Source organism: Vombatus ursinus, unplaced genomic scaffold (genome assembly GCF_900497805.2).
Source record: "Vombatus ursinus unplaced genomic scaffold, bare-nosed wombat genome assembly UNPS02001419.1, whole genome shotgun sequence".
Taxonomy (NCBI): domain Eukaryota; kingdom Metazoa; phylum Chordata; class Mammalia; order Diprotodontia; family Vombatidae; genus Vombatus; species Vombatus ursinus.
This window is the reverse complement of record NW_020941197.1, coordinates 21,609,337-21,681,425: the sequence shown is the minus strand read 5'-3', so window position 1 is coordinate 21,681,425 and position 72,089 is coordinate 21,609,337. Positions and strand designations below refer to the sequence as shown.

General features: G+C 37.9%; 2 protein-coding genes and 1 pseudogene across 8 annotated transcripts in view; 1 reads left to right on the top strand and 2 right to left on the bottom strand.

Moving 5' to 3' along the window:
• Positions 1–37,214: 37,214 nt before the first annotated feature.
• On the bottom strand, positions 37,215–56,700 carry ABHD10 (abhydrolase domain containing 10). Of its 2 annotated transcripts, none has more exons than XM_027868571.1 (5): positions 56,543–56,700; positions 52,864–53,047; positions 40,689–40,800; positions 39,970–40,107; positions 37,215–37,942 (listed from the first exon to the last, which is right to left on the bottom strand). In XM_027868571.1, exons 1-5 carry the CDS (start codon positions 56,673–56,675, stop codon positions 37,679–37,681), a joined length of 831 nt encoding a protein of 276 aa, XP_027724372.1. In that variant the 5' UTR covers positions 56,676–56,700; the 3' UTR covers positions 37,215–37,678. The 2 variants fall into 2 exon arrangements, with proteins under 2 accessions (XP_027724372.1, XP_027724364.1); XM_027868563.1 differs by having other exon boundaries at positions 37,217–38,020.
• On the top strand, positions 51,156–51,578 carry LOC114047673 (annotated as a pseudogene).
• A 10,459-nt stretch (positions 56,701–67,159) lies between the features above and the next one.
• PHLDB2 (pleckstrin homology like domain family B member 2) overlaps positions 67,160–72,089 on the bottom strand; it is a 149,669-nt gene continuing 144,739 nt past the window's right edge. For all 6 annotated transcript variants that reach the window (XM_027867949.1, XM_027867979.1, XM_027867988.1 and 3 more), the window contains 2 exons: positions 69,908–69,993; positions 67,160–69,254 (listed from right to left, as the gene is read on the bottom strand). In XM_027867949.1, the coding sequence (XP_027723750.1) occupies positions 69,114–69,254; positions 69,908–69,993 (227 nt within the window). In that variant the 3' untranslated portion in view covers positions 67,160–69,113. The remainder of the gene's footprint in view (positions 69,255–69,907; positions 69,994–72,089) is intronic.

Here is a 72,089-nt window from a genome sequence, read left to right as displayed (position 1 = left end):
TGGGAATATACTCCATACAAACATACTCCAAACAACCAGAAAGAAAGATTGAAAGTATCAAGTTACCACAGTAAGGATCACAGAAAGGATCTTGGATCTAGAATCACGTAGAAGCTTCTAATAAAAATCAGAGGTGATCTTGGAATACAAAATTTCAAAAGGCAAAAGTGATAGGCTTACAAGCAAAAGTAACTTATTCTGTAAATCTGAATGTGACCCTACAGGTGGAAAAAATAAACCTTTAATGGAAAAAGAGGAGACTATCCAGTATTCTTGATGATAATATCAGAGCTGAGTAGGAATTTTGAAATGCAAACATGAGCCTAGAGAAAGCCAGAAAGGTAATTTATTTGAGCACTGTTAACATTCCAATAGGAAGAGAAAGCAACAAGTGTCCCTTCAAAATCTTTAAAGGCTGTCAAAAGAGTTAAAAAAAGAAAAAAAAAAGAATAACAAAGGACCTAGGGCTTGGTTAGTTCTGTTCTGAGGATTCTAAGAGAGGACAGAAAAAAGAAGGAAGATGAAATATATACAAAGGAAGAAGAAGGGAGATGATCTTGATCCTCATAATTGGGATATATGAGAAGAGTATACAAACATGGAGGAAGTAGTTGGGGAGTGGGTATTAGATGACCCTCATTCTTTTCTGAACCAGGCAAAGAAAGATTGAACACACATACACACAAGAGTTAAAAGTAGAAATACATCACACTCATTTGGGAAAATACATGGGGATAAGTAGAAGAGGTGTTACAAGGGATGATAACACAAAGGAAGAAATGATTTTAAGGAAAATGGACTTCTTTATCCTAAAGAGAAGATCACAAGGAAAAAAGAACTGGAAACTAAGGGTGTGACTGTTATTTGGGGAATGGCTAAACAAATGGAGGTTGTATAGATATAATAGAACATTAGTGTACCATAAGAAGTTATGGAAAAGGAAATTTGAAAGAATCCTGGGAAATAGAAACAGATGCAGTATGAAGTGAGCAGAACCAGGAGAACAATTTATACAAGTATTGTAGCATTGTAGAGAAAAACAGCTTTAACAGTCTTAAAAACTCTTATCAAAGCAATGACCATATCTCCAGACAATTAAAATGAAGCATATTATCCATCGGACAGTGATGGACCCAAAAAGCAGAAAAAAATGTACATTTTTGGGCATGGCTACATATAGATTGTTTTGCTTTCCCATGCTTATTTGTTACAAGGTTTTGTTTTTGTTTTTGTTTTGTTCTCTTTTTATTGGGGGAGGGGGATAGTTGGGAAGGGAGTAGTTACCAATAGGGAAATCAAAGGCCAGGTGGAGGGGGGTGGGGGAAGAAAGAGGGTCATTGAAATATTTTTAAAATGCCCAGAAGGAAACAGAAGGAAATTCAGAAAGAAGTAAAGACAAGCAAGACAGTTTTGAAAATAATGTGCTGAATTTATTATGTATGTTTAAAAAAACCCAAACAGAATGAAATGGATATCCACAGTTTCATATAAAATCCTCTTTTTGTGTACTGCTGCATACATATGGAAAGGTTTGTTATGGTGTTTATGTTCAGAATAAATTTTTTTTTAAATCCATAAGATCGTAGCTTTAAAGCTAGAAGGTATCTTACAAGTTATCTTGTTTGACCATCATTTGAGGGATGAAGAAACAGCATCACAGAGAGGTTAAATCAATTGCCCAGAATCACACAACTAGTAAATGCCTGAGGATGGATTTGAATCCAGGTCTTTCTAAGAGCGTTCATGGCTCATCCATTATGCTATGCTACTCCTCCTAACAAAATAAATAAGAGAAAAGCATAGAAAGACTGTTAGTCCTTATATCATATAGTCATAGAGACTGATATAAAGTAAAGCAAACAATACCAAGAAAACACCATAGCAATGACTACAAACATGTAAATGCAAACAAAAACACTAAAATAATTGAAACTGAATTCTGTGACCCAACAAGCTAGAAGGCTGGATATTTTCTCTAGTCTTCCGAAACTTACAAAACACCCCCAAATAGGAATTATACACAAGAAGTAAAGCACTTGCTGCTGCCTCTGCAGGTCAAGATATCAAGAATTCTAATAAGGTTAACAGCCTGGTGAATTAACAGCTAGATGGCTAATCTTTTTTTTTTTTTTGTGAGGCAATTGGTGTTAAGTGACCTGGCCGCATTTGAACTCAGGTCCTACTGACTCCAGGGCCAGTGTGCTATCCACTGCATCACCTAGCTTCCCCAAGATGGCTAATTTTGTAATTGATTTCATGCTAGCTCAGCACTCCCTCCCCCACTAGCCCAGGTTGGTACAAGCTGACCCATTGGCTTGAGCTCTCATCCATTCGGGCATTTCCTTGCTCCTACTATGGTCTCTGCCAGACATCCTGCTCCTGGCCTCCCCCCACCAATCTGTGGAAGGGAAGGTGGAGGAAAGCAGAAGCATGGGCTATCTGTGGTGGCAGCACATTGCAGCCGTGCTCAGTCAGAGAACTGAAGAGCAGAGGGAAGTGAGGGAGGGCACTAGCATGCATGTGAGCTTCCACCAGGCCTTAAGGAGAAAGGGCTGGCATTCCATCTGAAGCTGGTTCTAACTCCTCCAAAGTCAGGGTTTGAGGCCAATGAGATGTGAATTCCCCAGTGAGAGAGGAGACTGAGGCTGCTTTGATGTCTTGCTCCTCTCTGAGGAATTTGACATCAACATGGGAAGAGTCCAAAAGTTGGTGATAGGGGAATGTAAGAAAGAAAGAACGAAATTGCCAAAGATCTCGTAAGAAAGAAAACTCAGTTAGAGACCTCAACAAAAAGCAGATAAATCAACAGGGAAGATATTAATAAGAGAAGGAAAGGGGACTTGTGATCCAACCTAATTTGTACATTGTTGGTACCCCTAAGATTTTCCCAAACTGTACTTCATCTTTTTGGACTTCAGTTTGCTCATCTGTAAAACAGAAGTTATAACTAGATAATCTCTAAGGTCCCTTTAGCCTCTAGAGTCCTTGAGTAATATATTATACTTTTTCTTCTTACTTTAAATAATTTGGCTGTTGCTCTTTGACAAAGAAGATATGAACTCCTCAAGGGCAGGTACAATTTCATTCTTGTCTTTGTATCCCAAGCACCTAGCAAATTGTCTTGCATCTAATATATACTTAATAAATGAACTAAATGAGTAAAATAAAATAAATGAACTAAATTGAGTAAAAGGGTCTGTGCATTGTAAGCAGGTAACTCGACATGTGCTGGAGTGGACATGGTAGAGGAGACTTCTGTTTGACTGAAGAAACAATGTTATTTGGTTTGGTTTTGTTTCTTTTTTCTTGAAAACAATTACAAATGCTCAGAAAAGAAAATGATAAACACAAAGGCTACATTGATAGTGGAATCTCCTCTTAGAGCGTTTATTTACTCAAAGTTCTTAGTCATTTGCACCTGTTATCCCTCTCAAGGGTGTCTACATCTTAACACATAGCCTTAGCTGAAGGGATGGGGTTTTCATAATGTAATTACAGGCATCATCTAGCCAATGAGAGATTTGTGTGGGTTAAGGAAGCATCCGTCTTGTCTGCGCCCTTGAAATCACATTGAATAAGGGTAACCCTGGACTTCTGGCTAGGCTATTCAGCTCCTACCACCACCAGGTTCTCTTAAGAATGGGGAGCCAGAATTAGAGGCAGGCTAAAAAAATATGGAGACTAGTGTTCTTCATAAATACCTAAAACAAGAGAGGTTATAGGACTTTCTTATCATCACACAGCTCTAGTAAGTATAAGGTAGAATTGCAATCCAGATTTTCTTGACTCTAAACTCAGTGCTCCACTTACCATTCCACGTTGTCTTTGAACTATGTCACCCCTTACAACTCAACTCATGCCCTGAAGCATCTTGTCATACTTTCCCTACTTATATTAAAGAGCACCCCCATTCTCCCTATCATCCAGACTTGAAATAGTTGACTGTTCCCTCTTCTTTGATTCTCAAACTCAATAAGTGTCCAAATCCTGTGATTTCAACTTACAATGTCTCTCACAATTTGTCTCTTTTCTTGACATTATGCTTATTTAGGTGCTCACAAAGGTGCAGTTCTTGAGGTTTGGAAATAACTGGGCAAAGGTATAGAGAGAAGGAGAGGTCTCAGGATATAGCCTTAGGGCACATTCACACTTAGAAAGTGGGAGATCATGGTGGTCTACAAAATGATATTGAGAAAAGTAGGAGACAGGTAGGAGAAGATTCAGGAAAGAGTAGCATCAAGCAAACTAAAGAAAAGCATATCCAGGAAGAGGTGGGTGGCCAACAGTTTCTTTCAAAAGTTACACCACGAAGACAAGAAGCAACCCAATTTAGCAACTAAAATGTCTTTGATAGCCTCGGAGAGAGCAGCTACAATTGAATGGTAAGGATGGAAGTTAGATTACAAAGGCCTGAGAAGTGAGTGGGAGGAGAGGAAGTCAAAACAAATAATATAGAGACTTTATCTGGGAGTTTGGCAGTGAAGGAAAGAGATAAATGGTGCATTAACTTTCTGTTTTAAATAATTATTCCTGTTGCCTGGGTACTAGTTAGGCTACATGTAGCATTTCTAGAATTGGGGTGTGATAGGGGGAGATCTGACACTCTACTCCACTTACCTCTCTCTCCCCTCCTCCACCAACTATCTGCATGCAGGTTCAGAGCTGGTCACCCATTTCTCCTCTTCAGAATGACAGTGGTTGAGTGAGTCCCAGGTGGTGAGACTACCCACTCAACACGGACTAAGCAGACACATATATAGTTTCACACTTACCTTGTTGGGTGTAAGGAGGGACACAGCAGAGTGGGCATCCTTCCATTTTCATAACAGTCCAGGCACCCATCTCATCCTTACCCCCTTCTTGAGAAGATTCAGTGGTAGTGGAATGGGGCCTGTTGTAATCTGGTGGTGGGATGCCACAGCTGTTCAGTCCTCAAATTTTGGCCTCTATATGGCCCAGCTTCCCACCCACTCCTCCAGGGAGGACCGAGCTGGGAGAAGACCTAAAGGATAGAAGACAGAAGATGCTTTGGAGACCACCTGCAGGAGTCAAGGCAACATCTTGATTTTTCCCTCCCTACTTCTATACCCAGCTTGGCCCTAGCAAGAGATTTAAAGATTGGGGTTCATCCACCAATCCTATTCCCATCTCCACACATTTCTTCAGGCCTAGGAGTGAGTAGGAGATGCCCAGAAAATACACGATCTAAGGTTACTGAAGTAGGTCCATCAATATCATTCTCTTGATTCTGGAAAAGAGCTGCCTCCTCTGTCAAAAAACCCCAAGAGATTGTCAAGCTGCTCTTCCAATGAGACATTTCTTTGACCCCTCAATCTCACCACTGTCACAATCTCTGCCCAGTTAGTTATGCCCACTACTACCTCACCATCCTCAGGCTCTGCCTCTACCTTCCTCTCTTGTTTGTTTGTTTGTTTGTTTGTTTTTTTTGTGTGTGAGGCAATTGGGGTTAAGTGACTTACCCAGAGTCACATAGCTAGTGTTATGTATCTGAGGCTGGATTTGAACTCAGGTCCTCCTGACTCCAGGGCCGGTGGTCTACCCACAATGCCACCTAGCTGCCCCATGTACCTTTTTCCTTAAAGGAATACAGGTAATGTCAGCAATCCTTTTAAAATTCCTTCTCTGTTGTAAATCTATGCTTTGGGACAAAGATCCTTTGCCCAGTCCCAGTTAAACTCTAGATACTCATTATTATGTTATTATTATTATTATTTATTATTATTATTTTACATATCCTCCTTATCAACAGTAGGGAGTGGAAGGAATAACTAACACTAAGAGCTTGCCCCACCAGAAAGGAAGAAAGGGTCTTAGCCCTGACTCCTTTCAAATACCAAATTTAGAAGCCTAATTTACTTAGAAACTAATACTTGAGGCAATAGTATTTAACATGCCCAGGGGTCATCAGACAACCTGAGAAAATAATGCCTCAGTTCTCTATAACCCCTGAGCCTCTCAGACTCCACATCTTCATAGGAAACAGGTAGACGCTTGCTCCAAGGGCAAAGTGAGTCATCCCCTCTTCGCCTTCACTTTGAGATGTAGCAAAGGAACAGGCACTGATTTAAGTGGTCCCCTGGGAGATAGATTAACGGATATTTACTTACCAAGATTTCCTGATCTGGTCTCCCTTCTTTCTTTATTCCCAGCTCCCCAGAGTTTGGAGACAGAACAGGCTAAGACCACTGCCCTAGAATAAAGTTGGCACTCCACCATCACAGAACTCCAGAAAGAGACCCAGTCAACTGATGGTGTTGGATTTGACAGGAAACTGGAGAAAGATCATGGCTATCTACTGCCAGAAAACTCCCACCTCCTCCTCCTTTGAGCCCTGAAATTCAGTTTTCATCTGCTGATAAAAACAAAACAAAACAAAAACAAAAACAAAAACTTTCTCTCCACCTCCCTTTCTCCCTCCCCCAGCTCAGCCCTGTCCTCCTGAACCCATATGGTTTGAGTCAGGTCTTCCTGACTCCAGGGTCAGTGCTCTATCCCCTATGCCACTCAGCTGCCCCCTTTTTTATTATTATTAATATACCACATCTCTGGTTCCCCTCTCCAGTAGGGTATATTTGTTCTCTCATTCTCTCCCTCATTACTCCACATTTTCCCTTACCTCTGGTTCTCTGAAACTAGAAAGAGAAGTAAGCATACTCTTTACTCCTCTCTGTTACTTACAGATGCTCCCTCTGTTTCCATCACTGAACCTCATCTCCTTTGAGGCTCTCTGGCTGAGTAACCTTGGACAAGTCACTTAACTTCTCTGGGCTTCAGGCAACTTTCTAAGACAATGGTGTGAAATTCAAATAGAAATGGAGACCTCTTATCTATACATAAAGATCCTCACAGCCACACATTGCCATATGTAATGTTATCTATGTTTGATTTATTTTGTCAAATATCTTCTGATTATATTCAAATCTAGTTCCAACTGTACTCCACAGCATGTTTGATACCTGCTCTAAGATTAAAAGTTGCTGCTTTGCATTGGTCAACGAGAGCTCCCTATACCAATGAAATCAAAGGCCCAGTCTAAAAAAAGAAAAGAAAAAAAAGTGCCAGGTACTGTATACTTTACTAGGTACTTGATGTTTATTAATATTCCCACTCACTTTCAGGTCATTCTTCTTTCTTTCTCAAGGATTTCCATACCAGGCTCACAGTCATCCGAACCTCAACCACCTATTGGGGGGGGAAGGGGAGGGCTTTAATATGTATGTTAATACCTTCCTTTCTCCACAAATATCCTGGCCTCCTAATTCATTAACCTCATCACATCTCATGACATCCACCTCAGTCACTCCGAGAGAGGCTAATACTGTTTATTGTTGCTGTTGTGTGATTTCAGTTGTGTCTGACTCCTCGAGGTTTTCTTGGCAAAGATATTGGAGTGATTTGTCATTTCCTTCTCCAGCTCATTTTATCAATGAGGAAACTGAGGCAAAACAGTTGCTCAGGGTTACTGAACAACTGAGTGTCTGAGACTGGATTTAAACTCAGGAAGATTAAGTCTTCCTGATTCCAAGCCCAGTGCTCTATCTACTGCACCACCTAGCTGCCCCTATGCTAGTATTGTATATCTTGCCATCACCTATAAATGGGTTCTTTCAGACTCTTTACGATCATAATCCTGTTTTCCTCTATATCTCTCCCTACGTCACTCTCTTTAAGCTCACTTTTTCATGCTCATTGCAATTCCTTCACACTTCCCGGTTCTCCCAGTCCATCACTATTTTCCCATCATGCTTTTGATTCTAGAACTGACTAGTTCAACTAGGCACTGTAATTCATCCGCAAGCGTGCACTGAGCATGGGCCCTGTGTGCTGCCACACCCTGGAGAAGCAAACATTCCCACTAGTCTTTTCCTTCCCTTTTTTTTTTAACAGAACAAATCCTTTTATTAAGGGGATTTGTTCTGTGAAGTTTTGATTCAGTCAAAGGGCTACACTTGTGAACCTAGTGGGGCTACATGTGGCCTTGAGGTCACAGGTTCCCCACCCCTACTCTAGGCCCTAGTGATCTCCCACCATTATCCTAACTGATTTGCATTTCCATACTTTCCTCTCTCTCCAATCCATCTTCCACACAGACGTCAAAATCACCTTCCAAGTACACTTTTGACCAAGTTCATCCCTTGCTTGAAAATATTCAGGGGTCCTCTCTGACCTCTTAAACAGACTTCTTAGCCCGGCATTCAACACCTTTATTCCAACTTAGCTTTTATTTTTTTATTTATTTATTTTTTTTAGGCAATTGGGGTTAAGTGGCTTGCCCAGGGTCACACAGCTAGTAAGTGTCAAGTGTTTGGTCTGAGGTCAGATTTGAACTCAGGTCCTCCTGATTTCAGGGCCAGTGCTCTATTCACTGTGCCACCTAGCTGACCCCCAACCTAGCTTTTACCTACCTTTTCAGATGTAGTCAATATTATTGCCCATCACATACAGTTTAGCTACAGTTTAGCTGAATTGGACTATTAATCTTTACCAGTTGGCATTTTAAGGGCAGCTAGGCGGAGCAGTAAATAGTGTACCTGCCTTGGAGTCAGGAAGACTCATCTTCCTGAGTTCAAATCCAGTCTCAGGAACTCACTAGCTTATGTGACCCTAAGCAAGTCACTTCACCCTGTTTGCCTCAGTTTCCTCATCTGTAAAATGAGCTGGAGAAGAAAATGGCAAACCACTCCAGTATCTTTGCCAAGAAAACCCTAAATGGGGTTACAAAGAGTTGGACATGACTGGACTGCAACCTCAGAAGTCAGCATTTTACATAGGCAATCTCCTCTCCACCTCTCCGAATCCTTGTCTTCCCTTAAGGCTTACCTTATCTGGGAAGCCTTCCTTCTCTAATTCTCTCAGATGTTGCTTTTTCTTTCTTCAAGTGAACCTTCTATTCATCTGTTTCTTGTTACTCATCCTTCAATCTTGAAGAAGACCAATGACTTCACTTAATGCACATGTTATATCCCTGCAGTAGAACACCTCTCCTTCAGAGGCAGCTAGCTGGTACATTGGGTAGAGCACTGGGTCTGGAGTCAGGAAGATCTGAGTTCAAATCTAAGCTCGCATACTTAGTAGCTGTGTGACCCTGGATACGTCCTTTAGCCTCTGTCTGCCTCAGTTTCCTTAATTATAAAATAGGAGTAATAATAGCACCTATTTCACAAGGTTGTTGTGAGCATCAAATGAGATATTTGTAAAGTACATGTCTGGCTTGTGGTAGGTCTTTAATAAATGTTTGTTCCCTTCCCCCCTCAAGGCAGGGACTGTTTCATTGCAGTTTGTATCCCAGCGTCTCCCTTCTAATAGTTACTTAATAAATGTTTGTGTAAGGGTAACAGAGGTAACTTTGCCAGAGAAAGTTGCCAGCTCATATTCCTCCCCGACTTTGTTTCCAATGTATTCTGGAGGCTTTTTATAAAAGTTTCAAGACAATTTGTATGGTTAGGCACTAGTGATAAAGAGTCATGATGTGAATTTAAAGGATACATAGAAAAGGAATGGTGGGGGTCAATAGTTGGACCACATTTATCTTCAATTTCAGAAAGACACAGAGAGTTCTTAAGCATGTGTGCCTATTGTGGGGCTCCTGTCTGCATCCCTAGGTAGGGAAGACCAGAATGGAATGCAGTTACACTAACTCTGCTGAGTCACTGAGGTCTAAAAACTTGCCTTTGAGAAGGGCAACTCCAAGTCATTCAAAGTTTCTCTTTTATTTGCTAGCCAGCAAAGAGTTGTGATGCTGACAGATGTGGCTGAAAATGTGTTGACTGGCCACATTGGTTTTCAGTCTGAAAAAGCAAAGAAAACGAAGCATCAGTGGTGGCTACAAGAGCAGAGAGGCAACTGAGCAGTGAATGGCAGCTTTGAAAATGGAGAACAACAGCAGAGAGTAGGAACAACCCTAAAGAAAAGGGAGGTGCCATGATAGACAAGGCACGGGAATCAGAAGATACTGGAAATGCCAAGGGAATTGTGGGAATTTTTTTTTCCATAACTACGTTTCTGGTGACTGTACAGTTTGAAATACTGTTTTCATCAAGTTTTACACAAGTGCTGAATTTTGTTTTACTGAACTTTTGTTTGTTTGGCACTGGATTTACAAATATAGAAAAACCAAAATGGTCGCAAAGCCCATTTTAAATTAAATTTAATTTATTAAGTCACTTCAAATGTATGAGCTGATTTTCTACCAGACTGATGAATTTATTCATAGTCTTAATCCATAGTCTTCTGTGAGGGACTGTTTGATGCCAGCTACTGCCAGATGGGGGTTGTGCCAACGTGGGACGGAAACTGGGTACCAGAAAGTAACTGGAGCTCTTGCTCCCGAGGCAGAGGCGGTGCTGGGCAGAGTTGTAATGTACTGGGATGAGATCTGGGCTCAGAGAGGTAACCGGAGCTCATGCTCCTGAGACTGGAGCGGTGCTGGATGGAGCTGTGACAGGCTGGAGAGGAAGCGGGGTACAGGGAAGTGGCCAGAGCACACGTTCCCTTGGCAAGGACTGTGCCACTTGGAGGGGGACGGCAGAGAGCTAACTCTCTCTGTCTAGCCTCCTTCTTTAGGTACTATGCCTACCCCAGACACTTCCCCCCAGTATCTGGACCTGACTTCCTGAGTCACGTATGCTCCCTAGGTATAGCACCGACCCCAGACACCTCCCCCCGGTATCTGGACCCGACTTCCTGCGTCAGGTGTACTCTCCGCACTAATCCCTCACGCCTCCTTCCAAATCTCTGGGACCCACTTCCTGTGCCACGTATGCTCCCTTTGTCTGGACACTAGCTGGACATCCCTTTTTTGATATTTGATCCTCCACGAGTCACTATGGGTGGGCTGAGGAGGAGGGACGAAGAAGGTACTAAAAAGAGCTGCAGGGAGGGGGGGGCGGAGTCGGCTTTTGTTCCTGCCTGCGCGTGTGCCTTCCTGCCTGGCCTTGCTGTGATGATTATTGAATAAAGTTCAGGTTTTTGCACCCCCCGATCGGCTTGTTTTCTGGTTTTACCGGGGTGGCCTCCGATGATACGGTGAGTATGACCCTGGTTGGCTGAATTGGTTGAAAGAGTGTGCGCGGTTTGGACCCGCACAGTATTCAATCAAGATTTGACATCTTGAATGTGTTACTTACTGTGAGTGCAATATTTGAGTGGAACTTAAGCAGATGACATCTGTCTAGTCAGAGGAAGCAAGGGAGCTCGGGGGCCACACTAAGAAGCTATGAAAGGCAGAATCAGCCCGGTGAGGCCAGCTGTTCCTCAGCAGCAATGACAGACACATGATAACTCGGGTGGGAAAAGTGGGTCCAGCTACAGCGAAAGGCAGATGCCACTAAAGTCAAAAACCTTCCTCATCTCAGAACATAAGATTTCCAGAGATTTCTTTCCCCCTTCCCATCAATACATGAATATGTAGGAAATTATACTCATTTGTTTATGGGGCTAAGAATGATCATGGGATGATAGATTCAGAGGATTTTATGATCATAGAGTTAGAGCTGGAAAGAATCTCAGATACCATCCGGTCCAACTCCTTAATTTTACAGATGAAAAAATTGAGGATCGGAGGCAGGTAGAGGAAGCTAGGTGGTGTAGCAGATAGAACACTGGGCCTGGAGTCAGTTCAATCCAGCCTCAGACATTTACTAGCTGTGTGACCTTGGGCAAATCACTTAACCTCTTTCTGCCTCAGTTTCTTCATCTATAAAATGGGGATGATAATAGCACCTACCTCCAAAGATTTTTACGAGGATCAAATGAGGTAAGATTTGTAAAGCACTTAGCACACAGTGCCGGGCACATAGTAGGTGATAATGGTTTGTCTAAAGTCATACAGGTTATTAAGTGTCAGAGCCAGGATTTGAACTTAGATCCTATGACTCCAAATCCAGGGCATTTTACCACAGTATGTTTTCCCCCATTATTCACTTTGCTCTCCTATTACATTGAAATAATTTGCTACTTGACATATGATTTCTTCCTGGGCTTTTGATCAGCTGGCCATTTGATGGGCATTCAGTCTATATTTGTCCCCTGTAATGAATCCAAGTAACATGTAATTCTATAAAAGAGTGAGATGCTCATACGCTTGAAGTAACTTAATAAATTAAATTTAATTAATTGAGTTAAATTATCAGGAATCCTCCTCTTCCTGAGTTCAAATCTGGCCTCAGACACTAGGTGTGTGACCCTTGGCAAGTCATTTAACCCTTTTGCTTCAGTTTCTTCATCTCTAAAATGAGCTGGAGAAGGAAATGGTAAATGACTCCAGTATCTCTGCCAAGAAAAGCTCAACTGGGGTTATAAAGAGTCAGACATCACTGAAATGATTAAAAACAACAATAACAACAAATTATCTCTTGACTGGACCTTTGCTTCCAATCTCTTTCCCCACTCTCATTTCACTCAGCCTTTATGGAAAAGGGGTCCACCATCACCTACCATCCCTACCATCACTTACCACCATCACTTATATAACCTACCTCTGACAGGCAGGTAAGTGCAAGAGCCCTGAGAACAGTAGTACTCTCCCAGACCAGGAAATCTGGTTTCAGCATGGGCCTCATACCAGTTATTCAGGAAAAGAACTTCTTATAGGGATGTAGCCAAGGAATTGCCTCTGCAAGTGCTATGGGTCCTGTCTCCTCAGCAACCATACTTACTGAAGACCTGGAAAGGGAAATTTTCACCACTAAAGTACTTGTCATTGTCAAGTGGTTCAACATCAGAAATGGAGATACTTTTGTCATTGGAAATGACATTAAAGAAGAGATATTACCATCTGGCTTGGAACCACACCTTAAAAGCCATGGGATTTTTCTATCTGACCTATAGCTGAAAACTTCTACAAGCCATGTTGTTGTTGAGTTGTGTCTGATACTTTGTGAACCCTCATCATTTCAAAATCCTTAAATGGTTCTTTGTTGTCAACTGAAGTATCCGAACTCCTCAGGTTAGCATTCAAGAAACTCAACAATATGGCCCCAAACTACCTCTACAATCTTATCTTCCACCAACAGATAACTGTAATGCATTAAAAATCTCAAGTCTTTCTTGCAAGAAGGTGGCATGTGGCAAGCAGCCAACAGCTTGGAACAGGACATACAGAACAAGAAGAGATAAAATAGTCTCTTTGTATAATGAATTCTATCCAAATAAGATTTTTCTAAAAAATTACACAGCATCTGGATAATAACCATTTTTGTCCTAAGTTATCTGACATTATACATGATGCTTGGATGACAGCCAGCATTGTTCTAGAACAGTATAAATTGAGGCAACCTCTCCATCAGAGGCTTTCTCCTGATTTTGGTGCCTGAAGTTGTGGGTATAAGGCACATTGGAGAATGATGATTTGAATATTGGCATCTAGAAGTCCATCGGCCAGGGATCTTCAAGATTATCTTACTTTGAGGACATGGTGATGTACTTATTTATGTATCTATATGAAAATTGCTTTCACTCTTAATGGAGGATTCACCCAGTAACCATTCCCTTTACCAGTAAAGCAGCTTTTACTTTCAACTGTGTGTCCTGACCATCTTGCCTAGGAATATGGATGAGCCCACCCAGGACAACTGGTGTCTGATGTGTGATTTTTCAACAAGAATGGACTTCTTCAGAAGACAATTTAAGGGAAAAGGGAAACAGAAGGTTCCTAAGAGAATTCCTGGTTGGTCATACACCAACAAGTGGTATTGTGTGGCTAAAGTGCTTTCCCAGGTCAGCAGTCCAGTGCACTGGAACAAAGGGGAATGCCCCACAGATCCTGATGGAGTGAGTCAGTGGATTATTTGCAGGTTGACACCTAAGAGGAGGGGTGCCATAGGCAGTTTGCTATGGCTGATGCTCACTGTCATTGAGAAATTGGCTTCACAGCTGGATGGAGCTGAGGAAAAACTCCAGGACATGCAGAACAAGACTGCTATGACAACAGCTGCCCAAACAGTTTTACAAGAGGCCTCGAAAGTTCAGGTTGCCCAGGTCGAAGCTCTAGAGGCCCAGTTAGTTAAATTTGCGGAGCCTTCATTGGGACCTTTCCTCTCGATGCCTACCCCTCCCCTCTCTGAGCCTGAGCCCAAACAGGAGTCTGAGACTTCTGCTCCTCCTCCCGCTTCCCCTTCCTTTTCCCAGTCTCCTTCTAGGGTCCTTTCCCGTGCTCCTTCCCCTGTCTCTTCCCAGATCCCTTCCCGTACTTCTTCCCCTTCCGTTTCTGCTCCCTCATCTTCTCCAGCCATCTCCTCTGCTCATTCCCCTGATCCTTTCTCTTCTCCTTCTGATGCTTCCTCTTCTGATCCTTTCTGTCCAGCGCAGATCCAGCCAACAACATCTCCTCAGACGTCTTCTCCACGCCAACAGGCACCTGCATTACCACTAACGCCTCTGCCAGCAGCTCTCCAACAGGCACTCACATCAGCAGCTACATCTCTGCAGGGAGCTCTCCAACAGTTACCAGCACTACCAACAACATCCTCGTCGGCACCTCCCCAGCAAGCACCGGCGCTTCTCACTCAGATACCATCACTTACCCAACAGGTCCCTCCACCACCAACGGTGCCTCAGTCAACACCTCCCCAACAATTATCTCCAGGGCCAACCTTAGCGGGTGGCCGAACAATACCTGTAAAGTGCAAAAGACTTATGAGCCAGGTGAGAGATAGAGACTGGAAGAGGACTTTTCGGGAGGATAACTATAAAGCATCTTCCCTTCCCCACTGGGAGCGCAAGATGAGGGTCACGTCTATATCTGCACCCAGACACCGGGTGACCACAGATCTCCAAGGGCAACAGAGTACCTTTAGAGAGTCTCCAAGCTTTACTACTTATGATCTGGCCTCACTTACTGAGAAATACCAGCAGAAGCCAGGAGAATCCTTGAAAGCATGGATTCTGAAGGTGCTAGACAAAGGGGCGGATTCCCTGGTGCTAGACGCTAAGGAGCTAAGATCTTTAGGGCCACTGACTCGTGACATGCTTTACAACGCAATCCTGCGCGGCGCTCCCCTGGGCGTGACCTATGCCCCCCTCTTAGAATGGTGCCTTCAGTGCTGGCGGCAAAGGTGGCCCTTTCGGGTGGACCATAATGACACTTTGCCCAATCCGTGGATGTCCTTAGAGGAGGCAGTGCAGCGCCTGCGTGAGGAAGCGATGATAGAGTGGATTTATCTGGGGAAGGCTGCGGGCCTGGCGGGACCTAATGCGGTAATATTGTCAAATCACAACAGGGCCCAGTTAATTCACTCGGCTCCTTTGCAGTGGAAGTCACTCATCACAATCCTCTTATCAGAGCATAGGGGAACCATTGGAGAAATGATTCCCATCCTAAGGGAGCATCTTTCCAGAGATAAGGTGGAAAACACTCTCTCTTCCATAAAAGAAGAAAGGAGACCAATTCCAGATCCCTGCTCTCCAGCTAACTGGAGAGCTCCTGCTCAGCAGGAAAGAAATAACTTCCCAGGACTCTCAGAGGAAACAAGCGAAGACTCTGAGACAGAAGCACAAGCAGGAAAAATGGCAACATGGGTTTAAGATAGTTTTTAGATTTCTCTGCAGTTTAGTCTAAGAGACCTGGTGGTTCTTTCCCTCTGGCAAATGACTATGTGGAAGATTTTATGGTTCAGTGGCTAATCTGCTGTCCTATTTGTTGTGCCAGGAGGGTGTATATTCATGTGTGCTGTTTAAATATGTGTGCTCTCTGGTGTTTTAATAATTTGGTTAAGAAATAAGGGTTTCTTTTCTTAGCAAAGTGCAAGAATCACAAGTTATTTAAAATGTATCAATCTTTGTCTATGTTAATGAGAAATGGGAAGAAAGGTGTGGGTAGGGAGTTTAATATTTCAGGGAAAGAAAAATTTCAGATAGTCCAGCCACATGGAACTGTGGAATCCAAAGTTCTTTGATTTTAGCACAAATGGTTGATAAAACTTGGGATCATAATTTTACAGTTGGTTTGGCCAAAGTGGGAGGGAAATGAATTTCAACATAAAATTAATTGTCAAGGATTATCTTCAATTTTTTGAAATTGTTGCATTAGTATGTGATTATATTTTGGTGAAAGGTCAGAATCTTTCTTTCAGGCAAAAGGATTTGGACCCCCTTTCATCACATTTGTATCTTTGGCATATTGCACATGCATTGAATTTCATGGGAAAAGAACCCAAGTTCATGAGACTCTTGGAATATGTGTAAAATAAGCAAGCCTAAAAAAGTGAACTACAGGAATTATTCTAGTCTTTAAGATTACAGTTTGAGCCTTGAGAATCTGGCAACAGGAGAATAGAGAAAAGAGCTTCACGGGCAAAAGTAGTTTTGAAGAGTGAGTTCCATATATATCTAATTTTAAAATACAGTTTTAGCAAGTAACAATCATAGCTCACATTTACATAATATTTAAGTTCTATAAACCTTAAGATTTATGTAATGCCCCTTTATGAATGAGTAACGGGATGGGTCCTTCCCCCTCCTCTTATCAGGAGCAGGTATCTCTTATTTGCTCTTGTTGACCATAATATATCTTTTAATTGGCTGATGAACTAAAAGAGCAATGTCTGGCCCTCAGGACCATTTCATTTTTACTTCAAGGTGTGAAGATGGCTTTCTGAATCAGAGATTTGCTTGGAGAATGTCCCTTTTCACATTGGGTCTGAAACCATGAGTTCATGACCTCTTAGGCAAGCCTGGGTCTGGGATGGGGGACTACCCCTTGTTTGTGTCTTTGTTCCTTTGGTATAGGGTCTTTTGAGATCTCTGAAAGGAGTTGGCATCTTCCTTTCCTCTTCCCACCCACAATAGCCTCACTTAGGCATCCGTGGAACCAGTGGCAAAAGCAGACTGGCCAGACGAGTCCCCTACACAGAGAGAGACATCCAGAGAAATCCCACCCCTTGGCACTGATTGTGCTGTATTCAGTAGATGTGTAATGTAAAATAGCTAATAAGCAGCTTTCTCAATGAAGTTATTTACAAAGGTCTCAATGACATTTGAATACTAGCCTTTCACCTATTTTAATCATTCTATGATTCTTTATTGCTTAGCAATTCCTTTCCCACGTGGGGAAAAAATTCCCTGTTCCAAATCTGATTCATGTTTGTATTTTGCATGCCTTTTTTTTTTCCTTCCCCTCTTCTAGGGAAGACTCCTTAAATGAGAACCAAAACTAGAATTGTTCCTCTGGAATCTGAGGTGGGAGGGGAGGGAAGATGGAAAGAGAATGGTAAAAATGAAGTATTAGGAGCCTTGTTCCCCTGCTGAGGCAACAGGCAACCCCAGAGTAAAGAACCCAGGACAAATCTTGGAGGACAGGGAAGCGTCAGGGATTGGGGAAGGTCCCCAGTCACTGTGGCCTCAACCTAGCATTGCCTGGGCTAACTGCAGTGCTATGATTACAAAGCACATACATGATTTCATGGGAGACATAGCAATCCTATGATGTTGATGCTACAGATAATTATTTCTGTTTTATTGAGGAAGAATCTGAGGCTCAGAGAGATTGAGTGGCTTGCCCAGGGTGTACTGTGATATGAACCCAGGTCCTCCTGATTTCCAATCTCTCTCTCTCTCTCTCTCTCTCTCTCTCTCTCTCTCTCTCTCTCTATTTCTAGCTACTACTCCAAACTTCCATTAAATGTGCCTGAATAGCAGAATGAGAAAAAAGAAAAGAGAAGGGAAATTAGTCATAATGGCATAAAGAGCATAAAAAGTTCAAGAACACGTTAAATTAGAAAATACAATGTTTAAATATAACAAAATTATTCAAGGATTGACTGTGATGTATTTATGACTCAAAGCAGCTTTAAGTCATAAAGTCTTGTACAGAGATCAGCTGACTTTGCTATTGTTGGTTTACTGAGGTTTTTATTGCTTTTGCTTGAATGACTATTTATATAATCATTACTGAATTACTAGTGTTTAAGCCTAGGGGGCCTTCCATTTGACTGAGTGGATATAACAAGAGACTTTCAACTAAAGTAGTGTGCCCTGACAAGGGACTGTGACTGGACACACAGGAAGAATGATTACACAGTACAAGCCGAAGAGAACACAAAGCATAGAAGGCACCTCTTTTCCAAGATAAGGAGGGGAAAGGATCTGGACTGTGATGAAATTGTAAACTTGGGGTGGGTTTTGCAGTTCTGGGAGTCTAAAGGCACTAAAGCTGGATTGTGGTAGTTAATCATCATTTGTGGTGATTTTGCACAGGAGAATCTGTACTAAAGACTTAAATGTGAACCATGACAAACTTTGTGACTTGTTGTTTCCACTGCATAGTGGATGGGGGCGCCATCTCCAGTCCTCCTGGTCTATATATCACCACTGGACCCAGATGGCTCCAGAGCAGAAAGTGAGGCTGGTGACCTTGCACAGCCCTGCCTCACTTAAATCCAATTCACTTGCAAGTCATGGCGTCACCTTCCTGATGATCCTCTTTGAGAATGAAGGACAAACAACAAGAATAGTGGATGATACCTGGAAGTTTGGGAAACTTAGTTCGGAAAATGCAGATTTCTTTAAAGCTTGTCTATCTATGCATTATTAAGTATACCTTAAGATGATATTGTTGCTTGATTTTTGGTTTTGTTCTGTTGTATTAATTTGATCCATTGATATTTGGTTTGGAATGTGGCAGGATAATTATGTGGCATGTATGTGAATGAGATACAAGACTGGAAACATAGAAAGAGAAGAAAAGACGTAGAAATTAAGGAGAGAGTTTAACTGGTCGAGAGGATAGATATTTCATCTACTAAATGCTTCAGCCGCAAACTAATTGGACATTGTTAATGTTGATGAAGAGATATGATAATTAATTAAGAAAATAATATTTATGCACATGTCTCTCAATGCACTCAAACTGTAGAATTTACTATGTGAGGGGGAACCCATTAGGACTTCTTCATATTTGCTTATGGTTCTGTTTTGATCTTGGGCTTACATGCTAGATCAGATACCTAATAAAGAGACTCACTAAATTAGAAGACCAAATTGGTGCCATAAACTACCATTGATATGGTGGGCACTGATGAATCGGCAACCTGGAAGAAGGGGCAAATATCAGCAGGCTTCTTACTGGAACACTCATGAAAGGCATACTGAAGTTCTAATAATGGTTCTGAGTGGTCTTGTCTGTCGAATAGATCCCAGGTAGAGATGTTGGAACAGCGGGGAAGATTGGAAAAGCGGCCTCATGAAGGTGGTGGCAGGACTTTTCTGAAGACCCCATTATTTCCTCTCCCTTGAACAGGGAAGCCATCACCTGGATGACTATGGTCCTGATGATTGCACCCTTGGCTTTCATATATATTGCATGAATTGGCAATTTTGGAATCTAATTTGACAAAGACACAAAACATGATTAAAAAAATAGGTAAGGTCAGGCTGTAATTCCCAGACCAAAACTTGGCAGAACGTAATCAATGTTCAAGAGTTTCTTTCTTTTCCCTCTTTCACACTAAATTCTTCAGGTCTCTGAAGAAGATACTTAAGTGGTCTATAAAGATATACTGCTTACATAATTGCACAAAAAGCCTTTAAAAATGAGGCAGAAATCCAGACTCAAAGTCTGGTCTCAGATAAAGGAAGCTATTGGGAGAAGAACAAGGGGTTAAAAAAATCTCAGACGCCTTGCACAGGAAGGTGGCACAAGGCTACAGTTAATCTGTTGAAAAAAAAGAGAACAGAAAACAAGTTGATCCGGATGTGATAATGTTATGTCCTAATAACTCTGCAACCTTTACACAGCATCCATTGACTTTTGTCCTAAGTTATCTAATGTAATAGATGATACTACAGTGATAAGCCACCATTGTTCTAAAACTTTATACATTTAGGAAACCCTTCAGCTCAGAGGGCCTGTGTCTCAGGTTTGGCAAATGGAGTCATATGTGTGAGACATCTCCTTATCTTAGAGAACGATGATGGAGTACCCTGGGATCTAGATATACCAGAGTCTGCTTGAAAACCAATTCATGCTTTTAACTGTGTGTTCTCCAGATCTTCAAATCCCTTCACTAATAAAACTGCTTTTGTTTTCAACTAAGGCTGGTTGTTATGATCCTTTTGAAAAAATCCCAATAAACCTACCTTGAAAGACATGCTCTGTACTCCACTTAAATTATATACACCACATTTTGTTATCTTGAGGACTTTGCTCTACCTAGAATTATATATACATTTTATTTACATTATATACATTTATATATATTTATATATACATATATACATTTTATTACCTTGAGGACTTTGCTCTACCTAGAACATCCTTTCTATCCATCCTTCATGGCCCATCTTAAAAACTGACTTCTTCATGAAAGTTTCAGTGATCCTTCTAACCAGGTGTTATCTCTTACTTTGACCCTCATTGAACATAATTCTGTTTTACTTCTTTTATAACAAATTTATAAGTCTATCTTGAATTATCATCACATTGTATCCATATCTGTCTACCTATATCTAATATCCATATATATAATATCTATCTATATATATTTGTATATATGTATATATGTATGTATGATCTTTTAGATCAAACCCACAATTCACACAGAAGCATAGGTTTAGAGCTAGAAGGAACCCTAAGAGTCATGTATTGCAACCTTTTCATTTTATAGATGAGAAAATTGAGGCAGGGTCACACGGACAGTTAGCAAGAGAACCAATATTTGAATATAAGTCCTCTGCCTCAAAATCTAGCACCTTTCCCCACTGTACCAGGGGTGTAATCATCAAGATCATAGTCAACGAAGTGATAGCTTCCCTGTTCAAGGGAGGAGAAATAAATCTTCAAGCATAATGTAGTGGCAATCAAGATAGTTAGGTGGGGCCAGTGGATAGAGCCCTGGGCCTGGAGTTAAGAAGACCTGAGTTCAACTACAGCCAGCCTTAGACTCTTACTAGCTGTAGGACCTTGGGCAAGTCACTTAACCTCTTTCTGCTTCAATTTTCTCAACTGTAAAATGGGGATAATAATAGCACCTATGATCTCCTAGAATTATGAGGATCAAATATTTGTAAAGTGCTTAGCACAGTGCCTGATACATAGTAGGCATTATATAAATGCTAGCTATTTATTATTATTAAGCATGCTGGTCAGGAGAAAGCATGGTTCATATCTCAGTTCTCATACTTATAAGTTCCTTATAAGATCTTTGGCAAGTCACTTAACCTCTCTGGGCTTCAATTTCTTTACCTATAAAATGGGCATAATTATACTGGCATCATATATTTAACAGCATTGTGAAGTATGGACCTAACATGCATCCTGACCCTTCCCACACCTTTTTTTGTTGTTGTTTTGTTTTGTTTTGTTTTGCCAGTGTATATAAAAACCATCAGCCTTTTAAGAAGCACTATGAGCTGGAGAAGGAAATGGCAAACCACTCCAGTATCTTTGCCAAGAAAACCCCAAATGGGGTCATAAGTTGGACACAACTGAAACATCTAAACAGCAGCAACAGTATCTCTCAGTTTAATTAGCTGGGTTTTTTTTTTTTGAGCAATCTTGCTGAGTAAACAAAGAAAGTGGGATCCCACAAAAGATACAGAATAGCTTCAAAATGGTATGTACCTCAGAAACAGAGATTGGAACTAGTGCATCTCTATTACCCGAAGTATCTAACACAGTGCCTTGTACATAGTGGAAGGACTCAAATAAATACCGGTGAATTAAGTTGAACAAAATGACCTTAGATTTATAAAGGAGTCTTTAAAATACATGTTATAAAAACCAGGAAACAACATGCCCAAATGACTATAACAATGTAAATGGAAAGAGCTTATATTAAAGAATGAGACTGAATACTGAGTAATTACAATGATTAAGTCTAGCATCTGAGAAGAAATGAGAAAAACCATTTCTGTCCCTTCTGGGCAGAGGTGGGAGGATTAAGGGTGTGTCTCATTTATATAATGTCAAACTTAATTAATACCTTGGTTAGTTTTCTTTTTTTTTTATTATTCTTTGTTGCTGATAACAAATGATAATTGGGTAGAGGATGAGATTAAATATTTTCATATATGATGGTGATATAAAAACAAAAGATAACAATTTTAAAAGTATGTCTTATTTTTCAATTCTCACTCCTCCCTCCCATCTGAACCTTGTATCTTCATCTTCCCCTCCCCCCTAAATATTCCCAGAAAGGGATGCCTTGGGCCACATTTCATCACTAGACCACCTAAATGAAATTTGCTCTGGGTGAATCAGTCTCCTGACAAGCAACATTCCTTTTTCTCTGAACCTTTATGCTTTGACAAATCCCCATTTCAATGGACTCTTTCTCTCCCTTCCCCCACTCTGACCTTTCTGCTGACTGCTGGGATTGCTTCATGCTCTCTCAGATTTATACATCTGGAAGTGCCCTCAGCCAAACAGATGCAGCAGATGCAAAATATAATAGGTGGCCTCATTTATCCTTCCTCTCCACTGGCATTTGCCTTATCCCTTTCAGTTGCTTTCACGTCCAAAAGTGTCAAGTGTTCTTGTAAATAATGCAAGACTTCCAGAATGTGAGGTTTTCTAGGGCTGATGTTCAGGCTAGTTCAAGTCATATTGTATGCATGACAGAAAATGGTTTTAGGTCAGAGAAGCAAAAAGCTTGTAATAAGAGCATTGGGAAAATGGAAAAAGCACTGCATTAACTTTAAAACACAGTGATATACACTAAAATCTTACTGATTCAATCCCCGTTGATGTTGAATTTGAGTTCATGAAAACCTAGTCAAATCAGACTAAATTATCAGGTTGGACAATAGAGAATGGATTTATTTAGTATGTTGGTTGTGTAATGATAAATAAAATTGATGGAGTATTGTTTAACCTACTTAATAGAAAAGTTATCTTGTAAGGACTTTGGTATCATTCTAAGCAAATGGCGTGCTAATTATGGAATCTTTTCCGTTTAATAAAATGTCTGGTAAAAACAGATAAGCATGCCACTAACAGTTGCAGCATTGCACATACATATAGTAGCTTTCTTTAAAACGTAGTTCACAGTTCCATAAATAAATGAATATTTTAAAAAATAGTTGTTGTTCCTCCTTTCTTTTCAAAGAGAACTAATAACATCACGAGATGATGTCTTGATTTGTATGTGAATTGAATTTGAGGGAGGCAGAGCTGCACAAAGTCGTCAGCCTCTCTCTCCCTTCCAGAGTCATCCAAATCCAGTGGAACGACAAAAGTCAAGATGACTGGCAATGGCTCAGGGTGCCGTGGGTGACATATAGTAGTTTCTTTAAAAAAAGAAACATTCTGCAACTCAAGGTATTTTACAGATTTGTAGTGCTATGCCTCTGGACTCAGAATTAGAAATATTTTTGCCATAATAAGGGGGAAAATTATATCAAGTCAATAAGCATTTATTGAACACTTAACTGTGCTAAATGCTGCCCTACATTCTCCCCTAGGGAAGAATTTGCAGTCTATGAAAATCATACTGGGATCCACCAAGATATCTACGCATATGTAGCACAACATACAGAACATATCAAATAATTAAAGAAATTAATAGAAAGCACAGTCAATATAGTTAACACAGCTAGTCTCCCTAGCATGTGTTAAAACAATGCAGTCACATGTATACATTAATCTACATCTTTTACATTAGAATTTCATGTAGCTAACATACACAAAGCAACTATAATTCACTGCACATAATCATAGCATAAATGACAATGTTGCACATATAAAACCAAAAATACAAGCCTCTTGTAACAAATGACACATAGAACATATAAAAGAGTTATGTGAGTTGTGTGTAGTAATCAAATATATAGGTCATGTGCAGAAATATGGCATATGAACTGTCTATATAACATAATAGCCATCAGTCAATAAACAAATATTTCAGTGAATTCTCTACTACGTGCCAAGTGTGAGGCTCCAGATATACAAAGACAAAATAAGTTTAAAAAGTTAAATAATCCTTACTATCGAAGAGCTTATACTCTATGACATGTATACCACATGTATTCAAACATGTCTTAAAGCTGTTTACAACCTGTCCCCATCTATCCTTCCTGCCTTATAGTACATTCTTTCCCATCCTGCACTCTGAATTCCAGCCAAGTTTGTCTTCTCTCTGGTTCTCACATAGTGTACTCCATCTCCTGTCTCGCTGTCTTTGCCACAGCTAGTAAGTGTCTGAGGCCATATTGCTCCTGGGGTGGAGAGGACAGAGGACACTGTCCCAAGCTTCAGGTTTTTCAGGTTGCTGTTTTCAGAGCTATTTCGGGAGGTCTGTAAGTTTTCAGTTCTTCCAAGGTGGTATGATCTAAGGAGAAGTGTGTTTACAACTCTCCTGGCCTGTGCTCTGGTCTATGAGTAACCATAAGCACTCTTTTCCACCCAAGAACTGTGACCATGGTCCCCACTCTCCTGAAGCCACAAGCTTTGATGTGCTAGTGCTCTTCCTTGCTCTGGGACAGCAACTTGGGTATGTGACCCAGATCTAAATATGGGCAATGCAACAGAGTCCAGCATCTAGTGCTAATGAAAGGACCCCTATAATCTCCTTCTGACACCCCTTCCCCTCAACCATCTGTGGACCGAGAGCTCCAGAAGCCACCACTGACTCAGTTGCCCTCAAGACCTGCTACTGACTTGCAAGGGCATTGCCTTCACTGGACTGAGCTCCATTCTCACAGACCTTTCCTGTCGACCTTCTAAGTTGTCTTGGGCTGGAAAATTGTTCCACCTTGTCTTCTGTTAGTTCTGCCACTCCAGCATCTGTTTTGAGCCATTATTTTAAAGTTGTTTGGAGAGGAATTTGGGAGAGCTCAGGGAAGTCCCTGCCTTTTCTCTGCTGTCTTGGCTCTGTCCACCTCTTGCATCATTATTAATCAGTTTTGTTTCTACATCAGTCATTCAGGTGGCATCATGAACATTCATGGGCTTCAAAGAATTTTGAAATATATTCAACAAATAGTACAAGAAACTCATGTGACCCCTGATAGTGGGAATTGATGGGACTTTTCATCTTGGCTTCCTTGGATCACTTCTTGTTTCAAGGCAGTGGGATTCTCTCCTGTATTCTCAGGTGGGCTCTAACTATCCTGTGCATTAGTATTCTTTTCTGGATGTGTATTAACAACTGCTGTACTAAATGTGCCTTCAAACTGCCCTCAAGGTTGGTATCAAAATTTGACTATGAACACTGACTACTATTTTTTTCTTCTCTCTAAGAATTTTATCTACTAGCACAAGCTTTTCTTCAGCCCACACAAAAATTACCCCACCAAGACTTGCCTCCAGCCATGGGCACCTCACACTTTTAAGGGGACACTGAGTATTTGTTCATCTCTTTAGTATCTGACACCGAGGAGCTAACTTGTATCCAGTCCCCCCAAGATATATCCCAATCCTTCTACAGCTATTTCTTCTTTTCCCTCAAATTTGTCCTATAGTGTTTCTCTTGTGACAGCAGTAAAGTGTTTTTTTTTCTAGCAGAGTTATAAGAAAGAAGCATCTTCTTAAATGTACTACCCTGACTAATAATTGCCTTGTTGATAAGAGTAGTCAGAAAAAGTGTGCAGCATGTTGGTTGCAAAAATGTTAACAGCTGGGTATGAGAAAGGAGAATAAGCAGACTAGGTACCCTAGTGCTTTTCTACTAGCGACCCTTCTGAAGATTTTGATTAAGTAACAGTCAGCAGGAACCTCTACATTACTCAAGACTGCAACTGATCTATCACTAGAATTGGTTCTAGGGAAATCTAATGACTCTCTCACTAGTCAAGTAGATTACTTTACACAGTGTGTACATGATTCTATTGGCTCTCTTCAAGATAAGACATATGCTTTATTTCAATAGACAAATGCCCTAATGCAAATGGTCACACAAACTATGGAATGATGGAAAGAATTTGATACTTCCTTGCTGATTCTTACTCTATTACCCTGGGTGTTCAGAGATGATAGTTAGGTTTTCTCAACATTTTAAATTTTTAACTGTTTGATCCTTCTAGCATGATGGCAATTGGCAGGCCCATGTCACTCATAGAGATTGGTTTGCCTCTACTATACCCACCTACTGTTTCCCTGAGCCTTTGCACACCATGGTCTTTTCATTCTTTATACCTTTTTGCTGTGATGTGGAATGCCAACACACTTTGACCTCTGATATAAGAGGAGAGGAGAGGAGAGAGCTCATCAGGATTCCCCAACTTTTACACCTTCTATGTTCTGAGCTGAAATACACCGAAGCACCTGTCTAGAGTGTACGAATGCCCTTGCCAGTTGCTGTTATGAGGTTTTTACCTATCAGACCTCTGCCACCTTTTTTGGCTGTCACTAAGAAAAAGCCAATTCTAACATTTGTGAAATGACTGCCCTACTACTTTCTTCACTAGAAGGCAGTGCTCAGAGTGCTGAGTAGGTGCTAGTGTTTGGGCATGAGCTTTCATTCTGGTCTTACCAGTAAGCTTAGTTGCTCATAGATATATTGGCGGTAATAATCTTTAGATGTACCAGAAGTCCCTAAAAGACTGACCTCAAAAGGAGATCAATGAATTGGGCATGTGGCTAAAAAAAAGCCAGAAGAAGAACAATTTAAAAATCCTTAATTAAATACCAAATTAGATATACTGAAAACCAAAGGAGAGATTAATAAAATTGAAATTAAGACAACTATTGAACTAATAACACTAAGACCTGGTTTTATAAAAAAACAATAAAACAGATAAACTTTTGGTTAATTTGATTTAAAAAAGAAAGAAGAAAACCAAATTACCAGTATCAAAATGAAAAGGGTGAATTCATCATCAATGAAGAGGAAATTAAAACAATAATTAGGAGGTATTTTGCCCAACTGTATGCCAATGACAAACTTAGTGAAATGGATGAAATTTACAAAAATATAGTTTGCCCAGATTAACAGAAGAGAAAATAAAATACTTAAATAACCCCATTTCAGAAAAAAAAAATTGAACAAGTCATCAATGAACTACCTAGGAAAAAATCTCCAGGGCCGGATGGATTTACAAGTGAATTCTATCAAACATTTAAAGAACAATTAATTCCAATATTATATAGACTATTTGGGGAAATAGGCAAAGAAGGAGTCCTACCAAATTCTTTTTATGATACAAACATAGTACTGACACCTAAACTGGGAAGAGCCAAAACAGAGAAAGAAAATTATAGACCAATTTCCCTAATGAATATAGATGCAAAAATTTTCAATAAAATGTTAGCAAAAAGATTATAGCAACTTATCATGAGAATAATACACTATGACCAGGTGGAATTTATACCAGACATCCAGGGCTAGTTCAATATTAGGAAAAGTATCAGCATAATTGACATATCAGCAACAAAATTAATAGAAACCATATGATTATCTCAATAGATGCAGAAAAAGCTTTTGACAAAATACAAAACCCTATTCCTATTAAAAACAATAGAGAGCATAGGAATAAATAGAGTCTTCCTTAAAATGATGAGTAGTATCTACCTCAAACCATCAGCAAGCATTATATGTAATGGGGATAAGCTAAAAGCATTTCCAATAAGATCAGGGGTGAAACAAGGATGTCCATTATCACCACTGTTATTCAATATGGTACTAGAAACATTAGCTTTAGCAATAAAAGAAAAAGAAATTGAAGGAATTAGAATGGGAAAAGAAGAAACAAAGCTATTACTCTTTGCAGATGATATGATGTTATACTTAGAGAATCCTAGAGAATCAAGTAAAAAACTACTTGATATAATAAACAACTTTAGCAAAGTTGCAGGATATAAAACAAACCCACCTAAATTCATTGGCATTTCTATATATTACTAACAAAGTCCAACAGCAAGAGATAGAAAGAGAAACTCCATTTAAAATTACTGTAGACATTATAAAATATTTGGGTCTACTTGCCCAAACAAACCCAGGAACTATATGAACACAATTACAAAACACTTTTCACACAAATAAAGTCAAATCTAAATAATTGGAAAAACATCAGGTGCTTGTGGGTAGACCAAGCTAATACAATAAAAATGACAATTCTACCTAAATTAATTTACCTATCAGTGCCATAGCAATCAAACTACCAAAAATTATTTTATAGAGTTAGAAAAAATAACAACAAAATTCATCTGGAAGAACAAAAGGTCCAGAATATCAAGGGAATTAATGAAAGGAAATGCAAAGGAAGGTGACCTAGCCATATCAGATCTTAAATTGTATTATAAAGCAATAATCATCAAAACTGCTTGGTACTGGCTAAGAAATAGAGGAGTGGATCAGTGGAATAGGTTAAGTATGCATGACACAGTAGTCAATGGCTATAGTAATCTACTGTTTGATAAACCCAAAGATCCCAGCTTCTGGGATAAGAACTCACTATTTGACAAAAACTGCTGGAAAAACTGGAAAATAGTATGGCAGAAACACCGTATATCAAGATAAAGTAAAAATGGATACACAAGATAGACATAAAAGGTGAATCTATAAGCAAACTGGGAGAGCAAGCAACAGCTTACCTGTCAGATTTATGGAGAATGGAAGAATTTGTGACCAAATAACAGACAGAGAGCATTATGAAATGCAAAATGGATAATTTTGATTATATTAAATTGAAAAGTTTTTGCACAAGCAAAGCCAATGCAACCAAGATTAGGAGGGAAGTAGAAAACTGGGAAAGAATTTTTACAACCAGTGCCTCTGATGAAGGCCTCATTTCTAAAATATATAGAGAACTGAGTCAAATTTATAAGAATACAGGTTATTCCCCAATTGATAAATGTTCAAAGGATATAAACAGGCAGTTTTTAGAGGAAGAAATTAAAGCTATCTATAGTCATATGAAAAAATGCTCTAAATCATTATTGAGTAGAGAAATGCAAATCAAAACAACTCTGAGGTACCACATCACACCTATCAGAATGGCCAACACGGCAACACAGGAAAATGATAAATGCTGGAGAAGATGTGGGAAAATTGGAACACTAATGCATTGTTGGTGGAGTTGTGAATTGATTCCACCATTCTGGAGAGCATTTTGGAACTATGCCCAAAGGGCTATAAAAATGTGCATACTCTTTGACCCAGCAATAACACTTCTAGGTCTGAATCTCAAAGAAATCATACAAATGAGAAAAGGACCCACATGTACAAAAATATTTATAGTAGCTCTTTTTGTGGTGGCAAAGAATTGGAAGTTGAAAGGATGCCCATCAGTTGGGGAATGGCTGAACAAGTTGTGGTATATGAATGTAATGGAATACTATCATGCTATAAGAAATGATGAGCAGGTGGACTTCAGAAAAACCTAGAAAGACTTATATGAACTGATGCTGAATGAAGTGACCAGAACCAGGAGAACATTGTACACAGTAACAGCCACATTGTGTGATGACTAACTTTGATAGACTTAGCTCTTCTCAGCAATGAAAGGATCTAAGATAATTTCAAAAGACTCACAATGGAAAATGCTGTTCACATCCAAAAAAAGAACTATGGAGTCTTAATGCAGATCAAAGCATACTATTAGTTCTCTCTCTTTTTTTGTTTGTTTCTTCTTTCTCACGGTTTTTCCCAATGGTACTAATTCTTCTTTACAACACAACTAATGTGAAAATAGGTTTAATATGAATGTATATGTAGAGCCTATATCAAGTTACATGCTGTCTTGGGGTGGGGGAGAGATGGGGAGAAAATTTGGAGCTCAAAATCTTATGGAAGTGAATGTTGAAAACTAAAAATAAATAAATAAATTTAATTAAAAAAAAAAAAGACTGACCTTAATATTTAGGCATTTTCATTTATCATGACCACTATACAGATTTAGGAAACAACACATTTTATTTGCTGACTCTTGTCAGGATTTAACTATGGTCTGCCCTGACCATTTATCCCAACTGCCTGACTCTGACCTGAAGGAGGATGAAAGACCTGTCTTTGCTTTGCCCATCGCCCTTCCTGACACAACTTGTATCCCTCCCTCTCTCTCATCTTGCCTGACCCATCATACTCTTGAAGAGTCATAACAGCAAGTTGCTGATTCTCCTTCAATACTGGGACCATCTCACATTGCATTGATGGAACTCTCCCTCCAACACTTGGTCAGTCTTTGTGTAGTCTGTGGTGGGTTTGCTTATGGTTATGATTATGGGGTCCTGTGTTGTGACAGCTATGGGTATTTCTTTAAAAATGAGGCAAAGAAAAAGAACAGTAGTGACTGCACCTAACCACTCACCAAAAACTGTCCACCCTGTCACTTGAAGAGTGTTTTGGTTGTGCAAACACCTCACAACTGCCAAGTGTTTTGTGAGTCTAGGGAACTTGACTCACAAGTGATAACCTGTTTGTGAAGATAAGGAGGATAGCCCCATTATTCCCTCTCAGCCTCTGTCCCTACTGAGCCTTCCCAGACCTCTTGGCCCCATTCCACAGTGACCACTGAGCCTAGCACCTGAACCTCCTGTTCCATTGGGCATAGCTCCTTCTGAGCTTGACCATTGTCCTCTTGAATTTCTACTTCTACAAGTGATTCCAGATCCATCTAACACCTATGTTCCTGTTTTCAACTCTACATTCCAGCCTTCTGTACCACTTTCTTCATCTTACACATAAGCAATGACTGGGTTCCATTAGCCCCCACCCAATCTGCTTCTACTTTTACTTGTGGTTTAGCAGCTCATGGAATTTCTTCTACTCAGTGGATACAAACCTTTCCTTTTGCTCCTCCAGCCTTTAGGTTATGCTACAATTGGGAATCTCAACTCAGGCCTATGTGGTTCTGTGTTTGCAGAAATGTTGCATCCCATCATCACAACAATGCCTTTGTTTGCTACAACTGTCTCAATCATTTTCTTAAATATCAAGGATCCCTATCTCCTTTGTGCAATGCAAATAATATGTGTGATACTCATGTAGATTGTGATCCTTTTTGTCCTGTTTTTATACACTGTCAAGTTTACTTTTTTAGAAGACACCTAACTCTTATTGTTCATGATGTAGCAAATTATGTAGTGAGTCAGTCTTGATATGTATGCTTCTCATAGTATTCAGCCCAACTTAATCACACTAATTAGTGTGTTATAGGTGTGCCATTTTCTCCCCTGTATTGTTCCCCTTGCACCTTAGTAGGAGACTACCCCTTCTGTTTTTTTGCCTTACCCATAGAGCACTTGCCTTACTAGCCTTGCCCACTAAGTGCTCTTAAGCCTCAATGATCCATTAAAGACGGGTCTTTTTTTGGATCAAAGGGGGGAATTGTGACAATAATTTTGATATCCCTACTCAATTTAATTATTTTATTATATTAATTATAATTATAATTAATTTTATATTATACTGTATCAATTATTTGTTATATTAATTAAAATTATAATTAATTTTATTATATTAATTATATTATTCATTTCATTGTGATTTAATGGGTATCAGTGATTGTGTTAATGAATATGATTTAGTCTTTAGTTATATTAGTTAATAAGACTTATGAGTAATTCACCATATATTGATGACTGAGATCCATACTGTATTAGTTAGGTCTGTTATAAAGACTTATCAATGTAATCTACCCCCCTTCCTCTACCTCCAAGTAAGATGTTTGAAATAAGTTCATTTTTCTCAATACCCCTCCACTCCTATGAATCTTTACTGCCCACTCCCTAGTGATCTTTGCTTCAAAACCACAACTTCCTTGGTCCCCTAGGATACAGCTGGCCAAATATTAGTGTTTGCTGGTTTTTGAAAGCCCCTAAAGAAAAGGCATGTGGAAAGTCCCAGCTGAGATGATCTGTAGTTGATGACCTGTGAAAAGTCTACTGATAGAATGGTTACGGTTGATGGACATTGGCCTTAGTTAATCATGGGAGCTCCCATGCTTCTGAAGATTGGTCAATCATAGGGGTCTTCATGCTTCAGAAGGAACCTTCAAAGGACTTAGGGGACCTCCAGAGACTTCTCAAGGTCTATAAAAACCTTCAGCCCCTGAGCATTGAGATCCTAGACTGAGAGGAAAGTCTTGGGTCCAATTGCTTAGGGGCCACCAGCCTCCCTAACAAATTGGTTACTGCTCAGAGATCTGACTCAGTGGTACTTTGTAGCAGATTGGGAATTTTGGGGCCCATATAACCTGAATCAGAGAAGCCTAACCTTATCCTCCCCAGCTGTTAGTATTCTCCCTCCTATATATATATGTATGTTGTATTTACTTTGTATACAGTTTGCACATACTTAAATTGTACTGTCAACAAACACTGACTAATTGCCTAGTAGGTTCCAAGTTCTGGGCTAAGTGCACAGGATATAAATGCAAAGAATGAAACAATCCCTATTCTTTCAACTGGGCAGCTAGGTGGTACAGTGGATAATTCACTGGGCCTGGGGTCAGGAAGACCTGAGTTCAAATCCAGCCTCAGACACTTACTAGCTGTGTGACCCTGGGCTAATCACTTAACTTTATTTATCTCATTTGCCTTTATTTTTCCTTATCTGTAAAATGAGCTAGATAAGGAAATGGAAAATCACTCCATATTCAAGTTTTGAAGGAAACAAGGGATTCTAAAAGGCAGAGATAAGGAGGAAATGCATTACAGGTGTGGGGGACAGCCAATGCAAAGTTAAGGAGATGGAAGATAGTACTCTGTGAGGAATAGCAAAAGGAAGTTGAACCTTCTAAAACTTGTCACTTGCTGGTATGGTCACACAGTTCCTTTATGTTTTCTATACTGCCATCATGAGTCCCAAGGCCAGGCAGTCACAGACTAGCTGCCTTCCTTCTTCACTCTGCAGTCTGGGCCTCCTTTACTCTAACACCTTGTATTCTGATTCAATTCCGGCCACTACCACCAGCATCTTTCAGCATGGTTTTGAAGGGCCTGGCTTGTCCTTTATCCTTTACTTACTACCTCTGTTCACTCTCATAGGCTCCGATTCCTCATTGTTTCCCTCCAAAGAAGCCCCCTATGTCTTCCTTATGGTTCTCTCTCTGTTGCTCTATGTCAGTCACTCTATCTCTCTTTCCCTCATTCAAAGTCTTGGTGTCATCCTTGTCCCCTCTCTCTCCCCCACACCCATATTCAACCAGTTGCAATCTTACTAGTTCTATCTCGATAGCATGTGCTGAAATCATTCCCTTTTCTCCATTCACACAGTGACCACCCTGATTCAGGCTCTCATCACAGGTACAAAAGCCTCCCGATTGATCTCCTTGCTTCCATTCTCTACTCTTTCCAGCTCATCCTCTACATAACTGCCAAATTAACTTTCTTAAGGCACAGATCTGACCATGTCACTGTCAATCCCCTTCTCAGAAATTCAGTGCCTCCTTATTACCTCAAGGATAAGATATAAATCTAGGATTAAGGGTTAACTAAGACAATCCTGAGCTTCCTCAAGGTTTGACTCAGATACAGTTCAGGATTTTCCCTTTAAGAAGACATTTTTAACAGAAGCATGAATAAATTAATATTTAAACACATTTGTCCATCTTCAAAAATGTATAAATGTTGAAGGTTAAAATACCTATTGTAAGAGAATGGATACTGGAAAAGATGTTAGCCATTTCTAATCTTACCATTACTTTTACATAAATAATAATATAATTTACAATAAAAAATGGGTCTATTTCCAAAGATGATTAGGGAAAAAGGAGAAGGACCCATATGTTCTAAAATGTTTATAGCAGCTCTCTTTGTGGTGGAAAAGAACGGGAAATTACAGGGATACACATCAATTGGGGAATGGCTGAATAAGTTGTAGTATATGATTGTGATGGAATACGACTGTACTCTAAGTAATGATGAACTCAATGATTTTAGAAAAAAATATAAAGACTTGCAAGAAGTAACGAAGAGTGAAATGAGCAGAACCAAGAGAATATTATATACAGTAACAGTAACATTGTTTTAAGAACGACTTTGAGCTTATAAATTATTTTGACTATTATAAATACCCAAATTAACTACAAAGGACATAGGAAGAAAGATGTTATCTGTATCCAGAGAGAGAACAGATAAACAGAGGGATAGTATAGAATAATCTTTCATATACATACCTATTTGTGTCTAATGGTAGCCATCTCTAGGGTGGGGGGAAGAATAAAAAGAAAAAAAATTTACATAATTTTGTGTGTATATGAAAGGAATAACAAATTGTGCACAGATTTGCAGCTTCATGTGCAACTATCTTTTTTTATCATACTATGTTATGGAAATGTTTGTTTTATCCTATAAATTAAAAATAAAATAATTTTTTTAAATGTAAGATTGAATTTAATGGACATGAATGCAATTCTAGTGATTTGCTTTCTTCTATGCTTTTTTAATAACAAGAATGTTTCAATGTTTCAATTTTGATTATATTTTAATGACTTCTTGGTACTATTCATTCTTACTGCTGATACAAAGATTTCTGTGATTCAGCCCCAACTTAATTAGGAGGCTCTGTCAGACATTAGAACTATTAGTTCTGGGTCAGGCTGAGATGAATAAACAAACCCCTTCTTATCCTATAGTACACACAATTTAAAACGCCTATTAATGAACCTATAAAATTAAAAATTACTAATTAAATTTTAAAAATTACTATGCTTCAATGCCCACTAAAACTATAATTTGATTCTGCAGAATCATACAATCTCTAAGCTAGAAGACATGTCAGAGGCTACTAAATCCAACGTTAGAAGAAAATTCCTTCTACATGATTTCTGAGGAGTAGTCATTTAGTCATTACTTGAAAACCTCCAGTGATGGGGAACTCATTGCCTACCAGCGTTGACAATTCCATTCTGGGAAAGCTCTAATTGTGAAGTCCAATCATCTTATTTTATAGAGGAGGTCACTGAGGCTCATGGAGATTTGCCCAAGGTTAACATAGTACCAGAGACAGATTCTGTAACCCACCTCCTGACTCCAAAGCAAGTGCTTTTCTAGCTCTGCCCTCAAAGGAAAAAGAGCAAGCCTGTGTCTCCATCAGAGTACTTCAAATTCCTGGAGACAGCTCTCATATCCACTTCCCTTCCCAGTCATCACCTTCTCCACTCTAAACATCTCTGGTTTCTTCTACTAATCTTAGCATGTCATGATTTGAATCCTCCCCATCCAGATTATTCTTTGAGCAATCTACAGCTTGTTAATGTCCTTCCTGAAATGTGATACCAAGAACTGAACACAATATTCCAGATGTGGTCTGACTATGGTCAAATATAGGAGCAAGGATACAAATACAAAGAATGAAACAATCCCTACTTTTAAGGAACTTGCATTCTAACAAGTACATATATAAGGATATACAGAATAAATAACAGTTAAATACAAAGTAGTTTAAGAGGGAGGCCGCAGGACAAGCTTCACCTGTGGGATACTTGAACTATATCTTAAAGGAAGAGGGTGATTCTAGACAGCAGAAATGAAGAAATTAGTTACAGACACGGAGTGTAAGGCACACAGCAATGGAAAGGCACAGGGATGGAAGACACTGTGTCACGTTTGAAGTAGAGGCCAGATTGGCTGTGGAAAGTGGAAAAATGTACAATACAGCTGGAAAGGCAGTGGTCAGGTTGAGAAGGGCTTCAAAAGCTAAATAATTTACATCTTGTACTGGAGGTCATGGGGAGTCACTGGAGTTTAATGAGGAGGGGAGAGACACAAATAGATCTGCATTTAAGAAAAATCCCTAATGTAGCAATGCACAGGATAGACTAGAGTGGGGAAACCTGAGATTAGGAGACCAATTAAGAGGTCATTGAAATAATCTAGTAAGAGAAGATGTGGGCATGAACTAAGGTGGTAGCTCTGCAAGTACAGAGCTGTGGTTAAAAGCAAGATATATTAAAGAGGTAGAAATGGTAACCGTTTGGATATCTGAAGCTTGGGACAGTGAAAAATCAAAGCTAATGCAAAAGTTATGAATCTTGGAGACTTAAAGAATGGTAGGGTCTTCCATAGAAATGGAAAAGTGTGAAGGAGGGGTGGGTTTAGGGGGAAAAAAGCTAAGTTACATTTTAGAAATTTTTCATCTAGATTTTGATTTAGTAAAACTTAATTCAAAATTTTAATAGGTCTCCAGAATATCTGGCTTGAAATGTCCAATATATAATTGATGATGCAGAATTGAAGCTCAGGGGAGAGAGGCTGGGAGAGATGTGATATATAGATCTGGGAGTCATCTACACAGAGATGATTAAATCCATGGGAGCTTTTTGCTTGTTTCCTCAACTGTTAAATGGGAATAATAATAACACCTATCACCCTGGGTTATAAAGATCAAATGAGATATTTGTAAAATTCTTAGAAAAGTGCCTGACATATAGCAGATGATTTATAAATGCTAGTTATTATTAATTAGGTTACCATGAAAGGTAGTGCAAAGAGAAGGCCCAGGACAGTCTTGGGGAACACCCACAGTTATATAAACAAAGTGGACAATAATTCAGGACCTTATGCTAAGTTAATGAAATCTAAAATATTAGCTTTCTTCTGCCTTGTTTCCCCCTGCTAGCTCACTGAACTTACGGTCTATTATAACCTTTTCCCAGCCCCCCAGGTCTTTCTAACTGAACTACATGTATCTACTCTATTCTGCACATCTGAGGTAATTTTTTTTTTAAAACCCACATCAAATACTTGAAAATTTAGTCAAGATAAATGTAGCCTTATATTTGCCTCATTTTTCATTGCTGACATGGCAAGACATTTCCCACAAGTCACCAAACACTTATTAACTATCTGCAAGGTAGAAGAGATACAAAGAAAAAACAAACAGTTTTATCTTTCAAGTTTTACAAACAAGCTTGCTAATGTTGAGGTGACGCAGGATTCTTGAAGGCTATGTCATTAAAGGGTAAGCTCTGGCAGGTCCTATGCTAAGGCTGAAAGTTCTCCACTCCTGTATAGTAATAAATCAGCCAAATTAAATGTGGCAAGGTTTATTCAAAGAGTTGGCCATTAGATACTGAACTCTGTAATTATAAGAATTCATGAAAGCATGAAGGGATTAATATATGTGTCAGTCCAAAAGTACATACATGAATGAAATAACAGATCCTTGAAACTGTGAAGTAAGGTTAAATATAACTTCTAAATAAAATAAAGTTTATAAACAATGCCTCTTTCATATTATTATGAAGGTACTGGGAGTAATTTTCTGACAACCTTAATTTAAAATATTCTATAGTATCTATTAATAACATATTTTATTAAAGCCACAACCTTTTATATTATGAACTTTATTATAATCAGACTTTTTCAAATTTTAATTTTATTGAACAATTCTGGTTCATTTTGTGAATTTGCATATTTGAACATAAAATATTACAATTATTGCACAAATCTTCATATTTAATGGCCCCAAATGAAAAACTAAGCTTTACTTTACAATTCAAGAAGCATTAACCAAATATAACAGTTGACACAATCAACACAAACATTTTCTTGGTAAAAAATAGTGTAGGAAACATTGTAATGAAAAAAGTCTAGGATGGAAGAGAAAAATACCTCCAGTAACCTATACTTTTTCACAATATCTACCATCTGTGCAAATGCAGCATTAAGAAAATTCTCATACAGTATTTACAATATGGAGGTAAGAGAAAAAAACTTGAAGGCCAGTACTTTTCATTTGTCACCCCTTACAACCTTCCTGATTTGCTAGTCTGCCATTTCAATTAAAAACAGGATTTTGGTTGGCCACACAATAAAGTGTATATCTGTGCCACCATAAACTCAATTTGAGGTGGTAAGCTTATCAATTAAATCATCAATGGTATACACAAGAAGTTTGATGTCCTCCTTCTCCTTCATTCGATGATCACCATTTTTACGAAGGATGACATCTATATCTGAGCTGATTATATGGTCAGCAATCTGCATGGAAGTTTGCCATGGAATGAACTCATCCTTCATGCCATGGAGCAATCTTACAGGGCACGTCACAGGGATAGGGCCGTGTAACAAGCAGTGGAAACTTGCCTCTTTAATGAAACTGTACTGAAAGATATAAAATCCATCGTCACTGTATTTTGTTGGCACCTTCCATGTACCTTTCACTTCTATATCTTTTTTTGCCTGTTGGGAAAAGTCAAGATTTTAAAATATGCATTTATGTTTACATACCATAGTTACAAACTTTAAAGATTGAGAGAAAAGAAAAAAACCACAAAAATATCACTGCTTTAGTATTTTAAATTCAAATATTGTGTGACTGTACCCTAATTTAAGAATAAAAGAATAGGGGCAGCTCGGTGGTGCAGTGGATAGAGCTCTGGCCCTGGAATCAGGAGGACCTGAGTTCAAATCCAGCCTCAGATCCATAACACTTACTAGCTGTGTGACTCTGGGCAAGTCTTTACTTAACCCCAACTGCCTCACCAAAATAAATAAATAAATAAATGTGCTTAGCATAGTGCTTCACAAATAGCAAGCACTTAATACATGCTTTATTTACTTTCTTATTAAACACCTATTATATGACAGGCAGGCATTATGCACATAAAACATATATACTCATGTTATTTTGATCAGTGTATTAAATCCCTAGTTGAAATTATTACTACGGCTTCTACTTTCCCTGATTCTAAGCATTTTTAAAGATATTAAACAAGAGGATCATTTAAATTAAATAATGGGAAAAAAATTAATACCCCTAAAACACAAAGGAAATAAATATTAACCTATATGTCTACTTTCTTATCTTTAGAAAATCTTTAAAAATTGTTTGTATGAATACTGTGAATATTACAGATAAAAAATATTAGAAGAGGACGAGACAGGCTTTGGAAGATTATTCTCTACAGCAGACAATATTTTTGTAGTCACTCAATGTTTATTGTTTGTCGATCACCAGTGCTGAGCACAAGGGTGGGGAATCAGTAGCCTCAAGGCCTTTAAGTGCTAGCACTCAGTAGTTCCTTAAATACTTGCTAAATGATTACAAAAAAATTTCAGTTCAGTACAGTGAAAGAGACTTAAAAGTTTTCCCACAGCAAGGAGTCTCTTGCATAAATTTAAGGTCATGCAAGAATTCTTAAGAAATGGTTAAGGGGAAGGGCAGACAGAAGTTTAAAATTGGTTGAAATGGATGGTGAAAGCAGCTTGGTTTCAAAAAGATTACAATATGGTCACAATTGATGCGGCCATCCAACTGAACAAAAAATGGGCATTAATCAGGTAACTTACGGCATATGGGCCAGTGACTGAGACCTGAGAAAAATACTGATGATACCACTTTCACCTTTTCTTTTCTCTCTCATATCTTTCCTTTTCTTTGGATCTTCTTATATAAAAGTAGTGTATTTAAGCACAAGCGAGGCTGACCTTTGGCTTAAAAGGAAAATGTTGCCACTTGCTACCTCACATTTAGGGCACAAGTTCTCATTTGCCTGGCTCAGAGTGTAAAACTATGTAGACCTTTAATCCCCATTTTGTTTTTATTACTGTAGCTTGTAGTGCCCTCAAACAGATGTCTTAGAACAAGCCACGAGAGGTTTATCAACTTCCGTTATTTCAGACACTTTATCTCTGCCACAAATTTGTCTAAGTACTAAACTGGCCAATTTAGCATCACAAACATTGAGATAATTAGTGGAAAAAAGGAACCAAATGAATGTTTAAACAACAAGCAAGGATTAAATCAAAAGAACAAAAATGGACAGGTGCAAAAGATCACAAAAGATATGGGCAAAATAAAGTACTGTGATTAGTAAAGAAAGAGACATACCATGGAAGCAATTTGAGAAAGTGACCATGTGTGGCTCAAGACAAAATCTAAGAGAAAGGCTTTGAACAAATAAGAAAACAAAATGAAGTGGACCTTGAAGTAAGAGGTCGCAATAGCTAAGGGATTGTTCATGAGGGAGCAAAGACAAGCATTAGAGGGACTTAAAAAATGTAGAAAGGAAGTTCATAATCTTAATAACCATGTTTTTAAAACTACACCTCCCTTTCTCTCTGTATATATACATATATATGTCTATATAGACACACACACACACACACACATATATGTATTTACTTACCTCAACAGAAAGTTGATTAAATTGTGTTACCATGCTATCTGCTGCTGTAGCTATGCCAACGAGAGCTGCTACTTTTTGTGGGCGTGCAATTGCAGCATGAAGCATTAACCAGGCACCCATGCTAGATCCAACCAATATCTAGAAATGAAATGTTTATTTTAAAAATAAGATATTGAAATTCACAAAATTAACACTTTATTTAATGACTGTCACTCATTTTAAACTACAGGCTTCTGATATATTTGGAAAGATGTACAGTTGAAGAATTAACTCCTTAAGTAGTTGAAAAGTAGCAGGACAAAGAGCAAGCAGTGAGTCCTGGAACTTGACTCTGAATGTGACTTCAAAATTTACTCCTGTCATCATCAGACTCACAGTTTCTCTGAGCCTCAGTTCCCTCATCTGTAAATCTAAGATAACAATACTAAGTAGTACCTACCTCAACAGGCTAATGTGAGGTTCAAATGAGGTAATATAAGCAAAGTGATTTGTAAAACTGAAAAGTACTATGTAAACATGAGCTATTATTATTACAATACAAAGTTATTGCATGAAAAGAAATTTTTAAAGAAAAACAAATTTAGCAGTAAAAGAAAACTGCAGCAATAAAATTTTTTAGTTAAGTAGCAAAATTTTGCATTTTGCCTCTTCCTTGTTTAAAACATATACCAAGAATCTAATTTGCTATCTGATGTCAATACTTAATCATATAAAATAACCTGAGGTCCTTCTGCTATGTCATCAATTATAGAGAGAACATCTTTCCTCCATTTCCCCACTGTACAGTCTTCAAACTTGCCTTCTGAACTTCCACATCCTGAATAATCAAACCTGTAAAATAATAAAATGTGTAAACAGGATTTTCTATTACTTTGATTATCAAAAAGCACAGATAACATTTTCTCCCCCACTCCCCATACTCTACAATGCAAGTACAAAGGGAATTTGATAGTAATATGCAAAGATACATAACATTTGAGATGTTTAAAAAAAATAAATTCTGAACTAAACCAAATAAAACAATACTTAGAACAGTAAAATATTTATTTTATCTTGACAACAGCTAAAACAGGTTTTTTTTTCCCTTTCTCAAAATAGGCAACCTAAACAAATCTCCAGTAAAAAAAAAAAATCAGTGAAATAAATGCTCAGAAATGAAATGTGGGGAAAAGGGACAGGGCATTTTCTCCCACAAACACCTGATAAGATATTGAGTTCTGTAAACCAAGGGTATAAAAAATGCTCAAGTAATGTGTTTACACACTCCTTTAACCGCTTAGATGTCTAAAACTAGGAATTCTTAAGATTCCATATCTATTACAGATCATTCTAATTCCCATACAATGAGGACAAGAAGTGTAGAAGGGCTTAAGAACTGTTATTTATTTATTTTTTGCAAAAGAGAGAAAGGTTTACTGACTTCCTTGTTTGTGGACTTCTTGTTCAATTCACCTATGGGGTGCTACGGTGGGGTGGTGTTTGTGGAGTTTGAGTATACACACATAGACACATGCATAAACATGTGTGTGTGTGTGCATGTGTATGTGTGCTTCTGTGTTCCTATTTAGACTATAAAACACAGAATGGAATAGATGCCGACATTCATTTATTCCTATCTGAGTATGTGTGTTGCTGAAGTAAAAAAAAAATAAAAGATTTATTTATTCATAAGAGCAGAAATAAGGAATTCTGGCTTACTTGCTCAAACAAGTACAAAGGTTTTAAAGTAGAAAATAAGAATCTGATTCCAATAAAAGTTAAGCATCAGAAAAAGCAAATATATTAGATACTTATAATTTATAAAATAAGATTGATTAGTCAGAATTCTACACAGCAAAGGTTGCATTAAATCTCTTTTGGGGCCTTCCCTCTCCCTCCAGTTCCTTTATTGAATGTGAGTTCTTTATTGGCTTCAAACAGTGGAGGTCACTAAGGCTACAACCAAACTCATCATCTTCGTCCAAAGTCTCTCATTCTCTAAATGGTACCTTCTCCCAGTAACAGAGGCTGGAAATTTTAGTCATTTTTGGACTTTCTCTCTAGCTATTCATGGGCAGTTACTAGATTGCACAGAATCTAGTCCTTAAATGATCAGAGGTGCGTATGTGGGGGGAACAGGAACCCAAAAGAAATCATATATTTGTAGTATTATGCATACACAACATGAACTAAGAATATAAATTTTCCCATTTATATTTCATAACCCTTGAGGAATGACTTATTAAATATAAACAAGAGAAATAATATTCTCCAGGAGTCAAAATGCTACTTTACCATCCTTAACTATATTTGGAAATAAGTTATTTAATAAATAGAGCTGAGGAAAAACTGAGAGGGTAAGTTAACCTCCATAATTTTATGTGGAAATATTTATAAATTTGCATGTAAATTGCTTTCCATAAGTTGACCTATTAAAGTCATTATTAACAGTAGATTATTGGTGTTGGGGGCAACCAGTCTGGGTAAGAAGTTTAAGCAAGATACATCACAGCAGCAAGAAAATACCTGATTCCTAATAATTATTAGGCAGAAAAACTAAAATATATGTTCATAAAAATGTTAAAGTCATAAAAAATGTTAAATTATGGTGTTTTATGTTTAAAAACATAGTTAAGTTTTTGTATTTCCATCAAAATGTCTGAATTGGGTTTTGGTCACCTGAAGGGTAATTAATCCAAAAATTCACTTAGGCATAATGTCTTACCATGCTAGATAAAGGAGTTGTTTATGAATTACCTTACATTCCTTGAGTTATATAAAATGATTAGGTGGAAGGGAAATGGCCCAAGAAGATATTTGAACATCAATGAGAAGGCAGCCTAAAATTAAAAAAATTACAGTGGATAATCAAGAGTTTACCTTCCCTTGGTATTATGAATAGGTTTTTAAGGATACTATTGAGTATTGTGCATTTTGCTTTCTAGGACAGGATTTTCTTTTCTAGGATAGTCCATTCTTTTTATGGACCATTCATCATGAGGAAAATATAATACACTACTTGGGGCTGTAGCTAATACTGCATACTTATGATTTAATGAGATAGTATAAAAATAAATACAACCAGTATATACAAATAACAGTCAATTTCTAACTATTTGTACCAAAGATCTTGAAGACTATGCTGAATAATGGTCAAGTGGGTCAAGATTATGCTTCTCCATTTTGAAGAGCTTATCCTAGGAAGCAAGGCCAGATTCTAGCTTAGATAGCATCCCCAGTGGAAGTGATAAAAATCTCTTAGATACTACCTGATAATATACAAATTTACAACTTGGGGGCTGAATAACCATGGAACCAATAGAAGACATATATAAACATGGAGACTCAAACTACGGAGTTACTAAAATAACTAAAATGGTCAAAACTAGACTGGTTTAGTAAAGGCTTTACATGAGAATCCAATCTTACACAGTTTTTAAGGATGTTAGAGCTATATATTGGTAGAAAGGAAAAGGTGTAAGCAAAATTCAAAGAAGAGGATAAAGTCAAGTCGGTGTGACCAGGATCTTGAAGTTTGTGATCAGAATATTTCAATGTACAGTCAGTTACATTTGCAGAGGAGGACCAAGAAAGTTACCATAATCTGAACAGTTAACAACTTCTACTTCTGGCTGCTTAGTGTCTAGAATAAGACCTAATTTTGAATAATCAGAGAATGAAGTATTACAAATGAATGGATTTTTTAAAAAACAAATGAATCAGCCCTTTAACAGCAGAAAGTTTTAAATGATTTTAATAGAATTCATTACAAAATTTCTCATTACCCATTTGACCTAGAAAGTAAAGTACGTTGAACATAATTTGGCTTTTTTTGTGATTACTCAGGGTCATCATTGTTTTTTTCTTTTTTTGAATTACAATGCTTTTATTGCCAGAATGTACAAAACATCGATCCTTTTATGATTCTGCAATACTGCCTCTGAATCCCATGAAGCTTCAAAATAACTAAATCTTCCAGTTTAACAAAACACTCCGAAAGGTTAAGCAGGGCTTTTTTTTCCTCACGTAATAGAATACAAAGTTTTTTGCCTTGTTGGTTCAGACCTTATAAAAATGGGTGACTGAGCTCTGGTCTGACAGGAATATAGCAGAGGGAATACACCCAACTTGAGTGACACACTTCCATTTCATACCATTATATCTGTCTACTGTCTTTATTAAACAGGTCACCATTCAAGTTATCAAATTATAAAATTTTAGATATTATATCTTTAAATGTATTAAGCATAATGATTTTTGACTCCATGAATAGTGCTCGACTGCACCAACTAACTGAAACTAGAGTACTTTTATAAAATATATTGTCAAAGCTTAAGCTGCTATGTACCTGCAGTTTCACAAATTGCCATATATTTTAATTACATCATGGTATTTGAAAATACTTTTAATTGTACTGTGGATCTCTCAAAAACCATAGAAACATACTTTAGAAAAGCTCCAATGGTTCTCAATGCCTGAAATTTTATATCATCACATGAAAATGGAACCTCTCTATGGCACTCTCTATGACACTTTGGTTGTCACGCTGTATTTTCAATAAAGGGCGTGAAAAGTAACCAAAAGATGGGTAAAAGAGACTCTTGTGACATACATTTTGAATGAGTTATTTTCATAAACTAAATATCTGAGGATTCCAAGATTTTTCTTTGAGCATACAGTACTGTAATGCTGACTACTTAAAAATAAACAAAAATATTTTTTAGAAGCTCAATCAGAGGTTGTACTGCATGAAAAGGATTTAATACTGGCTATATACAGAGAAGAGCAAGACCAAAATCCCTAAAGCATCTCAACTGGAAATACTTCATGTTACCAAGATGTCACTTTAATATGGCAACATTCAGCAGCTTACCATTTTGACATTTAATAATCAACAGCAACATTGCTGTTTTTCCCCTTGTCCTTTGGCTTTCAGGGTCATCATTATGAAACAGCATGGGAATATGTACTGAACCAAGAATTATTCTGACTTGCTTTCTTGCAAAAATTCCTGATAAGAGGCAGATGAGCAAAAGAATGCTTTCTCATGAAGAATCAAATGGTTACAGTGGCACGTTCGTTAGTTGAGATTGTCCTTGTTACAAAATTAACTGTTGAATCAAAGGTCAAGGTAGATTTCTCTGAAGGGCAAGGACTCCCTCTCTTCCTCCTTTCCTTCATATTCCGAGTGCCATCAAAATTGCCTTGAAAGATAACAGGTTTGTTCTCATACTCCAGAAAAAAAAAATCTCTTCTTCCTAGTGTTTTCTTGGTTTCTTTCTGCTGGTCAGTAACATTCAATATATTACTGCTATGTCTATATCTAGCATTTCCTTGTCTTCTTAACCCATGCCTTTGCCTCAATGGCATTGTTTGTTGTTGGAAAACAAAAGATGAGTAGACCTCAGCATTTCAAGAATTTGTACAAGAATGTATACTGGAGAGTCCTTACTCCAAAGTTTATATTCATCATTAGAAAACAAGTCTGCAAGAAACACAGGGCACAATTGTTCCCAAGTCTCTTAGAATGTTTCATGTATCAATTCCAAGTACAAACATTAAAAATGCATTTTTCACATAATGAAATTGAATTGCAAGTCCTACTTGATAGATCAACTTTCCCTTGAAATATTTGACATTTTACATTGTTAACACTTTGGTTTATAGGCTGAACCAAAGAGGTAACACACCAGCAGACGGGAAGGATGCTAACTAGCCCTGTAAGTATTTTTGTGAGCTCTATAATTTTAACAAAACAACAGCTTTGCTAACACCTCATATGAGGCAATGGCTCTGAAATGTTCTTTCACCAAAAACAAACAAACGAACAAACCACAAAACAAAAAACATGATAAAAGTAATCAGAAAAAAAATTCAGCGTAATCTATGCATTAGGCTTACGCTCCTTAAGATATAAATATGATATCTCTGAAAGTTTTGGGGATACTTTTATTTCTAAGTATCAAAGGCTTTATTTTACAGGACTCTGTAACCTAGTACATGCAAGGATAGTCCCAATCCACCTTATTCTGTGTAAATCTGGGTGCACTTGATTGACAAGTACCTGTTAGAATTGAATTTGGAAACACTAACAAAACAGGCCACTTTCATCATTACCCTAAAATGATTTTCCTCATTTGGTGTGGTATAGTAGAAAGAGCAATGGACTTGGAGAAAGAGAACCTGGGTTGAAATTCTGATTCTAGGACTTAGACTATGGCAAGTCATTTAACTTCTCTGGACTGTCTTCTCAGCAGTGAAATGAGGGGGTCGCCCAAATAAAATTCCTTCCAGCCCTATATCAAAGATCTCCATCTAACATAACACTTGACAAAACTATAGCCACCCACCAGAGAACACACATTGTCAATTAACTCCATATTCTTCATAAAAAACGTGCTTTTACAATTAAAAAAAATCTATCAGCAAAATACCTAATAAGCGTAGAACACTATGGTAGATGACAAATTCACACTAGCCTAGACATAAGAGGTATTCTGATCTTTTCACTGAGAAACACTAAGATCACCTTAAATTTAACTTCATGTGTATTCTTACTATGCTCAAATCATCATCTATACAGAGAATAGGCCAGGCATCTTTCCTTGGCCTCCATTCAACATTTTTGAACAGTTACTGAATGCAACACAACAGTGCTAGCCCACAACTTTGAGAAGCTCATACACTAGTGCCGTATTAATCAATCATGGAGCATTTTATTGGTATTTATTTCATTACTGTAAGTCCAACATTGTGCCAGATACTAGGGATGAACATGTGAATTTGTCCCTAAACTCTAGGAGTATACAATTTAGCTAAGGGAGACAACATTCACAAATATAGGCATGTATAAATTAGATACAAGATGATTTGGGGAAAGGATCTACAGTACAGGGATCAGGGAAGACCATGTAAAATATGGTGCTTGAACTGAGTCTTGAAGGAAACTAGAGATTTTGAGAAGCAAGTGGAGTCCTGTGTATGAGGAACAGCAATATGACATCAAAGAAAGCATTTTCTCATACTTATCCTTTTCAAGTCATGTATAGGTCTTTAAGTCCTTTTTGAAAACATGCTTTTCCTTTGCTTTTAATTAGAAGACTGTAATCTATATCAAGAGGGAGGTGGGTGGTGCTTAAAGAACACAGCTAATTCTTCCTGTTCTCTCGTTTGTGTATTTACTATGATACAAGCTATATTTTTCTGTATTATGAGTTGGATATAGCTGTAAAAGACTGCTATGAACTGACATGTTTGCAGTAATACCAATGCTTGAAATAAAGTGATAACGTCAGAGGCTACTGAAGTTGAGTATAATTTAGATTAACATTTACATAAGATTTTAAAAAAGCTTTTCCATAAACAATAAATTCTGATAGAAGAGAAAGTATAGTGCGGAGAAGAAAAAACTTGCATTAAATTATCCTTTACAAATGCTTGACATCTATGATATCTAAGGAATCAACACAAACATATAGGACCAAAAGACATTTCCCTATAAATTAGTGTTCAAAGGTTGTAACCAGTTTTCAAAACTTTAAATGATTATTTGAAAATGTTCCAAGTCACTAATGTTAAGATAAACACGTATTAAAAGAACTCTGAAGTTTTACTTCACTCATAAGATTAGAAAAGCTGATAAAAGACAGAAGTGTTGGAGGGCCTAGAAGAAAACAAGCAAAGTAATATACACTGTTGGTAGAGCTGTGAATTACTTATCAATTCAGAACAATGCAGGAAGAGTGATTCAACTGTTCATATATTTTGACCCACTAGTTCCAATGAGGTGAAAGAAATCAAAGTTCGATCTAGACTAAAATATTCATAACGTCATTTTTATGGTATCAAACAACTGGTCACAAAGTGGCTGCTCATCTATTTGGGAACAGCTGAACAACCTGTGGTATATAAATATAACAAAATATTATTGTGCAATAAGAAACAACAAACATGAGGGATGCAGAAAACTAGGGAAGATATGTATGAGCTAGCAGAAAGAACACTGGTTTGCAAGTCAGAGCACCTAGATCCAAAAAAATGAAAGACTTGGATTAGGTAACTTCTGAGGTTCCTTCCAGTGCTAGATCCAGGATGTCACAAAGCAGAGTGAAATACACAGAACCAGAAGAATCTATCCAATGTATCTGAAAAGATGCCTAAAAGGAAGCTAAGCCTCTGAGAAACAGAAAAACCAATAATGGTTCCAGAGGACTGAGAGTGACACATCCTTCCCTTCTCTCAGCAGAGAAGTCAGGGATTTTGGGCAGCATTCTTCATGCTGCAGACACAGTCACTGTACTAGGGTTTTTGCTTAACTTTTGGGGGATGGTGGTGGGTGGAGAGACTCCAAGACATAATTCTGACATAATAAACAAAGGGCACCAATAAAATGTATTTTTAAAACTAGCAGGTTCGTTCACAATGCAAATCTTTTGCACACGACTGTTTATTGATGATTAAGACTATGGAATGAGGAATGTAGAGATAAATGAACAAAACATAATTATAAAAAAAGGATATAACCTATAAACACTCAACTATCACAAGCTTTATAGCTTTTCCTTTGCCAACTATTATATTTTATGTTGTCCCATAAGACAATATCAGTGTTCATATATATTCAGAACTTAAATAACAGGACTGCAGAAATATTAACTTTTGACTCAGTCTTCATCAGTGATATTCTAATCAGATATGATGACAAAAATCTGAGGCAATGAATAAGTCAGGAATTAAATTTGATGTCCTTGCCCCTTTGCTTCTATTGCTTTGCCCTCTTACTCAACAACTTATCCAAATCTGACTCATTCTTTAAGGTCTCTCCATCAACTCTCTTCTATAAAATCTCCATTTATGACTCCATTCCTTAGCTTTCTGCTCTTCCTTGTAAATAATCGAGCACTTACCTAGAACACTCAACAGAGGTAGAAGGGACTTTCCAGATCATACATTATATACAACATCCCTATCCCCTTTTCAGGGTTGTGGGAATTGAGGTCTAGAAAGGTTATGTAATTTGCCAGAGGTCACACAACTAGTTGGTAGTAAGGCTCTACATAAAAATCCAGGTATCTTCTCAAATGAGTGCTCTTCCTTTTATACCTCTTTTATAATTCCTCCTGGGGCACTTACTCACATATTACATATAGATACAGAGCAATGTCTATATCCTGATTTCACTTCACAGAATATACTTATCGTAATATCACAGTTTTAGAAGTGAAAGGGACCTCAAAGATCAACAGGGGTGGGGAACCTGTGGCATCAAGGCCACATGTGGCCCTTTGACAGAATACAAAATTCACAGAACAAATCTGCAGGTTTCCCAACCCTGATTCTAGTTTAACTCCCTCATTTTATAAATTAGATTACTCATAGCCAGAGAGGTAAAGTAACTTGCCCAAGGTCAAAGAGCCACTAAGTGTCAGAGCCAGGATTTGAATCTAGGTCATCTGACTGCAAACTGAGCCCTCTTAACTACTTCCTTCAATTGTAATGTAAGCTTTTCAAATACAGATACCATGTTTCATAAATATATTTCTTGAAGTTTTAGCATAACATGGATTCTCATAAAAGATACAGGTCTTGAGAATACATTTTAAAATAGTTGAAATGAGTTTCTAAACTCAGAAATATAACATTTTCAAAATTAGTTTCATAAAAGAAGCCAGATTAATACAATTCTCTCAATTTAACTACAGTTTCTAAAATAACTTGTTCTGGTTCTCAAAACAACCAAATGAAATAAAAGATTCTGAAGGCTACGTATCTGCCAGTTTTTATATGTATGTATATGAGTGTGTGTATATCTATATCTACATATTTCTATATTTATCTATATATATCTGTGGTTATCTGTGTCAGATATGTAGCTAACATTTTCCAAAGTGATTACGTGAATGCTAGTTAAATTTACCCCCAAGAAATTTCTGGCATAGAAGGTTTTCGGTTATTATTTCTTTAATATGTGAATAACTGATGCCTGCACAATAACTAAATTACTTACCTAAAACAATGCCAAAATGAGAGATCACTAAATGTAACCACTCTTTCTTAGTATGATCTCATCCATTCTCCTGATTTCAATTACTACTCCTACACAGATGACTCAAATCTATGTATTTTCCCAACCTCTCCTCAGTACTCTAGTTCTGTATTTCCATTTATTTGCATCTAAATTGCATTACATACATTTAAATGCAACATGTTCAAAACTTAAGTAGTCATAATGTCACCACTCTTTTCCTAATCAGTCAGGTTTGTAAGTTCAGGTACTTCCCCAAACACTGCCTCCTTGATGGCAGGAATTTTACCTTTTTTTCTTCCTTTCTATACCAAGTGCCTGGAGCACAGTAGGTACCTAGTAACTGTTTGCTGAAGTCCTTCCAATTTTACCTGAGACTCTCTCCTATCCCTATCCTCCTCTCCAGTTCTACTGACACCTCCACAGCTCAGGCCCTCATTTTCTCATGCAGGCTAGCACAATATCCTAGCCATCTTCTTGATTTCAATCCATTTCCTTTTCAGTCCAATCATCAGGATTCTGTCTTAAAAAAAAAAAAATCTTCCTAATGCACTGCTCTCTGACAATGACATTCTTTTTTTTTTTTTAATTAGGCAATTAGGGTTAAGTGACTTGCCCAGAGTCACACAGCTAGTAACTGTCAAGTGTTTAGTCTGAGGCTGGATTTGAACTCAGGTCCCCCTGACTTCAGGGCCAGGGCTCTATCCACTGCGCCAATGACATTCTTCTATTCTAAAATCTTCAATGGTTCTCCAATGCTTACTATACCAAGGGTACATTCCTGACCCTAGCTTTCAAGACCCAGTCTGGCTCCAACTAACTTTCTTGTACTACTATTCCCTTCAAATTAAGGCCATTATTTTTTCCTCATTTCCCACTGCCAAGCCTTTGCTGACAGAACTTCCTAGGCTTTGAACAGATTCCTTCTCTCTTACTATGTTCAAACCCCTTTCATCCCTTCCTAACACCCTACACCTCCTTCCCAGTATCTGTCTCCATAAGTAGTTCTTCCTATCCAGGTCCAATTCAGGGGCTATATTTCCAATGTAGTTTTCCCTCCCCAGCCTTCCCTCCACCCCCAGAACTTATCTTTCCCCCAAAATTCCTCATATCATTTTGACTGAATTGAACCACAGTTATCTATCTCATTCTCCTTTGTGTTAAGAGTTATTTATTTAGCCTTTCTTGCTTCCCAGCCATCTTAGTGGCAAGTCTCTGGCTGAGGGTCCCCCCACTCTGCAGGCAGGAAGATGGTGGCCACAAAGAAGATGAAAAAGTCGCTGGAGTCCATCAACTCAAGGCTCCAGCTGGTCATGAAAAGCGGCAAATTCATGCTAGGCTACAAAAAGACCCTGAAAAGGCAAAGCCAAATTGATCATCTTAGCCAACAACTGCCTAGCCTTGAAGAAATCAGAGATTGAATATTATGCTATGTTGGCCAAAACTGGCGTACATCACTACAGTGGCAATAACATTGAATTGAGTACAGCATGTGGGAAGTACTAGAGTATGTACACTGGCTATCATTGACCCAGGTGATTCTGATATCATCAGAAGCATGCCAGAACAGACCAGTGAAAAGTAAACTGTACAAAAGTATTCTTTAATAAGCTGGCCAAAATTTGTTTAAAAAAAAAAAAAGGGTTATTTATTTATATATTTTCCATTCAATTATAAACTACTCAAGGACATGGCCTATGGCACTAAATATTCAATGTGCTATTTCCACTTGAATGGAACCTCACATATTTACTTACATTTCTGTTAATATACAGAAGTCCTCCCCAAATTGAAGTACTTGGATGAATGGGTTAATCATTTAGAAAGCCAGCGAAAAGTATCATTAAGTAAAAGTAGTTTTGAAAAAATAGCATCTTGAACTAGCCTAAAATAATATGGTCAAATTAAGAATAATTATAATTGATAAGAATCACATTTTATCTACTGTTCATATGTAAATGACGCTTCTAAAGTGCTTAATAGGTTTATTCTCCAGTAAATTAAAGATTCTTTTTGTACTATTAACTTACATGGCACAATGTCCTTTTAAAAACTATATTTATCCCAAGAAGTTACAAAACTGTGCATATACTTTGATCCACTACTAGGTCTATATCCCAAAGAGATCAAAAAAAGAGAAAAAGGACTGATATTTATAAAAATATCTATAGAACTCTTTTTGTAGTAGCAAGAATTAGAAAATCGTGGGCATCAGAGGATGCCTAACAAGTGGGAAATACTAAACAAGTTATGATATGTGCATGTGATGAAATACTATTGTGCTATAATAAATTATGAAAGGATGGTTTCAGAAGAACCTGGGAAGACTTATGTGAATTGATAACAAAATGAACAGAACCAGAAGAACAATCTGTATAGTAACACCAACACTGTAAAGATAATCAACTTTGCAAGACTTAGGAACTCTAATTAATACAATGACCAACCAGGACTCCAAAGGATTCATTACGAAACCTGCTAACCACCTCCTGTCAGAGAGGTAGACTCAGAGTAAAGACTGTGACTTTTTTTTTGGACATGGCCGATACAGGAACTTGTTTTGCTTGATTACACATGTTTGTAGCAAAGATTTCATTTTTCTTTCTTTCTCAATGGAAGGGAGAAAAGAAAGGAAGAAGGGTCTTGGTTAACTGCAAAAAAAAATTAAATCATATCTATCATAATCTTTACCCAAATTATTAGGAATTCCAAATTGGCAGGGTTAAAATTAATGTAAAATCATTGTATCCTAAATCCACAACATGAAAGTTATACTAACAACATGTTATAATAACAACATAAAAAGGCTGGTTTCCTTATTCTGGTTAGTATAACTAAATAGCCATCATTATCCTATATAGCAGCAGTTTATTCTCTGAAATGCTTCCTACCTTATATAGGCATGGCCTAGAGATTTGCAAAACTCTTCAATTGCCATTGCTTTTGTCCCATTCATATTAGAAAGATATCCTGGGATGAAAATAACACCTGGGGTTTTGCCTTTTAACTTCTTATAAGCCAGATTTGGAAGGTCGGGTCGACTAAGGAAAGAAAGATTTGTCTTCCATCTGCAAACTAAAAAAACCAAACAAACAAAAAAAAAAACAAACAAAAAAAAACCACATTGAAATATCATCCTTTCCTTGTACAAACATCACTTTACTAGGAACACATCAAAATATTTTCAAAACTGATAAACATAACTCTTGTTTTGTGCCACACATTCCAAGAAACATCAAATAGTTCATTTTGGTTACAGTAAAGAATAATACAAAGTGAGGGCAATGAGAGATATATTTGAAAAGAGCAAGAATATAGAGGATCTAAATGTTAGTCTGCATTAATATGTATTTTATCTGCTTAGTAAGTGGGAATAAATTAAGGATTTTGAGCAAGGAGTTATTGACTAAAGCTATGCATTAATCTGACAATACTTCATAAAATGCATCTCAGTTGGTAAAGAGGTAGGAAGAAACCAAACAGGCCAAGAAAGTACAACAGTCTAGGTGAAAGGCAATGACAGCCTGAGCTAGAGTGCTGGTGAAACAAACTAGAGTGTGAAATTTGTTGTTCCTAGTCACAAGGGTTTGACAACTCAGTGGATGGTACAGAGTGCGGAAGAAGAAAATCAATGATAACAGCTAAGTGGTGCAATGGATAGAGAGGAAGGCCTTAAGTCAGCCATCTTCATGTGTTCAAATCTGGCTTCATATTTTCATTTTTTTTTCTTTTTTTAATTAATTTCTTTTGAATTATCAACAACCATTTCCATAAGCTTTTGAGTTTTAAATTTTTCTCCCTATTCCTCCCCACTTCCTTCTTCCAGACAGCGTGCAATCTGACATTGGCTATACATACACATTCCTATTAAACATAGTTTCACATTAGTGATGTTGTAAGAAGAATTAGAACCAATAGGAGGAACCACCAGGAAGAAGAAATAAAACACAGCAGAAGAAAAAAAAATAGCAAATAGTATGCTTCGATCTGCATTCAAACTCCATAGTTCTTTCTTCTTTGTGGATAGCATTTCCATCACGAGGCCTTTGAAGATGTCTTAGATCCTTGTATTGCTGAGAAGGGTTAAGTTTATCAATATTAGTCATCGCACAACATGGCTGTTACTGGCTGTTATTGTGTACAATATTCTCCTGGATCTGCTCACTTCACTCAGCATCAGACCACACAGGTCTTTCCAGGTTTTTCTGAAGTCAGGCTGTTCATCATTTCTCATAGCACCATAGTATTCCATTACATTCATATACCACAACTTATTCAGCCATTCCCCAACTGATAGGCATCCTCTCAATTTCTAACTCTTTGCCTCCACAAAAAGAGCTGCTATAAATATTTTTGTACATATGGGTCCCTTTCCCATTTGTATGATCTCTCTGGGATATAGCCCTAGAAGTCCTATTGCTGGGTCAAATGTACATTTTTGGTTGGATCATTTCACAACTCCACCAACAATGCATTAGCATTCCAATTTTCCCACATCTCCAACATTTATCATTTTCCTGTTGTGTCATGTTAGCCAATCTGACAGGTGTGATGTGGTACCTCAGAGTTGTTTTGATTTGCATTTCTCTAATCAAAAGTGATTTAGAGCATTTTTTCATATGACTATAGATGTCTTTAATTTCTTCATCTGAAAAGTGCTGGCCTCATATTCTTACTGGCTGTATGACCATGGGAATGTAACCTAACCCTGTTTGCCTCAGTTTCCTCATATGTAAAATGATCTGGAGAAGGAAATGGCAACCTATTCCAGTGTCTTTGCCAAGAAAACCCTAAAAGGAGTCTCAATGAGTCGAACGAGTCTGAAAACAACTGAACAATGAAGGATAACATCAAATCTTCAAGCATAGGTGACGACAGTGCTATTAATAGGAAAAGGGAAGGAAGGAGATTTGGGAGAGAAATTATTTCAGTTTTAGTTTTAGACATGTTGAGTTTGAACTACTGGAAGGACATATAGGTTAGAAATCATAAGTTCATAGATCTAGAGGGCAAAGGGCCCTTATAGGTTACCTAATTCAATTTCCTCATTTTACATATGAGGAGACTGAGATGCAGAGAAGTCAAAAGACTTGCCTAAGGTCACAAAAGTTGGGGCCCAAGTTCAGTGCTCTTTCTCTTGTACCACAGTAGATAATTGGAAATGTGATTGTGGACCTCAGGAGAGATGTCAAAACTAAAAACACAGATGTGGAAATCAACTCCACTCTAAGCTTTAAGAACATGGCCTACATTTTCTCTTTCTTTTTTGTTCTTCAACAACATCTAATTCAGTATTTAGACACAAGAGAACTTTTGGTGAATCAATGTCAGTAAATTTTCTCTGGCAATATTAAAAACTGTCTTTGATCTACAAACACTGGTTAAAGATAGGTAATCTTTTATACATGAAGCAATTCTTTTCATACCATTCACAAAGTCAAAAAGATTAGCAAAATCCATTCAATTCAAAAAACATTTATTAAGTGTTTTTAGTATATGCAAGATATATGAGTAAGGGCAGGAGTGGGGAACCTGGTTCCCCATCCCTGGTCCTAGAGAATATAAAAAACAACAGAAACAACAACAGAAAAAAACCCCTAAAAACTTAATTATGCCTGTTCACAACGATCTTATATTCTTAGACAAAATACAACATGTACACAATATAAAGTAAAACAAAGCAGTCTCAATAGGATGAGAGTGCTAACAACTAAAAAGATTAGAAAAAGGTCTCTAACAGGTGGTGACACCTAAGCTATCCTGCATTCATAAATCTGAGATTCCTCAAGGTGGAGAAAAGGCGTACAATCCAGATATAAGGACCAATTTCTCATTTTAATACAGAAACTGATACTTTGGGGAAACTAATTCAAATAAATGCTAACCTGCTTTAGTTGTTAAGATATCAAAGCATAGCATTTGTAAATTTCTTTATTTGAACAAAATATAGGTAGATTACAATAGGAAGGTTTAAAAAAAAAATCTCCCAACATATCCAAGAGTCTGGACTTAATATAAAAAAAGGAAATTAAGGTCAAGTTGACTGACACCTGGATCCCAGGTTATGAACTGGCTCTAAACGGCAGAGCATTAAACTCAACATAAATAACTTGAATAAATTTGCGTGCAGAACATAACCAAAGAAACACCCTTCTCAAATTAAAAACAAAAGGCAGGACACGGAACCTGGGGCTCCCAAAACGATTTGACCACCGCTCCAGCCAATTTTCCCCTCCCTCTCTTCTTTGTGCCAGATTTGAGAAAAAAATAATTGAAAACTACAGTGCTGAAAAATGATTAGAGCTGTGTGTCTGTGTCCGAATATGGAACGGTGCTGGGGATTTAAATGTGAACAGGACGCAGAGAGGAGACAGAAGAAATGAAGAGGGAGGGGCAACAGAAGGGGAGATGCAGAAGAGGGGGAGGAGGGAGGGGAGGGGAGGGGGAGGAGTGAAGGGGAGGGGGGAAGAGGGGGAAGAGGAAGTGGAAGGGCCACTGATACCAAAGGAGGCCCAGACGCGGGTCAGGCCCAGGAAGAGCATGGCGGCCGCCGCTCCTCCGGACACTGACCTGGGAGCCTCCGTGGCGTTCTCTCGATCCTTCGGGAGAGCAACGCCGTGGGGCCGAAGGAGATGGCGGCAAAGTCCCAACTCTTCCGCCGCACCAAAGCTGCAGCAGACACCAGCGACCAGCCTCCCGCCATCTTCCCGGCAGCCCGGCCGCCTCCCCTCCGCGCCTGCGCCCTTTGATCCCCGCGTAGCACGCAGGGGCAGGGGTGGGGGACGTCCTCGTCGTCGCTCCTCCGTTTGTACCTGAGCACCCTCCCCTCCCGCGCCCTACCGGAGCGCTCCGCCCCTCCCCCACCCCGAGGAACTGATTACCGGGGCGACCTCCAACCCCGGAAGTCCTGGGTTCATATTGGGGCTGCTACACTGAAGGCTGTGTGACCGTAGGCAACTCGCTAGAGGGCGCTTCCTCTCCTGGGGCCTAATTGCTTTCAAATTTGTATGTGTGTGCGTGTGTGTGTGTGTGTGTGTGCGCGCGCGTGCGCGCCTTTATGTCTCAGTATCTGTGTGTCTGTGTATGTGAAAGGGGAAACACGCGTGGAACATTGTGTGTGTATCTTTGTGTGTCCGTGTATGTGACTGGGGAAGCATGAGTGGAAGATTGTGTGTGTGAGAGGGGAAGCATGCCAGGAATGCCGCGTGTGTCAGTATTTACTTGTGTCTTACTGTGCGTGTGTATGTGTGTGTGTGGAGGGAGACAAAATAACACAGTGAATAAAAGCAAAGAGATTTGATCTGGAAAACCAGTACGAGGCGGGGCTGTCGGGCAGGAACGACGAGGGCCTGAAGTCCAGAGCTGAGGAGTGTGGGCTACGTCCGTGGTCAGTGGGTTGGCATTGAGTTACTATGGAGTTTTTGACCCGGGACAAAAGTCAAAGTGGTACGTTAGGAAGACTGATTGAGCAACTCCTCAATCAAGCCTTCCAAACCTTTTTTTATTTTCTAAAACTCCCAGCTCTTCTTCTGTCTCTAGGCAAATGACCTTGTCTTCAGCTCTACTGATAAGATTGAGGTCATTTGATTGGGAGCCTCCTCTAGGACATTAAACCTGCTCCCTCTTCCCTCTTGTTCTTTTCTTCTCTTTGTTTTCAAAGAATAAGATGGCCCTTCTCTTTACTGACACACACACACTCACTTGTACCCTTGTTCTTCTCACCCCATCATTGCACCTCTGACACCTAACAATGCACCATGGCCAGTAGACCCTTAATAAATGCTTGTTCATTTATTTACTAGATAGCACAGATATCTTAGCAATGATTTAAAATTACAAATGGTGTCCACTTTACCTACCCCAAGAAAGTAAGAGGAGTCTCCAAATGCTTCTGGTTTGGAGATGGCATTTTTCTGATTGCATGGAGGGCTAGCACACCCCAGAGCCTTAGAGTGATCTGTAGTCATTTGAAAGAACTCCGCTTAGCCATCCATAAAAATAAGGTGGATGAAAAATGTATTTTGCCAAATGCAGTTGGGTGGGAACCCCATTGAATCAGTCCATATTATACATATGAGTAGATACATAGTATGGGAGTTATCTTGGAGTCAGTTGCATGAATTCAGTTAGGCTATCTGCTTGTCATAACTAAGATCAGCATTATTACTAACACAAACACACATGTATACGTATATATATATATATATGTATTGCTATTGAAACAACCTCAAGGTATTTAAACAAGGAATTGGCCATTAAAAAATAGGAAATGGGTAACAGAAATTACATCAACATTGACTATAACATTGTTCAGAAGTTTAACCAGTGTAAAAAAATTTCTACAAGAAGGAAACCAAAGGATGGCAGAAAGTGCTTTACTCAGCAAATATCTAACTTAACAAGTGGTGAGTAAGCACTATGGGGCTGCCATAGGCAACACCTGATTAAGAATATGAACCTGTTTGTAAAATCTGATGAAAAAGGATGGTGGAGGATTATGAAAAGTAAATAAAGCAGAAAGAAGTAGTGGAGGGTAAAACCAGTTTAAAGATAGTTTGGCAAAGTATCTAAGCAAAGTGAAGGACATTTAATCATAAAAATGAAAGTAGGGCTTTTGTGTTCATTTGTTTCAGTTATGTTTGTCTCTTCGTTGGGGTTTTCTTGGCAAAGGTAAAACTAGAGTGGTTTGCCATTTCCTTCTCCAGCTCGTTTTACTGAGGCAAAGAGGGTTGTCAAGTGACTTGCCCAGGGCCACACAGCTAGTAGGTGTCTGAGGCTAGATTTGAACTCACAAAGAAGAGTCTTCCTAACTCGACCCAGTTATCTATCTACTGCAAACTACAGACAAGAAAAAAAAATGGAAAACACTTGCAAAAAACATTTTAACAAATTCTTTTTTCCTGTCAATGGTGGTGGAATCTCCACACTAGCACCGTAACATCACAGTCAGGCATTTTCTTATAGAGGAGTTGGAATTGACACAAACCCAGAAAGGAGGGGAAAAAACAGTTTGATTGGACAATGCATATTTATAGATATATTTCAAAAGTGACACAATTGTGAAGGCATAGATCTGAAGGAAGAGAAGATATCAGAGTAGGAAAAAAACACTTAGACCTTATTAATACACCTCAAAAAAGGCAATTGAGAGAACAGCAGTTGCTACCAACCTATAATCCTGTTCTCTCATCTATACAAAATCTTCGAGAATTATCTCAAAGGTAGCCTCAATGAGGATATTAGGGAACAAGCAGTCTTTCTTAATCAATAATCAATAATTAATTCCATCTTTACTATTTCACAATTAACTGAAAGATAGAGAATATAAGATTAATTTTAAAAAATTATTTAATTGAATGAAACACTAGAACAAAATAAAAAGGCTCTTTTACAACAAGATAATTTTCACCCACACATTAAGATTATTTAGGATTCCTTAGAAGTTAGAACAATAGAAATAACCTTGTCTGATGACCCTTTGAAGATATACTGCAGATATAGCTGCTTGGCCAAAGGAATTCATCACTGTGATGGAGGAGATCTGTTATAGAGTTTAAATTGAAATATTCCTTATGGATGGTGAGGTCCTCCAGATGCTTCTGTTTGTAGATAACATCTGCTGATGGCATTGAGATCTTTAACATTGCAAAGCCTCATGGAAGAGATCTGCAACTACTTAGAGAAGATTTGCTTGACCACCCTCACAGAAAAGACCCGGTGGGTAAAGAATGGCTACTGTCCAGATTATAACAAATTTGGATGGACAACCTGTAGAACTTGAACATTGGCAATAGGCCAGACAGTACAGGGGGACAGTGAATTAAATAGAGAAGAGCTGGCTGGACTAACTTTGAGAAACTATGAACTTCCTTTAATTACCCTAAGCTTTCTATTAGGTACATATTTTAATACCATTTTAAAAAATCATTACTATATGATAGCATGACATGGAATAAACAGCCTTAAAAGACTTAAAAGTGAATGTCACAGTGGGCAATAAAGATGTATGGGTTTGAGCAGACTGTACCACATAATCAATGGAGAGCTCCAAAGAAGAAAAGGAAGAAAAGATAATCATTAAGGAATTATATGATAATAAGAGAAGATGAGCTTTTTCTGGGTCAAGGGCAAGAGATAACAAGTGGACCCTTACAATATCAGGAGAAAACAAGGAAGGATTTCAGAATGTTGGGAGGACATGCATAAGGAATGGCTGTCTTGCATTTTGTGGTGTTGGAAGGAACTTCTGGATCAATGGAATCAGAGATTCATTTGAGTACATGTACACTGATACATACATACACACACACATGTAGGTATGTTTGTGGGTTTGGCTATAGATATATAGACATCTAAATCAAAAAATCTTCTTTTGATCTGTCCACCTCATGATAGCTATCGTCTTAGTCTTTCATGGCTAAGCTCCTCAGGAAGGTCATCCGTAACTGGTACCTCCATTTTCTTTCCTTTCGACCTCTTCTTAACTCTCTGCAGTCCGATGTCATTATTCAACTGAAATTGTTTCTCTCTCTCTCTTTCTCTTTCTCTCTCTCTTTCTCTCCCTCCTCATTTCCACCTCCAGTTTTCTGTGGTTTCCTTCAAGTTCTAGCTAAAATCCCACCTTTTACAAGAAACCTTTCCTGACCCCTTTTAATACTAATGCCTTCCCTCTGTTGATTATTTCCAATGTGTCCTGTGTTTATCTTGTCTGTACACAGTTGTTTTCATATTGTCTCTCTCATTAGATTGTAAACTCCTTGAGAGCAGAGACTGTTTTTTGAGTTTCTTTGTATCCCCTTAGCACTTAGCATAGTGCCTAGCATAGGGTAGGTAGGAGGAGGGTAATCAAGCATTTATCGAGTGCTTACCATATACCACACAATGTGCTAAGAGCTTCTCAAACATCTCATTTGGTCAAATCAAGGTGCTTAATAAATGCTTGTTAACTTTGCCCTTTCAAAGTTTCCAGTGAAATCTGTATTGACAAATTTAATTGCCTTTTCTCAATCCTTATCTTTCTTGACCTCTTTATAGCCTTTAACACTGTTGATCATCCTTTCCCTCTTGATAGTCTTTTCATGACATTGCTGTCTCCTGGTTCTCCTCCTACCCATCTGACTGCTCCTTTTCAATCTTCTTTGCTGCTTGTTCCAAAAGGTCATCTCTGATAATAGTTTGTGTCCCACAGGGCTCTGTCCTGGGCCCTCTTCCCTTCTTCTTCAGTTATACCTTCCACATCGCGACTTTCCCCATCATGGTTTTAACATATTGCAGGTCGACATAAGAAATTAAATGGGAGCGTTGGGGGAGTTTTGTGAAAGCCAAAGACAAGATGATGACACAGATGGCCAGCAGATGACACGGAAAAAGTTAGAAACTCAGAAATGCATGAAATATATGCGTAGTATTGTATAATATCAACATATTTTATCTTTTAATATCATAAATTTACATAATTTCTTTTTTAAAGTTAAAATAAGTAAAAAGTTAAAGTTTGTGAAAAGTTGATGAAAGCCAGCAGACACACAAAGGCTAGTATTTTTACTTAACATTGAGCTACATGTAGCCTATGACCAAATACTTAACCCACATTTTACAATAAGATATTGTAAATACCCCATAAAAGAAAAAGAAAAAAATCAGATTTCTTCTCTAGTACAAATAGAAGGCCAAAAATGTTTACGTGGATTTGCCAGATTGTCAGGGCGCCATAACCCTCTTCATAAGGAAGGGATAACTACATAGCATTTCATTCATGGATTCAATTATCTACTCTCTGCTAATGATTCTCAGATTTACTTATCTGGCTCTAACCTCTCTGCTGACTTCCAGTCTCACATCTGCAACTGCCTCTTGGACATCTTGAACTGGATGGCTTGTAGACATCTTACACTCAATATGTCCGACACTGAATTCACTATCACCCAGTCATCTTCCTTCCCCTCTTCCTAACTTCCCTATTACTTTCAAAGGCACTACGATGCTGTCTGTCACTGAGGCTTGAAATCTTGATGCCATTTCCCTTCTCTCCTCTGACAAGAACACTGGTGTCAGTGGCCTCTGGGGCCATCACTGCACCCTGGTGCAGACTCTCCTCACCCAACCTTGGACTTTTGTGATAGCTGCTGGTTGTTTTCTTTGCTTTAAGGCTTTCTCCACTCCAGTTCATTCCCCATTTGGCTATCAAATTTATCTTCCTAAAGTTCTGGTTTATATACTTTAGGATGTTTTACTCTTTCCCTCCATTTAATCAACTACAGTGGCTCCCTGTCACCCTTAGGATCAAATATAAAATCTTGTTTGGCTTTTAAAGCCCTTCATAACCTGACCTCTTCTTACCTTTGCAGTGTTTTTATACCTTACTCTCCTCCTCAAACTTTGTGGTCCAATGACCTTGTTGTTTCTTGCACATGGCCTTCTACCTCCTGATTGTTCATTTTCTTTTCTTTTTACATTTTTTCTTTTATTTTTAATTTATGAAATAAAATTAGCATTTTTTAAATAGTATAATAAAAGAGATGATTGCACATGAAAGTGCAAATCTATTATATAAAACTTGCTATTCCTTTTAAATATATAATAATTATTATGTAAATTTCTTTTTTTTCTTCCCTTCCCACCCCACCCTAGAGATGGCTATCATTAGACACAAATAAGTATATACATGTAAAATTATTCTATATATATTTCTATCAGTTTTTTCTTTGGATGCAAATAGTATCTTTCTTTATATGCCCTTTATAGTTAATTTGGGCATTTATGATAGTCAAAATGACTTAATTCCTCAAAGTCATCTTAAAACAATATTGCTGTTATTGGTTCTACTCATTTCACTTTTCATTATTTTCATGTAAGACTTTCCATGTTTTTCTAAGATCACTGAGTTCATCATATATTGTAGCAGAGTAGTATTCCATCACAACCATATACCACAACTTATTCAGCCATTCCCCAATGGATAGGCATTCCTGCAATTTCCAGTTCTTTGCCACCACAAGGAGAGCTGCTATAAACATTTTAGAACTCTTTTCCTTTAGAGCTCTTTTCCTTTTTCCCTAATCATCTTTAGAAATAGACCTAGTAGTGGTATTCCTGAGTTAAAGGGTATAGGTAGTTTAATAACTCTTTGGGCATGATCAAAGGATATTAACAGACAATTTTCCAATGATCAAAGCAATTTATAGTCATATAAAAATGCTCTAAATCATGATTGTGCATTTTCACTAGCTCTCCCCCATGTCTGAAATTCTTTCCCTTATCATCTCCATCTCCTGGCTTCCTTCAAGTCAAAGCTAAAAATCCCTCCATGTGTAAGCAGCATTCTTGGGCCTCCTTAATATTAGTGCTTTCCCTCTGAGATATCTCCAATTTATCCTATCTGTATCTCATTTGTACAAAGCTGTTTGCATGTTGTCTCCCCTCCCTTTCCTTCCTCCCCCCAGTAGCTTGTGAGCTGCTTGAGGGCAAGGACTGTTTTTGCCTTCCTTTGTGCACTTAGCACAATGCCTGATGCATAGTAGGCCCTTAATAAATACTTGTTGGCTTGAATACACACACACACACACACACACACACACACACACACACACACACACATACACACACAGACACACACACACCTTATGCATACATCTATATCTATCTTAGACAAGCATTGAACATAGACAATGGATTGTACTCCAAATCAAATAGAGATGAAAGAGCAAGCTAGATTATATTTGAGAAAATGGGCAATGTTTTCAGGAATTCCAAGGTTCTCCTTGCTTTCAAAGACTATCTTTTAAACATTAATATCATCTCAGTAATGCCTATAAATGTCTATAAATGAATGTGATTTCTGAAAAGTCAAAATTGTAGGTGAGCAAAAAGAATATTAAAAGATGCATAGCAGTTGTAGATAGCCCATAGCACACAATATTACCAGTGATGGCCTGAAGATTATTTGTGTATAATTCAGGAGTAAACTGAAAAGGAGGTGGGTTAGCTACAGCAATATAGAGGGATTTGGGTAGCCCATGAATTCTCCTGGTATCTATGGAATAATAAACCACCCAGTTAAAGGCTGGCAAAGAATTGAGAATTTGTAGAAGATCATGGAAAAAAATAATGTGGAATTAGAAGGCGTGGAAAGGTAATAATTTGCACCAATGAAGCAAATAACCAAACCTCTGATAGTACAGATCCATTTAAGTATTGCAATATTCCGCTCAGTGGCTCCACCTGCTGGTAAATGTTTCACTTTCCAGCTCAGATCTGAATTGACCAAGAGGCTTTGTACAATTTGATGCCCTTAGTCCAATCATTATGTACAGATGCAGAATTAAAAGCAGGCTCCCCTTTTCTCCCCCATGGACTTGTTCAGATTGTTTCTTCTGAAGATCATAGGAACATAGATTTAGAGTTGGAAGGGCCTCAGAAGCCATACAGTCCAATTGCCTCATTTTACAGATGAGGAACTGTAAGTTCCAAGAAGTAAATGGCTAATTCAAGAATTAAACCAAGGTCCTCTGGCTCTGACTGCAATGCTCTTTCCACCCTGCAGCTTCCTGAACCTAGATCTACATAGGGAAGCCCTCTGGATTGCATGGAATTGAAAGAATTTTATTCTATTATTAAAAGGGTTATGAAACTTAGGAGGGAGTGGCAGCGTGATCCCAGGATTTGTTGTTTGTAACTCACATATTCATTTACCAAAGCAGTACTATTTAAGATTTCTGTTTTTGCCTCATCCTCAGAAATTTCTATGATTCTTAAAGTGATTTTGAAAAGCCTAAGAGTTTTTATCTTGATGGAAACAAATCAAATACTGCACAGAATTCCATTTTCAAGGGTCAGTGGTGCCATTAAGATGTACCTAGATTCAAGAACTTGAATCACACTAATTATAGGCTAGGAGGCTGGGGGGCAGGGTGAGTTATGGCTCTATATCTAACATTTTAAAGTAGTGTTGGTCTTGCACTTTGTACTTCTTTTAGGTAGGAGAAGGAGGGAAAAAAATCTTCAAGGTGACTTTAAAGTTTTACTGGAATAAAATTTCAAAGACATCAATACAAAATAAAAAAGCTTTGCATTATTGTTATTATTATTGTCATGACATTGAAATAGTATTAGCAAGTTAAAGATTTGGTAGTTTTAGTTTAATTAGAATCTTACTCTTTAAACATCTCCATTTTTTTTCCCTTGAAATAATGTACACTACTTTGTGTATTAATTATACTGTGAAGCAAAGTGAAACATTTTTTGCCATCATGGAAGGGAGGGAGATTTTTTCAAGAGGAAAAAAATGAATATCATCACTAATGCAGGAAACCAGGAAGAAAAATTATGGCTAATCACTATGAATGTGATTCTTGGCAGTGACTGGCTAAAAATTAACCAACATATTCCTTTTGTGTTTTCATAGGTAGTGAGCTTCTAGTATTGAGAGTGCTCATTGCCATTGCTGAAAGGAAAAATGCTCACTTCTTTCCAAGTGGTAGGTGCAAATTGTGGCTTAAGCAGGTGAACCTGTTTTAGAGAAACAAACTTGGTGTAGTCACGGAGTTCTCCAGCTAAGGCATAAGTAGCTTTTCTCGTCCTTCGCAGTGCCTGCATAACTCTAGCTAGACTCAGGAATAGGTGCATTTGCAAGCCTCAGATGTTCAAAAGGGAGTTTTGTTTTTGTTTTTTTGATGGGGAACCCAACCTGTGAAATCACTGACTTGCAGGGGAAACTAACTACTCTGCAATTTGTAGTATTAGATCAGGAGTTCTTAACCTGGGGTCTGTAATTTTTAAAAATAATAATAATTATTTTAATAGAATTAGTTTCTTTTGTAAGTCTACATATTTTATGTATTAAAAGCATTATTTTAAGGAGGACTTCGTAGGATTCACTAGACTGCTAAAGGGGGTCCTTGTCTTGGAGAGATGTCTAGGGGAATGAGGAGGCCCAGGGTCAGATAGTATCTGTCAAAGGCAGAACCCAACCCTCAGTCATGCTGTCTCTGATGCTCACTAGAATGGTCCAGGAGAAAGAACATAAATCTTAAGTCAGAAGACCTATTCTTCTGCTTCCAATATTGCTTCTGTTGCTTACTACCTGTATGACCTTGGGTATGTCCCTGAAGCTCCCAGAATTCAATTTCTTCATTTGTAAAATGAGGGGTTTGGTTAAATGGCCTCTGAGGGCCCTCAGGCTCTAGGTTGATGATTCTATAATCCCACACTGCCTCACAAAAGGCTATGCAATCTAGAACTTTTTCAGTAATCACATCTGACTTTGCTGGCAGTGAAGATTTAAGTTTCCTAAACACTGATAGACATACAGATTCTAACATTCTCCGTTGCTTGAACAAGACTGCTCACTTCTTAACTTCTCCATCAGGACTTCCATCAGTCCGTCAGTCCCTTGCTTCTAAGATTACCTTCCATTCACACTGCAGATATATGTACATAGTTATTAGTGTGTTGTTTACCTTATTAGAATGTGAGCTCTTTGGGGAAAGGGTTATTATTCTAAACTTTCTTTGTATCCCCAGCACATAGCACAGTTCCTGTTACTGACTGACTGCCTGAAAGACAAAAATGAAAGATAGCTCCTGCTCTCATATATCTTATATTCTACTGGAGGAGCCATTTTTATGGAATATGTATAGAATATGAAAATTCTAGGTGCTATTTGTCAAATAGATATTACTGACATGGAGTATTTCTGTTATGTGGCATTGACAACAAACTTTTCCAAGTAGATTTTTCTTTTTAGAAAGAGGTAGCCAGTGAGCATAGCACTTGGAATTGAGACAATATGAGTTCCAATCCAAACTCAAATATTTACTAGCAATGTGACCTTGAGCAAGTCACAACCCCTATCTACCTCGATTTCCTCATCTGGAATAATAATAGTATTTACCCCCTAGGGTTGTTGTGAGGATAAAATGATACAACATTTGAAAAGTATTTTGTAAACCTTATAGAAGGGCTGTTTTTCCTTTTGTATAGATGGGACTGGACAATTACTGTTCTTCCTTCCAATAAATGGAAAGACAAATCAGTTTTAAAATATGAGGTCAGGCCAACATTTTTAATCTCCAAACAGCTTATTTAAAAACAAATATAAATGGATTTACTTAATCATGCAACATAGAAAAGTTGATTAGAAAACCTGTATAGCTTCATGGAGAAGGCAAAGTATACATAGACAAGTGATACATTTAGGATATTGTATTTTACTATCTTAAAGCATACACTTTTTAGTTGTGATTTCTTTTAAAAAAGATTAACAGCAACAACAGAAAAACCTCTGCAATAATACTTCTGTCCTTCATTGTTCAAGTAAAATCATGTGTCATCCAGCTGCAAAATCATCCTAGTGGCAATCAGGTATACAGAGACTTCAAATATAAATTTAAATCCATTCATTCCAGACAAATTTTGAGAAGAAAAACTTTAATTCTACTAATTCCATATTGTACTTGTAGGTAAATTCATCATTTTCTAGTGCTACTCATTTACCACATTTCCACTATATAACAGAATGAATAGACATACACACAAATGCACAAATACACCCAGACCATCAGGACGGACAACATTTGGAAAAGTATTATAAATGACTTGCCTGAAGTCAAAGTTTTATTCAACAAAAATGGACTTTAACACTATAAAAAAAATGCAGTGACTAATGTAAAAGAAGGATTTACCTCCTTAAACACATTATGAGTTGCACTTCATTTGCCTTTTATAAACAGACCCCCTTGCCTCTTACTAACAATCACTTTCGATTTTAATCTCAGTCTGGTTTGTGATTAAAAACTCAACAAACTGACTTTATGCACTGTTAAGGAAGGCTACAAGTGAAAGGCAGGATCCAGAATAAAATAGAAGCATGTAAGGAAAAGAAAAAAAATTGCTTTGGATGGCCTGAATGGGGGGCAGCCGTAAACAGTGGATATATAGTCCTGGGTTTGGAGTCAGGAGACCTAGAATGAGTTTCTGACTCTGCTGCTCCCTAGGCATGTGACCCTAAGTAAAGTGACAACCTCTCAGCCTCAGTCTTCATCCATAAAATGGGGACGATAATACTTTTACTAATGACTTCATGGGATTACTGTAAGGAAAGCTCCCTGTAAACTGTAAAGTGCTATGTGAGTGGTTGTTGTTACCAGTGATCTCTGCACAGGGATTGTTGGAAAATGTCTTCAGATAAAAAACAATTGATTCCATTGAATACTCTCTTCATTTAAGATATGGGGCAGGAACTGATTCTAATGGGTTCCAGAAATAGTTTTGGCATTCATAGAAATGTAACTAATTGGGGTTAGTATAGCCTTTAGCTATGGCCCATTTGACCCCCAAAAGACCCAGTGCAGTTGAAGCCTGGGTCTGTGGCTAAAGGTAACCTTCTGAAACCGGCTTGTAACACATCCTATAGCATTTTAATATTATTAAAAAGTTTGAAGTTCTTTTTGTCTAGTACAAAGAATCAAAATATAGGTCATCACTTGGAATTGCTGTGAAGTAGAAGGCATATCAATATCAAGTCTTTGGCTTTGGTGCAATACTCAGCTACAGAGGATTTAGATATCCATTTAAATTCTTTTTGTTTCCCACCCTCTTGTCCCTTTCTGTAGTATTAATTTATGAAATACACGATAGGAAAGTACTTAAAAAAAGAGCCAGTTGGTTACTAATATGTCAAATGCTACAAATTAAAAATGTATGTAATCATATTTTTTGGTTCACATATTAAAATAATCTCATATTTCTGAGTACAAACACTTGTAAATGGCTTGGTTTTTCACTAAGACAACTCATATAAAAAGTTTTTAAGAAAATTGTCTTATAAATGCTGCTGGTGCTGCAGTCATTCCCAAAACAAAATGTTTTCCTTCTTGCAGAAACTTCAGTCCTTTTGCCATTGTTAATGATCAAACTATGAATTGGCATCACATTGTCTTCTTAAGTGAAAAAAAAATAAAACCAAAAAACAAAGAACAAACTCTTGTTAATATATAAGGGAATTCCAAACGTGTATTTGTAAAGTGATGTGTGTGAATGTTATCCTTCTTGCTTGGAGTTTTTCCAAATGGGATTGAATATGGCTTATTTCTGGTATAAGGTTATTGCAATCTGCCCTCTTGCGAACTGCTGCAGCCATTCATTACAACATGAAATGGGTATAACCTTCTGCTCCAGTAACAATAACATCCATCCAGATCCTCATGGCTTCTGGGGATGGAGCCACCATATAATAGATCCTATCATGTGTCTTGACACTAAAGGTGAGTAATGGATTAGGACTCTAAAAGGAGAAAAGAAAAAGAATATTAAGCAAATAACTTTAATGAAGGTCATCACATAGGAGTTAGTATAATACTTAGACATAAATTTCAGGGCTTCTTTTTCCCTTCAGTGTTCTCGTTCATGAAACATATCAGTTTATACCTTTTCTTTTACATATTTCTTTCCCCTTTTGGAGTAGTGAATATTTTTATAATTTTTGCTTTAGTTTTCACACAGGGCTTCCCCTGTCCTCTTTCCTGGTGTTCCATGAAACCTAGGGAGGCATTTCTCACACTCTTGGAGTATACTAAGACTCTGCACAGGGACGATGCACATGGGCTGCATGGTGGTGATAGCTTTTACTCTTAATTCTTTATTTCCTTTTATACTATTGGCATTTGATAAACCTTGCAATGAGGAGCTAGCTTGGCAGGGCCCTTAAAACAACAAAGCTAAAGTTATTATCTTCTTTTCCCTAAAACTGGACCCACAAATAAAGGTGAATTCTTTTGGTCAATATTTCTTATGCCATTCTCTCCCCCTTAGTATTCTGCCACCAGTTCAAGGAAGGTCAAAAAACAAAACAAAACAAAACAAATCCTTTCTCTAATTCTATCATATATTTAAAAATTGGAAAGTTAAAGCACTAGTAAATCTGTAAATGTAATTTACCTTATATGCATTCTTGAGGTGATCATAATAGACTTCTTCAATGGCTTGAAAATATATCACTCCTTTTAATTTAGCTTCATGTTTATCTGCAATGAGAGGGACAGATATTTTGTAAACAGAATCAGATAGTACAGAGTATCAAATGATTTAGAAAAGGGGTTCTTAACCTAGAGTTCATTGATACCTAAGAGGCCAGTGCATACATTTCAGGGGGTTCATGAACTTGGATGGGAAAAAATATTTATTTTCTACAACTTCTAACTGAAATTTAGTATTTCCTTCAGTTATGAATTTTTAAAAAGAAGTAATCCTAATAAAGGGTTCATAGGCTTTACCACACTTCCAAAGCATTCTATGATATCAAAAAAGTTAAGAAAACCAATTTAGAATCATAGAATTCTAGGCCTGGAATAGAATAAGGCTGGAAGAGAACTTAGAAATTATTGTCTGCTCCACCGCCCCTCTTACAGATGAGGAAACTGAAGTCCAACATCATTGCATAGGGCATAAAAAAAAATAAAGAACAATTTTTACCTTGATTATAATTACAAAAAAGGCTCACTTCATACAAAAATATCATCCATAGCACTTTAGCTTCTATTTTTAGTCCTAAAAGACATTACTAAGATAGAAGCCATTAACTCAGAACCAAAGAAGCTTTCAATATTCCCTAGTAAATTTGTATCCAAGATATAGCCCAGGTAAATTGACTCTTTGTTAATACATCAAGCATGCACTCTGTTGTGCCACTATATGTTATATCTCTCAGATGCACTCAAAAGCTGCCTCTCTAATGTCAGAGTAAGATATTTATTTCAATCTAGTAATTTCATATCTTTCTTAAAATCTTTTGTTAAGGGGGATTCTGGTTTTGAACTTATAATTAAAAGCCATGATTATTCGAGCTTATAATTAAAAACCAGAATATTATTTTGTATACTAGACAATAAGTATTAGAAAATAAACTATTAAATTCATTCTTACTCAGGTTATTTACTATTAGCTAATTTAAATCATTATGTTTATTATTTCCTAATAAATATATGTCTTGTCCCTTTTCCACATTAGAATATGGTATCCTAAACCCACCATCCTTTACAGCATACCGTGTCCAGTGTGTTTCAAATACTGCCACTAGAGGTCAGGCAAAGTGAATTATTAAACAGGGTCTTTAAAAGGGAAGGATAATGCAAAGATCTCTAAAATAGACAAAGCTCTCACCCTCCCTAATCACAGTGTCCAAAAGAAACCTGCTATGACACACTTTCTTCTTTTTAATAATCTGGGTCAAATTCTATCTCCTAAACTGTAACTATATTCAGCAAAATTCAAAATACCATTAGCCTATAATAACTATGTATTCAGCCTCTTCCTAATATATAACAAGATATTATAGGGCTGCTGGGTGGTATAGTGGATAAAGTGCTGGACCTGGAGTCAGGAAGACCTGAATTCAAATCTGGTCTCAGACAATTATTAGCTGTGTGACCTTGAGCAAGTCATAACCTTTGTTTGCCTCAGTTTCCTCAACTGTAAAATATAATATATTGCTATAATAATAGCACCTATCAGGGTTGTTATGAGGATCAAATGAGATAATATTTGTAAAGCACTTTAGCACAGTTCCTGGCACATTATAAGTATTATATGAAGGCAAGTTACTTATTATTACTATTAGGTGGTGCAATGGATAGAGTGCTGAGCCTGGAGTCAGGAAGACTCCTCTTTATGAGTTCAAATTCAGCCTCAGACACTTACTAGCTGTGTGACCCTGGGCAAGTCACTTCTGTTTACTTCAGTTTCCTCATCTGTAAAATGAGCTGGAGAAGAAAATGGCAAACCTCTCCAGTGTCTTTGTCAAGTAAACCCCAAATGGGGTCACAAAGAGTTGGACACAACTGAATCAACTTAGCAACAACAAAAACACATCATTTGGAGGAGGCAGAGGACTGAGAAGTAAGAAAGTTTCTTGAGTTAAAAAGTTTGAGCTATTTTAGAAGCAGCTAAGTAAACTAGTTAAAATGCTAACTAACCTTGTTTGGGGCTCGTGATAAAGGGAGGGATGAGGTACATAAATTGGAAAGGGGTGGCGATCTAGTATACTCGGTGAGGATCTCTGGCTACAGAGAGATGTGAGCTGCTTGATCATGCTTTTATCAGGGCACTGATGGATTGCTGATAT

Coding starts and splice junctions, on each gene's coding strand:
- ABHD10 (XM_027868563.1), bottom strand. CDS start 56,675: ATGGCGGGAGGCTGGTCGCTGGTGTCTGCTGCAGCTTTGGTGCGGCGG. Junction 53,048..56,542: donor AACGCCACGGAGGCTCCCAG/GTCAGTGTCCGG, acceptor TGGTTTTTTTAG/TTTGCAGATGGAAGACAAAT. Junction 40,108..40,688: donor ACATAGCAGAAGGACCTCAG/GTTATTTTATAT, acceptor TTTCATTTCTAG/ATATTGGTTGGATCTAGCAT.